This window comes from Manihot esculenta, chromosome 1 (assembly GCF_001659605.2).
Source record: "Manihot esculenta cultivar AM560-2 chromosome 1, M.esculenta_v8, whole genome shotgun sequence".
Taxonomy (NCBI): Eukaryota; Viridiplantae; Streptophyta; class Magnoliopsida; order Malpighiales; family Euphorbiaceae; genus Manihot; species Manihot esculenta.
Genome location: NC_035161.2, coordinates 1,026,411 through 1,098,499, shown reverse-complemented (window position 1 = coordinate 1,098,499; position 72,089 = coordinate 1,026,411). Strand labels below are relative to the sequence as shown.

Here is a 72,089-nt window from a genome sequence, read left to right as displayed (position 1 = left end):
TTAATCACAAATTGAAACTATGAGATAAACTAAAATAATGAGATAAAACTAAAACTAAACAAAAATAACTATAAAACTTACTATGTATATGATATAAATAAATAGAAATTTATCTATCGCCGTTCTCTGATAACAAATTGATACAAAACTCAAAATCAATTTGTAACCAAGAATTCTGTCACATAACTTGATAATGAACGAGACAAAGATAAATTTCAAGAGTTAATCTACTACATTCGTAATCAACAAATGTGACTAGAAACGGAAATTATATATGAAGCAATAAAATCTAGATTAGAAAGGTACAAGTTTGAACCTTAATAAGTAACTAAATATGGAGGTAAACAAATAAATCCATCTTTGCATTAAAGTAGAAAAACCAAAGTTCTAAGAATCAAATTTTCATTATGAATAATACCTTTTAACTTATTAAATTTATGTAAAGAATAATGGCTATTTATAGTAAAAAAATCTCTTAATCCTAGTTGAAGTTAGAAAAGAAAATCCTAATTGAAATAGAAAATTCTATTTAAATTGAGAAAACTACTTCTAATTCTACCAGTATAAGGATAACAATATTAATCCTAGTAAAATAAAGAAAATAAATTATAAGCTAACTAAAATACAAATAAAATCTACTTTCTTCCATAATTGTCATTTCTGAAAGGATAAGCAAATATTAGAAGTTTTTCACTTGTTTTAAGACTATAAAATTCATCCATCCTTTTAACAAGCCGAAATCCCTCTTTATATTAAAAAATTTCATTGTTAATGATGTCAATTTGATTCCTAACCCATATAGAATTATAAAAGACATCAAGCAATACTAAAATATCTCATATATGAGCTTTCAAAAGTGAATAAATAATGGATAAAACTGAAGCCATGAATTTTAAGAAAAATAAGTCCTATTTTTTTTCTTGTCTTTCAAATGTGATATTCAATATGAATAATTTGAACGCCGCTAGGATTCTTGTGATTTCATGCTTTTCTAATTGAATACTCGAAGAATATGATAGTATTCTTACGCTTTAAGTTGTTGAGAAATATTAACCCCCTTGTGCACTTATCACAAGCACTTCTCACATACAAATTCTCTCAAGCAAACACAATAAATACAACCTCCAATATATTTTTCTCACCTTTACACTTATTCCAACCTTAAGAAGGTAATATAGCATGATCTTCTGATACGGGCTCAGGGAGTACTTTTTAACAAATTAAAGACTCCAAAACATATGAGATCAAGGGGTATTCGATTCATTCATACTGAATATCATACTTGGATGACAAGAAAAAAGAAAGGGCCATATTTTCTTTGAAATTCATGAGTTCAATTTCAACCATTGTTAATTCATTTTTAGATGCTCATATATGAGATATTTTAGTATGGTTAGTGTCTTTTATGATCCTATATAAATTAGGAGTCTAATTAACATCATTGACTACTAATAAAATTCTTCTATATGAAGAGGAATTTTAGTTTGCTAAAAAGATGGACGAATTTTAAAGTCTTAAATCAAGTAGAAGACTTTCAATATTTTCCGATCCTTTTAAAAGTGACAATTATAGAAGGAAGTAAATTTTTTATTTGTATTCTAGTTAGATTATAATTTATCATTATTATCCTTTTATTAGTGGGATTAAATTTAATTTTTTTTATGCAAATAGAATTACCTTCATTACAAGAATTATAACTTTTAATAATAAAAAAATAACAACTAATTTAACTTTATCTCATTAATGATTATATATATATATGGCCAGTAATGTAATTGATCGTTGTTGTATTAAGTTTTAACGATCATTATAAAACACATCATTAAAGTACATATATATCTTTTTTTTTTTCAAATCCCACATGAAGGAATGGACTAACATTTAAAGCTACTATAACTTAAGAAGCTATATGCTTTATAGATCATGTAAATTAGCAGTGAGCACACATTGAACTTTCTCTTTTATCGAAAATATTTTGTATTTAATTATTATCAATATTTAATTATTTTTAATTATTATCACTATTTTAAAATTATTATATTACAAACTAATATTTTTTTAATTGAAATTTTAACAATAGTTTTCATTTTCGTTATTAATTTATTCATGAACATATTAATTATCATTAACGAAAGACATATTTCTCATTATTGTTATAATTTTAACGTATTTAATCATAAACTTTTCTCTGACTAATGAAATTTTTTCCTATAGTGCTTATATTTTCTATTTCAACTAGAATTTATTTTATTTTCCTATTTTATTTAAAATTTATTTTGTTTTTCTATTTTAACTAGAATTAGGAGATTTTTAACTATAAATAGCATTTATTCTGTACATAATTAATGTAACGACCCGGAAATTCGGACCGCTACCGGCGCTAGGATCCAAGTCGGCATAAGGCCGCTGGGACCCGTAGCAAGCCTAACATTCATCCTGTAAACCTGTTTAATCCCATACATGATCAACCCATACATAGAAATTTTGAACTTTTCCTTACAATCATTCATTCTTTCGTTCATTCACCAAACTCAACCTGTGCATGCACTATACATAACCATAATCATTAACCCACACTGGAGTCCTCAACAATGCTCCAATGGGGTAACATACATACATTAAGTTTAGTTTTCAATAATCATCATTAAACATTAAGATCATGAATTAGAAGGGATTAACATAATACTATGGTCAAGCACAACTCTAAACCTTCATAAGCATTATTACATAACATTTCTATATCATACTTTTACATGACTGTACTCAACCTAACATAACAACATTTATCATGTCCACACTAGCTATTACATGACCATGACTTCATTACTCTTGCTGACCTCCTGGTCTACCCTATACCTGCAAACCTGAGGTTTAAGGGAGAGGGGTGAGCTACTAGAGCCCAGTGAGCAGAATAATAAAACATAGCATTTAAAACATATGATATCATGGAATGCATCACAGCACAAACATTTCACATCAAGGATGAACTTGTCACCACTTAGCCCTCTATACAGTCTAATTATACCAGAGGCGTAGTGCAGGCACACCTGGACTTCCATAGCATAACATACATATTCAGTCATGTCGGGGGCGTAGTGCAGGCTTACCCGGACTTCCATAGTCTGTCATGTCATACCATATAAGGGCTAATGGATCATTCAACATTCATCCACATCAACAACATAATGTGCAATGCGATATATTTGTGAATTCTAATGCAAGCACCGTAATATATCTCATGGCATTCATGATGCGTGAATCATGCTAAAACGTTCATTATTTACTTTGAAAACATAGAGAGTTATTCCACTCACCTCTGGCTAGCTCTGACAAGAGTCGAAAGCAGCTATCTCACTGTTGGGGTCCTCGGTTCCTCGGGTCCGAACCTACACAGGTGGACTCGAATGAGGGACCTAGCAAACATGAATATGACTCTAAAATACTCCCCAAAAACCCCCTAAAACACCTGAAAACATCCATAGAAAACATGCAAAGGAAGGCTGAACAGGGCACTTTCGGCGGCAGGTTCGGCGGCCGAAAGTCCCTCCAGAGGCGAAAGTCATGCAGGTTCAGCAGCACCTTCGGCAGCCGAAAGGCTTGCCTCATAGATAGGTTCGGCGGCCGAAAATCCTTTCGGCTGCCGAACCTGGTTTCTCCCAAAGGGCAGAAACTCAGCTCTTCACTGCACACTTTCCTCCCAAACCTTCCAATCAAGCATCCAACTCTCTCAAAGCATGCATACACACATACATCAACACCTAGGGGTCTCAAACTATCCTAAACCCCAACTACAACACATCAAACATACACAAATATCATACATTGCCCACAAGTTCACATAAAACCTAACCAAGCTCAACTATCCTAAACATGCATTTCTACCCCATGAATCAACTTAAAACTTACTTAAAACATAAAATGAGTTCAAGATCGGCTCTTACCTCTTGAAGATCGAGAGAGAGACGACCTAAACTTGGAGAACCAAGGGAAAGAGCTCCTGAGTCTTCCAAGCCTCAAAGCTTGCTTAAATGCTCAAAAATCTTCAAAACAAAGTGAAATCTCATGAAAATCATAAAAGATTTGTAGGAAGAGACTCAAAATCGGCGAGGGACGGCGGAGAACTCACCTTGGCCGAAAATGGGGAGAAAAGCTCGCCCATTTGGACAAGGGGACCCTTTTATAGGTGGCTGGCCAGGCCACTTTCGGGGGCCTAACGTGCCTCCGCATGCATGCCATGTTCGGCGACCGAATATGAGGTTCGGCGTCCGAACCTGGACTTCCCTCACTTATGCCTTCGGGGGCCTAAAGCACTCCCGAAGTGCATGCATGTTCGGCAGCCGAAACTTGAGGTTCGGCAGCCGAACCTGAGTCTTCCTCTCAAGACCATTTTCATTCAAAACTTAATTTCTTTCTTGCTTAAAACCATAAAATAAATTAAAATATTTTATGAAAACATGGTTTTACCCTTCTAGGGGTTTTCGACATCCGAGATTCCATCGGACGGTAGGAATTCCGATACCGGAGTCTAGTCGGGTATTACATTCTTCCCCCCTTAAGAACATTCGTCCCCAAATGTTCACCAAACAAACATAACATAGCATAAAATATAAACATTCATACAAAGCACATAAAACTCACCTTAGAAGAGATGAGGATATTGCCGGAGCATGGACTCCCGTGTCTCCCAGGTACACTCTTCGATGTTGTGGTGATTCCAAAGGACTTTCACCATTGGGATTTCCTTGTTCCTTAGCTTTCTGATATGGGTGTCTAGAATCCGTACCGGCTGCTCAACATAGGTAAGATCCTCTTGGATCTCCATATCAGGCTCACTAAGAACCTTGCCCGGATCTGATACGAACTTTCTTAACATGGAAACATGGAAAACCGGATGAATTCTTTCCATTGAAGCAGGTAAGTCCAGCTTGTACGATACATTCCCAACCTTTTGCAAGATCTCAAAGGGTCCGATGTACCGTGGAGCTAGCTTACCTTTCTTCCCGAACCGAATCACCCCTTTCATTGGAGACACCTTGAGCAATACCAAATCCCCCTCCTGAAACTCTACTTGCCTTCTGCGGATATCTGCATAACTCTTCTGCCTGCTTGCAGCAGTCTTGATCCTTTCTCTGATTATGGGCACCACTCTGCTGGTGATCTCTACTAGCTCAAGCCCTGCCAAGGCCTTTTCTCCTACTTCTTCCCAACAGACAGGCGACCTGCACTTTCTTCCATACAAAGCTTCATATAGGGCCATCCCTATGCTGGCATGATGGCTGTTATTGTAGGCAAACTCCACTAATGGTAGATGCTGCCTCCAAGAACCGCCAAAATCCAGCACACACATTCTGAGCATATATTCTATTGTTTGGATGGTCCTCTCTGATTGTCCGTCCGTCTGAGGATGGAAAGGAGTGCTAAAATCCAACCTGGTACCCACAGCGTTCTGCAGACTCCGCCAAAACTTGGAGGTGAACTGGGGCCCTCGATCAGACACTATTGAAACAGGAACCCCATGCAGCCTGACGATCTCATCAACATACACCTGCGCCAACTTGTCCACAGAATAGCCACTCCTGACAGGGATGAAGTGAGCAGATTTGGTCAGTCTGTCCATAATCACCCATATGGAGTCCAATCTGTTGGACATTGCCGGTAACCCCACCACGAAGTCCATAGCTATATTCTCCCATTTCCACTCTGGAATGGGTAGTGGGTTAAGCATTCCAGCTGGCTTCTGATGTTCCAGCTTCACCCTCTAACATACCTCGCAGGCTGACACAAACTGTGCCACTTCTCTCTTCATAGCTTGCCACCAATAAACCTTCTTCAGATCTTGATACATCTTGGTGGCTCCAGGGTGAACACTGTATCTGGCATTATGAGCCTCTCTCATAATGTCTCCCTTCAGTCCTACGTCATCTGGTACACACAATCTGCTCCCATAGCGGAGGATCCCTTTGCTGTCGAATCTGAACTCACTATCTTTGCCTGACTGAACAGTCCTGGCAATCTTCACTAACTCTGGGTCCTCATGCTGTTTCTGAGCCACCTGCTCCAGAAACACGGGTGCCACTCTCATCTGGGCAACTAAAGCACCTGTACCAGACAACTCCAACTGTAGCCCTTCATTGAGGAGCTCGAAGAACTCCCTCACTACCGGCCTCCTCTCTGCTGATATATGGGACAAACTGCCAAGTGATTTCCGGCTTAAGGCGTCTGCCACAACATTCACCTTACCCGGATGGTACTGGATCTTGCAATCATAGTCACTGAGCAGTTCTACCCATCTTCTCTGCCTCAAATTCAAATCTCTCTGACTCAGGATGTACTGCAGGCTTTTATGATCTGTGAAGATCTCACATTTTACCCCATAAAGGGAGTGCCTCCACATCTTGAGTGCAAAGATTACCGCTGCCATCTCTAGGTCATGTGTAGGGTAATTCAACTCGTGCTTCTTCAGCTGCCTAGAAGCATAAGCAATCACCCTTTCATTCTGCATTAGCACACAACCCAGTCCCACACGGGACGCATCACAATATACAGAGAAGTCTTCATTACTAGATGGCAGAGCTAACACTGGTGCTGAAGTCAACCTCTTCTTTAGCTCCTCAAAGCTCTCCTCACACTGGTCGGTCCACACAAACCTCTGGTTCTTCTTAGTCAGTCTGGTCATGGGAGCTACAATTTTAGAGAAGTCCTGAACGAACCTCCTGTAGTAACCTGCTAAACCCAAGAAGCTCTTGATCTCTGTCACAGTAGTGGGTCTAGGCCAGTTTGCTACAGCTTCCACTTTCTTGGGGTCTACCTCGATTCCATTTTCTGACACCACATGCCCCAAGAATGAAATGCTCCCCAGCCAAAACTCACACTTGGAGAACTTGGCATACAAGCCATGTTCCCTCAAGGTCTGCAAAACCAACCTCAGATGATGGGCATGCTCCTCTGCATTCCTAGAGTACACTAAGATATCATCTATGAAGACAATAACAAAGTGATCCAGGTATTGACTAAACACTATGTTCATGAGATCCATGAATGCTGCAGGGGCATTGGCTAACCCGAACGGCATCACAAGGAACTCATAGTGCCCATATCTGGTCCTGAAGGCTGTCTTCGGCACATCCTCTTCTCTTATCCTTAGCTGATGGTACCCCGATCTCAGATCTATTTTGGAGAAACAACCTGCTCCAGCTAGCTGGTCAAATAGATCGTCGATCCTTGGCAACGGGTACTTATTCTTGGTAGTGACTTTGTTCAACTGCCTGTAGTAGATACAAAGTCTGAGAGATCCATCCTTCTTTTTCACAAATAGCACTGGAGCACCCCAAGGTGAGGTACTCGGTCGGATGAATCCTCTATCTACCAGCTCTTGCAACTGATCCTTAAGCTCCTTCAATTCTGCTAGTGCCATCCTGTAGGGAGGGATAGAGATCGGTCTGGTTCCAGACATCAATTCAATTTCGAACTCTATCTCCCTAGCAGGTGGTAAACCTGGCAGCTCGTCTGGGAAAACATCTAAGAACTCACTGACTACGGGCACTGAGGCGGGCTCTCTAACACGACTATCCAGCTCCCTCACATGAGCCAAAAAACCCTGACAACCCCTCCTGAGTAGCCTACGAGCCTATAGGGCTGATATCAAACCTCTAGGTGTACTTCCCCTGTCTCCTCTGAAGACAACCTCTGACCCATCCTGACATCTGAACCTGACTACCTTGTCTCTACAATCCAAGGTAGCACCATGGGTAGATAGCCAATCCATCCCTAGAATGACGTCAAAATCTGTCAAATCTAGAATCACAAGGTCGGCGGATAGGCATCTTCCCTCCACAAAAACTGGACTACACTGGCAGACTGACTCTGCCACTAACGGGTCACACTTGGGTCCACTGACCCATAGGGGACACTCTAACCCAGAGACCATCAATCTCAACCTCTCGACGGCCCTCGGAGCAATGAAAGAATGAGATGCACCAGGGTCCAATAATGCATACACATCAGAACAACCAATGATGAGATTACTTGACACCACGGTGTTGGATGTGTTTGCCTCCTGCTGAGTCATGGTGAAGATCCATGCTAAAGCTGATGGACCCTCACCCCTGAAACCCGCTGAAGAAGAGGCTGCCCCTCTTCCTCTGCCTCTGCCACTAGCCTGAGTCGCGGCTGGAGCTACTGGCTGAGCCACACTACCAGAAGCTGTCTGCTGAGACTGTGCCATAGAAGCTACTCTAGGACACTCCCGAGCCATGTGTCCCTCCTGCCCACATCTGAAGCAGGCTGCCGTCCCAACCAGACATACTCCCTTGTGTGGCTTCCCACACTTCATACATGCTATAATACCTGCACCCGAGCTCGAGCCACTTCCTAATCCCAGACCTGACTTGATCTTGCTCCAGAACTTGTTCTTCTTGGACTTCCGGGAGCCTCTGTCCCACTTCTTACTGCCTGAACTCAGAGAAGAAGGGTCTAACCTACCCCCTCCTGGGGTCTTGGAACCAGAAGGCTGTGCCACTGACTGCTTGACTTTCCCTTCGATGATTGCACTAGCCTCCATTCTCCGAGCTATATCCACTATGGCATGGAAACTCTCCATCTCTGCTGACTGAATCAAGGAGAAATACCTGGAATGGAGCCTCATGATATACCTCCTTGACTTCCTCTGATCTGTGTCCAAATTCTGCCCAGCAAACGGTAACAGCTCCAAGAATCTGTCTGTATACTCATCCACGCTCATCTCATCTGTCTGCCTCAACTGCTCAAACTCAATCATTTTCAGCTCCCTGGAACTGTCAGGGAAAGCCCATCCTGCAAACTCATTGGCAAACTCCTCCCAGGATAGACTATCCAACCTCGGGTTCACATAATTCTTAAACCACTCTCTGGCCTTTTTGCATTTTAATGTGAACCCAGCCATCTGAATGGCTCTACTGTCATCAGCTCCTATCTCATCTGTAATTGTCTTGACCCTCTCAAGGTACACAAACGGGTCATCACCGGTTTCAAACTGGGGAGCACCCAACTTCATGTAGTCGGTCATCTTGACCTTGCTCCCTCCAGATGAGCTAGGCTTAGGCATTTGGGTTTCTGGGACAGTAGGTGCTGCTGGTGGTGGAGGTGCAGCATCCCCTGGAGTAGGGTTTGCTGTACCTGGATAGAAAGATGGGGATGGGTACATGGGGTACTGTGGGTACGGTGGGTAGAAAGATGGGTATGGCATCTGAGAGTGATAAGGGTTAAAACTAGGGTAATCCGATGTACCTCCCATCGAATACCCGGGATTATGTGAAAAGGGTGGGTAATAAGGTGGCTGAACAAATCCCGAGGCCTGAGTGCCTCCTTGGGACTCTCCTATTCCCTCTTCCGACATACTTACTCCGAGACTGCCATCCCTCCTCTGATCCACATCCATCTGATCCCCCACATCCTCTGACATATCCCCTTGCACTGTTCCCCTCACTGATCTGCTTCTACCCAGATCCAAAGACCTTCTAGGGTCTCTTACTGCTCTTTCTCTGCTGGACCTACTAGACATTGCCCTAGGCAATGCAGGAGGACGGGCATCAGTGCCCTCGTCCTGGGGTGGTACTCCAGTCAATCATGCAGATCGACGAGTTCCTCTCATCCTGTTTACTGAAAAACAGCACACATCACATAGAACATTAGCATCAAATGGTTCATGTGCAAACACATGAACCCGCATCACATACATCACATACATAGCACATCATTAATGCACATGCATAAAATCATGGTATTTCACATCATCATTCAAGACAGGACTCTTTATCCTATCCTAGTGGACATGATCTTCCTATTGTGCTTGACCTTCTATAACCTATATGAGCCCGACACTCTAGGTCCGACCATATGAACCTAGGGCTTTGATACCATTCTGTAACGACCTGAAAATCCAGACCGCTACCGGCGCTAGGATCCAGGTCGGCATAAGGCCGCCGGGACCCGTAGCAAGCCTAACATTCATCCTGTAAACCTGTTTAATCCCATACATGATCAACCCATACATAGAAATTTTGAACTTTTCCTTACATTCATTCATTCTTTCGTTCATTCACCAAACTCAACCTGTGCATGCACTATACATAACCATAATCATTAACCCACACTGGAGTCCTCAACAATGCTCCAATGGGGTAACATACATACATTAAGTTTGGTTTTCAATAATCATCATTAAACATTAAGATCATGAATTAGAAGGGATTAACATAATACTATGGTCAAGCACAACTCTAAACCTTCATAAGCATTATTACATAACATTTCTATATCATACTTTTACATGACTGTACTCAACCTAACATAATAACATTTATCATGTCCACACTAGCTATTACATGACCATGACTTCATTACTCTTACTGACCTCCTGGTCTACCCTGTACCTGCAAACCTGGGGTTTAAGGGAGAGGGGTGAGCTACTAGAGCCCAGTGAGCAGAATAATAAAACATAGCATTTAAAACATATGATATCATGGAATGCATCACAGCACAAACATTTCACATCAAGGATGAACTTGTCACCACTTAGCCCTCTATACAGTCTAATTATGCCAGGGGCGTAGTGCAGGCACACTTGGACTTCCATAGCATAACATACATATTCAGTCATGCCGGGGGCGTAGTGCAGGCTCACCCGGACTTCCATAGTTTGTCATGTCATACCATATAAGGGCTAATGGATCATTCAAGATTCATCCACATCAACAACATAATGTGCAATGCGACATATTCGTGAATTCTAATGCAAGCACCCTAATATATCTCATGGCATTCATGATGCGTGAATCATGCTAAAACGTTCATTATTGTAACAGCTCGGAAACCGATACCTCTCTATAACGGCCCAAACTGCTCGGCGCTAGGATCCAGATCGGCTTAAGGCTGCTAGAACCCGTAGCAAGCCTAACCTGAACTCCAAGTATCTATCAAAATCCCATACATGATCCGACATAAACAGACAAATGGAAAACTTTTATTTAAAACAACCAGAACTTAACCTTAAAACACTCAGATATTCCAATCTGAAATAGCCCCCAGGGCTTACACCAGTAACTCTGTCCGTATCAGGGTCACGGGAATCAAACCCTCTCTTCCCTTACGATCTGTTCTTGGGTCAAGGGAATCAAACCCTGTCTTCCCTCACAGTTATATTTCACTGGAGTTTTCGAAACACAACATCTATTAAGCCTGGTTGACTTATTTCTCATCAAGAAACATAAAACAGGATACATGCATACACCAGGGATTAAACATACTAGGCAAAGCACATACTAAACCAGTTACACACTATTTTACTATCTATTACATGCCTTTACATATGTCTCTTTAATTTACATCATGTCCACACTATTCTATTATACAAGCAATACTGGAGCCAACACTCTGCTGCTTCTGACTTCCCAGCTAACTCTGAACCTGCAAAACTGGGGTTAAGGGAAAGGGATGAGCTTCTAAAGCCCAGTGAGTAGAAACACTGAAAACAGTTCATTAATTACACACTTTCATGAAATGCGTCACAACACAAACATTTCACATCTCGGATTAGACATGACCTCAAAACTCCCTCTGTCGGCACCCGATTCCCGAAGGAACTCACACAGGATTTTCACTACCATGACAGATCGTGGGCTATTGAAGTCGCCTTGGTCCAATCCCCACTAACAGTAAATAATGCAATGCACCATAGTCGTGATTCTAATACAATCACCCTAATACATATCATGGCATCCATGATGTATGAACTATGCTAAAACATTCCATTTTCTCAGTATAAAAGATTAAGTTTAGTTCTACTCACCTCTGCTCCTCACGCAGAAACTGAACTGACTCTGCAACACCTAACCCTGGTGACCTCCTCAACCTCTCGGGTCCAATCCTATACAAATGGACTCGAATGAGGTGTCAAACATACTCTGAACAACTCATAAACAACTCATAAACAACTCCCCAAAATCCCTCTAAAAGCTCTTAGAACAATCACATAAAACATGCAAAACACTTTCGGCGGCAGGTTCGGCGGCCGAATGTCCTCTCCAGAGCCGAAACTCAAGCACCTTCGGCGGCCGAATCTCCACTTTCGGCTGCTGAACCTGAGTTCATCCAGAACTCAGCCCCGACGACAACCTAGCTCCTCAAACCATTCCAACTCTCAAAACATGCATACTTCAACTCCTCAACACACATATACTAGAGTATATGCACAAAGGGGTCCAAAACTACCTAAAAACCCCAACAAACATCATAGCAGAACACAAAAACATGCTTTCATGCATAACCCATAAAAAACACACCTTAAAACCTAAACATGCATCTCTACCCAAACCTCCATAAAACCTCTGTAAAACATTAAAACAAGTTCAAGATCTTCACTTACCTCTTGTAAACTGTAATACCCGGCTAGAGTCCGGCATCGGAATTCTACTTTCCGATGGAGTTCTGGTTGCCGAAAGTCTTTAGACGGGATAGATTTATGTTTTTCTCAAATGTTTTGGTATGTTTCATAGTTTTCAAGCATAAGGAAATGAGTTTTTGACTGAATTGAACCAAGGCAGAAAAGCCAGGTTCGACCGCCGAAGGTGAGGTTCGGCCGCCGAACATGCATGGCTTTCGGTTTCACGTGTGGCCGCCGAAGGTGGTCTGGCCAGCCACCTATAAATGGACCTCAGTCGGTTGAAGCGGTACAAGCACCGTTTCTTTTGTCTTCTGAGGTGAAACCCTGTCCTTTGTGAGTATTCTTTCATGTTTTCATCCAATCTTGCAAAGATTTGATTAGTTTTTATGGTATTTGAAGGTTTTAAGCTAAAAACTCAAAGTTGTGAAGTTTGGAGAGTTTGAAGGAAAGTTGCTCCAAAACTCCACGTGAGGATCGTTTATCTTCTTGAGTTCAAGAGGTAAGTGAAGATCCTGAGCTTGTTTTTATGATTTTTGATGGTTTTATGGGGTTGATGAAGAGAGTTGCATGAATAGGTTAAAAAGTGAGGTTTTGATGATTTTGTGAGTTAAGCTTGTTTCTCTGTTGTTTGTGTTGTGTGTTTGGGGTTGTTAGGGAGTTTTTGACCCCTTTGAGCATATACATAAGTGTATGCAAGTTGAGGAAGTGAGGTGGTTGGGTTTGAGAGGATTTTGGTGCTTTTGGCGAGAGGCAGAGCAAGTTTCTGCCTTGCAGATGAATTCAGGTTCGGCCGCCGAAGGTACATTCGGCCGCTGAACCCATGAGGAGGTGGCTTTGGCTGCCTAAGCTTGCCCCCGAGCTTTTGGACTTTCGGCTCTGGAGGGAAGTTCGGCCGCCGAAGGTGCTACCGAAGGTTAGATACTTTCGTCTCTAGAGTGCCTTTTGGCCTCCGAAACTTGCCCCCGAAAGGGTTCGACTGCCGAAAGTAGAGATTCAACCGCCGAAGGTGCTTGAGTTTCGTCTCTGGAGAGGACTTTCGGCCGCCGAACCTGCCGCCGAAAGTGTCCTGTCCAGCTTTCCTTTGCATGGATGTTAGAGTGAGTTTAAGGGGATTCTTGGGAAGTTTAATCGAGTTGTTCTTGAGTTAGTGTGGTCCCTCATTTGAGTCTATCTGTATAGGTACAGACCAGAGGAACTAGAGAGAGCAGCAGTGAATACTGCTCCAGAGTTTACAGAGCCTGCAGAGTCAGTCAGTCCAGCTAGCCAGAGGTGAGTGGAACTAAACTTAACTCTTTTAATTGAACAATGGAATGTTTTAGCATATCTCATGCATCATGATTATGCAATAGGTTGATTGCATTAGTATCCACGAATATGTTGCATTGCATATTTATTTGTTGATGTGGGTGAATGCTGAATGATCCAATAGTCTCAGACAGGAAGTCCAGGAGCCTTTGACTACGCCCTGGCAGGTATAGTAAAGACCAGGAGCCTTTGACTACGCCCTGGCAGTTATAGTAAAGACCAGGAGCCTTTGACTACGCCCTGGCAATGGTAAGTACAGAGGTGTTATATACATATATACATATATAACAGGAAGACCAGGTGCTCGATGCTACGCCCTAGCACAGAGTTACTGGGACTATGTGGTGACAGGTTTACTCTTGATGTGGTTTGTCTGTGTTATGACGCATTCCATCAGATCATATTTTAATGAATTGTTTTACTGTTCTACTCACTGGGCTATAGAGCTCATCCCACTCCCTTAACCCCAGTCTTGCAGGTTCAGTATACAGTGTACAGGGAAGGTTCAGCAAGTGCAGAAAGAGAAAAGAGATATGTAATAGTTTAGAGTGGACATGTAATACTAGTTGTGTTTTCAGTTACAGATGTGCTTGACTTAGTAGTTTGTGATGTAAATCTGTTGTTATGTACATGATCTGTATATGTATATGTTTTACAGAGTATGTGAAAAAAACAGGCTTAACAGGTATGAGTTAACCCATCTAGAGTAAGCTCTAGTCAGGGGTACAGAGTACAGAGTACAAAGTACAGAATACAGAGTACAGAGTACAGAGTACAGAGTACAGAGATAGTGCATGCACAGGTTAAGCCTTGGTTTAGCAAAGAGTTTTTATTTTCACAGAAAATGTATGATCATGTATGAGATTTACAGGTACACAGAGAGTATAGCAGGCTTGCTACGGGTTCTGGCGGCCTTAAGCCGACCTGAATCCTAGCGCCGGTGACGGTCCATTTTGGGGTTATTACAGATTGGTATCAGAGCCCTAGGTTCACATGATCGGACCTATAGAGAGAGTGTCGGGCTCATAGAGAGTACAGTTGGTCAAGCACAATAGGAACTCATGTCCACTAGGATAGGGTGTTGAGTCCTATCTGTTTAATGTTGTGAAATGCCATGACTATGCATGTGCATTATTGATGTGATGTTTATGTGCTAAAGTGCTATATTATATGCTTTTTTTTCCAGAGTAAAGATGAGAGGAACTCGTCGATCAGCTCGATTGACTGGAGTCCCACCAGATAGTGAGAGACCAACTGGTCGTCCTCCTGCATTGCCAAGGGCAAGGTCTCAGAGATCTAGCAGGGAAGATACGTCAATAGACCCTAGAAGGTCTGTCGACGAGAGCAGAAGAGGTATAGCGAGAGGAGAGAGATCAGAGGAAAGGAGGGAGGCTATGGAGATTGACCAGTCTAGGGATGATAGTATGGGCATAGGCAGATTTGAGGAAGGTATGGGAGAGTCGCAGGGAGGCACTCAGGCCTCAGGTTTTGGTTATCCAGCCTTTCCGTAGGACCCTGAGTATCCGATGGGAGGTATGTCGGAGTACTCTAGTTTTGTCCCATATCCTCCTTACATGCCATACATGCCTTATCCTCCGTATTATCCACCATATCCTATGTATCCACCCTCCCCTACCCATCCAAGTGTAGCACACCCAGAGCCAAATGACCCAGTACCACCACCAGAACCAGTAGCCCTTGTTGGTGACAGACAGCAACCTAGCTCATCTGGAGGTAAAGTGCAAATGACGGAGTACTTGAAACTGGATGCTCCTAAATACAACACGGGAGATGATCCATTTGAATACCTCAGATCAGTGAGGATGATAACTAGTGAATTGGGAGCTGATGATAGTAGAGCCATTGAGATGGCAGGGTTTACACGTAAATGCAAGAAAGCCAGAGAATGGTTCAAGAACTATGTGGAACCCAGGATGACCAGTATGTCTTGGGGAGAGTTCGCCAATGAATTTGCAGGGTGGGCTTTTCCTGACAGTTCTAGGGAAATGAAAGTAATAGAGTTCGAACAGTTGAGACAGACAGATGAGATGAGTGTTGATGAATTCACAGATAAGTTCCTGGATTTGCTTCAGTACGTGGGTCAAGCCTATGATACTGATCAAAAGAAGGCAAGGAGATATACTATGAGATTGCATCCCAGGTATTCTTCCTTGATTCTTCCAGCAGAAAAGGAGAGTTTCCATACTATAGTGGACGTAGCCAGGAAAATGGAAGCTAGTGCCAATATTCAGAAACAGTCAAAGGCACAGGCTTTGGGTTCTAAGGTCCCGAGTTCAGGCACCTCAGGCAGCAAGAGATGGGATAGAGCAAAAGGAACAAAGAGTTAGTTCTGGAGTAAAGTCAAGTCAGGTTTGGGAATAGGTAGTGGCTCAAGCGTTGGCACAGCTCCAGTATGCAGAAGATGCGGAAAACCACATGGAGGAGTTTGTCGGTTGGGATCTACAGCTTGTTTTAGATGTGGACAGGAAGGGCATATTGCTCGGGATTGTCCTCAGGTGACTTTTGTACCATCCCAGCAGATGAGTTCAGGCAGTGTGGTACAGCCAGCAGCTCCAGTCATGCCTCAGAGTAGTGGCAGAGTTAGAGGGAGAGGGGCAGCCTCTACTTCAGCAGCAGGTTCCCGAGGTGGAAATCCGGTAGCCCCAGCATGGATTTTCACTGTGACACAGGAGGAGACTAACACGTCGAACACAGTGGTGTCAGGTAATCTCATCATAGGGTGTTCAGATGTGTATGCTTTGATGGACCCCGGTGCTTCTCATTCCTTTATTGCTTCGAGAGCCATAGAGAGATTGGGTTTAATCAGTTCTGAGTTAGAGTATCCTCTCTGGGTCAGTGGACCTAAATGTGACCCATTAGTGGCAGTGTCAGTCTGTCATTTCAGTCCAATGTTCATAGAGGGTAGATGCCTTCCAGCTGACCTTGTGGTTCTAGACTTGACAGATTTTGATGTCATTCTAGGGATGGATTGGCTATCTGCATATAGTGCTACTTTGGACTGTAGAGAGAAGATAGTTAGTCTCAGAGACCAGGATGGGTCAGAGTGTGTCTTCAGAGGAGACAGGAGAGGTACACCCAGAGGTATGATTTCAGCCCTTCAGGCTCGTCGTTTGCTTAGGAGGGGTTGTCAGGGGTTTCTAGCTCATATGAGAGAGCTAGACAATCAAGTGAGGGGACCAGCCACAGTACCAGTAGTCCGAGAGTTTCTCGATGTTTTCTCAGACGAACTTCCAGGACTACCACCTGGTAGGGAGATAGAGTTTGAAATAGAATTGCTGCCTGATACCAAACCTATCTCTATTCCTCCCTACAGGATGGCGCCAGCAGAGTTAAAAGAATTGAAAGAGCAGTTGCAGGATTTGGTAGATAAGGGTTTCATCCGCCCTAGTGCCTCACCTTGGGGTGCTCCAGTGCTCTTTGTCAGAAAGAAGGATGGATCCCTCAGACTTTGTATTGACTACAGACAGTTGAACAAGGTCACTACCAAGAATAGGTATCCTTTACCTAGGATTGATGATCTATTCGACCAGCTAGCTGGAGCAGGTTGTTTCTCGAAAATAGATCTGAGATCTGGATATCATCAGTTGAGAGTTAGCGAGGCAGATGTACCAAAGACAGCTTTCAGGACCAGATATGGGCATTATGAGTTCTTAGTGATGCCGTTCGGGTTGACTAACGCCCCTGCAGCATTCATGGATCTCATGAACAGAGTTTTCAGTGAGTTTCTGGATCACTTTGTCATTGTGTTCATTGATGATATCTTAGTGTATTCCAGAGATGCAGAGGAGCATGCCCAGCATCTGATGATAGTTCTGCAGACACTGAGAGAGCATGGTTTGTATGCCAAGTTCTCGAAGTGTGAGTTTTGGTTGAGGAGCATTTCCTTCTTGGGACATGTGGTATCAGCAGAGGGTATTGAGGTAGATCCCAAGAAGATAAAGGCTGTAGCTAACTGGCCTAGACCCACTACAGTGACTGAGATTAAAAGCTTTCTGGGACTGGCAGGTTACTACAGGAGGTTCGTTCAGAACTTCTCAAAGATAGCAGCTCCTATGAACAAACTGACTCAGAAGAACCAGAAGTTTGTCTGGTCAGACCAGTGCGAGGAGAGCTTTGAGGAGCTCAAGAGGAGATTGACCACAGCACCAGTGTTAGCTCTGCCTGTCAGTAATGAGGATTTCACAGTGTTCTGTGATGCATCTCGAGTGGGATTGGGCTGTGTTTTGATGCAGAGTGATAGGGTGATAGCTTATGCTTCTAGACAGTTGAAGAAGCACGAGTTGAATTACCCGACCCATGACCTAGAGATGGCAGCAGTTATCTTTGCACTTAAGATGTGGCAGCATTACCTTTACGAGGTTAAATGCGAGATCTTCACTGATCACAAGAGTTTACAGTACATCTTGAGTCAGAGAGAGCTGAATTTGCGGCAAAGAAGATGGGTAGAATTGCTCAGTGATTATGATTGTACGATCCAGTATCATCCGGGTAAGGCGAATGTTATGGCAGACGCCCTAAGCCGGAAGTCACTAGGCAGTTTATCCCATATAGCAGCAGAGCGGAGACCAGTCGTGATGGAGCTTTACAAGCTCTTAGAAGAGGGGTTACAGCTAGAGTTGTCTGGTATAGGTACGTTGATAGCACAGATGAGAGTGACACCTGTGTTTCTGGAGCAGATAGCTCAGAAACAACACGAGGACCCGGAGTTGATGAAAATTGCCAGGACTGTCCAGTCAGGCAACAGTGCAGAATTCAGATTTGATAGCAAAGGGATCCTCCGTTATGGGAGTCGACTTTGTGTACCAGATAGTAGCAGTGTGAAGGAAGACATTATGAGGGAAGCTCATAATGCGAGGTATAGTGTTCACCCAGGAGCCACCAAGATGTACCAGGATCTGAAAAGGGTCTATTGGTGGCCAGCCATGAAGAAAGAAGTGGCGCAGTTTGTGACAGCCTGTGAGGTTTGCCAGAGGGTGAAACTAGAGCATCAGAAACCAGCCGGAATGCTTAACCCATTGCCGATTCCAAAATGGAAATGGGAGAACATAGCCATGGATTTTGTAGTGGGCTTACTAGCAACGTCCAACAGAATAGACTCTATATGGGTGATTGTGGACAGACTCACGAAATCTGCTCATTTTCTTCCAGTACGGAGTAACTATTCTGTGGATAAGTTGGCAAAGGTCTATCTGGATGAGATAGTAAGATTACATGGAGTTCCAGTATCTATAGTCTCAGACAGAGGACCTCAGTTTACCTCTCGATTTTGGCGAAGTCTGCAGAGTGCGATGGGCATGCGATTGGATTTTAGCACTGCTTTCCACCCACAGACTGATGGACAGTCAGAGAGGACCATCCAGACCATAGAAGATATGCTTCGACTGTGTGTGTTAGACTTTGGCGGTTCTTGGAAGCAGCATCTACCTTTAGTGGAGTATGCCTACAATAACAGCCATCATGCTAGCATAGGGATGGCTCCTTATGAAGCTTTGTATGGGCGGAAGTGCAGATCCCCTATTTGCTGGGAAGAGGTAGGAGAGAAGGCTCTTGCAGGGCCAGAGTTGATAGAGATTACCAGTAGAACAGTGCCTATGATTAGAGAGAGGATCAGAACAGCTCAGAGCAGACAGAAAAGTTATGCAGACGTTCGCAGAAAACAGTTAGAGTTCCAGGAGGGTAATTGGGTATTGCTAAAAGTGTCTCCAATGAAAGGAGTGGTTCGTTTTGGAAAGAAGGGTAAGTTAGCCCCACGATACATTGGACCCTTTGAGATTTTGCAGAGGATCGGGAATGTGTCGTATAAGCTGGATTTACCTGCTTCTATGGAAAGAATTCACCCGGTATTTCATGTTTCTATGCTACGGCAGTTTGTGTCCGATCCGAATCAGGTTCTGAGTGAGCCTGAGGTGGAGATTCAGACAGATCTCACCTATATAGAGCAGCCAGTGCGGATTCTGGACACACGGATCAGACAGCTAAGGAACAAAGAGATCCCAATGGTGAAAGTTCTGTGGAACCACCATAATCTAGAAGAGTGCATCTGGGAGACGCGGGAGTCTATGCTCCAGCAATATCCATATTTGTTTTGCGGTTAATTTCCTCCTCTTTATATATTACTTGTTTCTTTTAGGACCATTCGAGGACGAATGTTCTTAAGGGGGGGAGAATGTAATACCCGGCTAGAGTCCGGCATCGGAATTCTACTTTCCGATGGAGTTCCGGTTGCCGAAAGTCTTTAGACGGGATAGATTTATGTTTTTCTCAAATGTTTTGGTATGTTTCATAGTTTTAAAGCATAAGGAAATGAGTTTTTGACTGAATTGAACCAAGGCAGAAAAGCCAGGTTCGGCCGCCGAAGGTGAGGTTCGGCCGCCGAACATGCATGGCTTTCGGTTTCACGTGTGGCCGCCGAAGGTGGTCTGGCCAGCCACCTATAAATGGCCCCCAGTCGGTTGAAGCGGTACAAGCACCGTTTCTTTTGTCTTATGAGGTGAAACCCTGTCCTTTGTGAGTATTCTTTCATGTTTTCATCCAATCTTGCAAAGATTTGATTAGTTTTTATGGTATTTGAAGGTTTTAAGCTAAAAACTCAAAGTTGTTAAGTTTAGAGAGTTTGAAGGAAAGTTGCTCCAAAACTCCACGTGAGGATCGTTCATCTTCTTGAGTTCAAGAGGTAAGTGAAGATCCTGAGCTTGTTTTTATGATTTTTGATGGTTTTATGGGATTTATGAAGAGAGTTGCATGAATAGGTTAAAAAGTGAGGTTTTGATGATTTTGTGAGTTAAGCTTGTTTCTGTGTTGTTTGTGTTGTGTGTTTGGGGTTGTTAGGGAGTTTTTGACCCCTTTGAGCATATACATGAGTGTATGCAAGTTGAGGAAGTGAGGTGGTTGGGTTTGAGAGGATTTTGGTGCTTTTGGCGAGAGGCAGAGCAAGTTTCTGCCTTGCGGATGAACTCAGGTTCGGCCGCCGAAGGTACATTCGGCCGCCGAACCCATGAGGAGGTGGCTTCGGCTGCCTAAGCTTGCCCCCGAGCTTTTGGACTTTCGGCTCTGGAGGGAAGTTCGGCCGCCGAAGGTGCTGCCGAAGGTTAGAGACTTTCGTCTCTAGAGTGCCTTTTGGCCTCCGAAACTTGCCCCCGAAAGGGTTCGGCTGCCGAAAGTAGAGATTCGGCCGCCGAAGGTGCTTGAGTTTCATCTCTGGAGAGGACTTTCGGCCGCCGAACCTGCCGCCGAAAGTGTCCTGTCCAGCTTTCCTTTGCATGCTTTGCATGGATGTTAGAGTGAGTTTAAGGGGATTCTTGGGAAGTTTAATCGAGTTGTTCCTGAGTTAGTGTGGTCCCTCATTTGAGTCTATCTGTATAGGTACAGACCAGAGGAACCAGAGAGAGCAGCAGTGAGTACTGCTCCAGAGTTTACAGAGCCTGCAGAGTCAGTCAGTCCAGCTAGCCAGAGGTGAGTGGAACTAAACGTAACTCTTTTAATTGAACAATGGAATGTTTTAGCATATCTCATGCATCATGATTATGCAATAGGTTGATTGCATTAGTATCCACAAATATGTTGCATTGCATAGTTATTTGTTGATGTGGGTGAATGCTGAATGATCCAATAGTCTCAGACAGGAAGTCCAGGAGCCTTTGACTACGCCCTGGCAGGTATAGTAAAGTCCAGGAGCCTTTGACTACGCCCTGGCAATGGTAAGTACAGAGGTGTTATATACACATATACATATATAACAGGAAGACCAGGTGCTCGATGCTATGCCCTGGCACAGAGTTACTGGGACTATGTGGTGACAGGTTTACTCTTGATGTGGTTTGTCTGTGTTATGACGCATTCCATCAGATCATATTTTAATGAATTGTTTTACTGTTCTACTCACTGGGCTATAGAGCTCATCCCACTCCCTTAACCCCAGTCTTGCAGGTTCAGTATACAGTGTCCAGGGAAGGTTCAACAAGTGCAGAAAGAGAAAAGAGATATGTAATAGTTTAGAGTGGACATGTAATACTAGTTGTGTTTTCAGTTACAGATGTGCTTGACTTAGTAGTTTGTGATGTAAATCTGTTGTTATGTACATGATCTGTATATGTATATGTTTTACAGAGTATGTGAAAAAAACAGGCTTAACAGGTATGAGTTAACCCATCTAGAGTAAGCTCTAGTCAGGGGTACAGAGTACAGAGTACAGAGTACAGAATACAGAGTACAGAGTACAGAGTACAGAGTACAGAGATAGTGCATGCACAGGTTAAGCCTTGGTTCAACAAAGAGTTTTTATTTTCACAGAAAATGTATGACCATGTATGAGATTTACAGGTACACAGAGAGTATAGCAGGCTTGCTACGGGTTCTGGCAGCCTTAAGCCGACCTGAATCCTAGCGCCGGTGACGGTCCATTTTGGGGTCGTTACATAAACAAGAAGATGAACGATCTGAACAAAGAAATATGAACCAACTCCTCTTCAAACGCACCAAACCTCAAAACTTAGCTTTTTCACTCAAAACCTTCAAAACCACAACAAAACACCTTAAAACTTTACAAACTTTGATAAAACCATGAGGATGAGTCATGGAGGACGTGGCCTCACCTCTGTCTATGATATGGAGTCAACACCTGTCCAATTCACCGACTGAGGGTGCTTTATAGGTGGCTGACCGCTTCAGCTTCGGCAGCCGAATCGCATGCAAAACCATGCAACGTTCGGCGGCCGAACATGAACTTCGGGGGCCGAATCTAAAGCACTTTCGGCGGCCGAACTTTACCTTCGGCGGCCGAACCTGGCAATTGTCCCCATAGTCTTTTCTCTTCAAAACTCAATCCTATTTCATTCAAAATCTTTAAAATACTTAAAACTATTGTAGAAAACCTTTCTCTTACCCTTCTAGAAAACTCCGACATCCTTGAATTCCACCGGACAGTAAGAATTCCGACGTCTGATCTAGCCGGGTATTACAATTATTTACTTTGAAAACATAGAGAGTTATTCCACTCACCTCTGGCTAGCTCTGACAAGACTCGAAAGCAGCTATCTCACTGCTGGGGTCCTCGGTTCCTCGGGTCCGAACCTACACAGGTGGACTCGAATGAGGGACCTAACAAACATGAATATGACTCTAAAATACTCCCCAAAAATCCCCTAAAACACCTCAAAACATCCATAGAAAACATGCAAAGGAAGGCTGAACAGGGCACTTTCGGCGGCAGGTTCGGCGGCCGAAAGTCCCTCCAGAGGCGAAAGTCATGCAGGTTCGGCGGCACCTTCGGCGGCCGAAAGTGCCCTCCAGAGACGAAAGTCCATTTTTGGGGGCAGGCTTTGGCAGCCGAAAGGCTTGCCTCACAGACAGGTTCGGCGGCCGAAAATCCTTTCGGCTGCCGAACCTGGTTTCTCCCAAAGGGCAGAAACTCAGCTCTTCACTGCACACTTTCCTCCCAAACCTTCCAATCAAGCATCCAACTCTCTCAAAGCATGCATACATACATACATCAACACCTAGGGGTCTCAAACTATCCTAAACCCCAACTACAACACATCAAACATACACAAATATCATACATTGCCCATAAGTTCACATAAAACCTAACCAAGCTCAACTATCCTAAACATGCATTTCTACCCCATGAATCAACTTAAAACTTACTTAAAACATAAAATGAGTTCAAGATCGGCTCTTACCTTTTGAAGATCGAGAGAGAGATGACCTAAACTTGGAGAACCAAGGGAAAGAGCTCCTGAGTCTTCCAAGCCTCAAAGCTTGCTTAAATGCTCAAAAATCTTCAAAACAAAGTGAAATCTCATGAAAATCATAAAAGATTTGTAGGAAGAGACTCAAAATCGGCGAGGGACGGTGGAGAACTCACCTTGACCTCGCCCATTAGGACAAGGGGACCCTTTTATAGGTGGCTGGCCAGGCCACTTTCGGGGGCCTAACGTGCCTCCGCATGCATGCCATGTTCGGCGGCTGAACATGAGGTTCGGTGGCCGAACCTGGACTTCTCTCACTTATGCCTTCGGGGGCCTAAAGCACTCCCGAAGTGCATGCATGTTCGGCGGCCGAACTTGAGGTTCGGCGGCCGAACTTGAGGTTCGGCGGCCGAACCTGAGTCTTCCTCTCAAGACCATTTTCATTCAAAACTTAATTTCTTTCTTACTTAAAATCATAAAATACATTAAAACATTTTATGAAAACATGGTTTTACCCTTCTAGGGGTTTCCGACATCCGAGATTCCACCGGACGGTAGGAATTCCGATACCGGAGTCTAGTCGGGTATTACAATTAAAAATAGTGAAAGTTGATATTTTTTTTCTCTATACTGAGAATTCTTAGTTGAACTTTGGTTCTTCTTTTATGCACAACAAAGGTGATTAATTGTTTGTGCCTCCATATTTAGCAACTTATTAAGGATCTTTCCTTGTGGTATTTTAATATGGATTTCATTACTCCATGCTTAGTTAACCTATTAAGAATTCCTTATGATGTTTTCTAGCTGAAATTATCACTTTATAATCTTCGTTTCTAGTTACATTGGTTGATTAAGAGTGTAGTAGAGCAACCTTGAAAAATATCTTTGGCGCATTTCGTCATCAAGTTGTGTGATAGAGGATTTTATCACAAGTTGATTATGGATTTCACATTAATTTAATATTAGAGAATGATGATAGATAAATTTCTATTTATTTATATTTATATTTATCTCGTTGCTTCTTTATTTTAGTTTATTTCATAGTTTCTCTTTAAAAAGGAGGAAAAAAAATAAAAAAAGAAAAATCAATTATATTTCTATTAAAAAAAGGAAAAAAAAAATATAGCATGTAGAAGAAGATTCAAGGAGTTGCATCAGTTGGACCGATTAGAAATAATCAAATCCTTAAAAGGATATTGTGATCTCATGAAGACATAATTCAAAGAATTTATAGAACAAGTGAAAGACTTGGAAAAGCTTTTACTATAGTGAGTATAAAGCAATCTCAATCGCCATCACGACAATCTAAACATGTTGAAGAACAAGCAATATTTGAGGATAATTGTTTTGAAGGAGAGACTGTTGATTAGGAATGTATTGAGCCTCAATATGATAAATATGATGATATCGATGGTGATGTTATTCAACTTGAACTTGACATAAACTCTGAATTCAATTGGGAAGAATGCTCTTTAAAAAAAAAAAATCAAAGGTGATAAGTCTACGTTAAGTTTTGGTACCATTACAATTCTAATTACTGTTATAATTGTTGAAAAGGACAACCACTACAAAAATGAGTGTGCATGCAACGATTCTTTTCTTGTCCTATGATTGTTGATTCAAGGACGAACGTCTTGAGGAGAGAAGATATGATACGAGCATGGGGAGGTCAATAATTTTCAACAAATTAAAGGCTCCAAAACATATGAAACCAATGGCTATTCAACTCATTCATACTGAATATCATGCTTGGAAGATAAGAAAAAATGATGGGCCATATTTTCTTTGAAATTCATAATTTCAATTTTAGCCATCATTAATTTCCTTTTGAAAGCTAATATGTGAGAAATTTTAATATTTTTTGACATCATTAATTTCCTTTTGAAAGCTAATATGTGAGAAATTTTAATATTTTTTGATATCTTTTATGATTTTATATGGCCAAAAGTATGGACGAATTTTAAAGTTCTAAATCAAGTGAAAGACTTTTAATATTTTTTAATCTTTTTAGAAGTAGCAATTATAGAAGGAAATAGATTTTTATTTGTATCCTAATTAGGTTATAATTTAATATTAATATCCTTTTATTAGTAGGATTAGATTTAATTTTCTTTTTTCAAATAAGATTATCTTATGTTTTCTATTTCAAGTAGAATTTATTTTATTTTACTATTTCAATTAATATTTATTTTTTTTCTATTCCAACAAAAATTAGGAGTTTTTTTTACTATAGGATATTTTTCTATATATCACTAAAAAGAAAGTAGAAGTTTATATTTTTTCTCCATAATAATAATTTAGTTGAACTTTAGTTCTTCTTTTATCCATAGCAAAGATGGTTAATTCTTTATGCCTCCATATTTAGCAACTTATCAAGGATCTTTTCTTGTGGGGTTCTAATATAGATTTCATTACTCCATATTTAGTTAATTTATTAAGAATTTCTTGAGACTTTTTCTAGCTAAAATTGTTGATTTATAATTTTCTGTTTCTAATCACACTGGTTGATTAGGGGTGCGATAATACAACCTTGGAAGATACTTTAGAGCATTTCATCATCAAGTTGTGTGATGAGGTTTTTTTTTATCACAAGTTGAGCTTGGATTGTGTATCATAATATTTTTCTTCTTTTTCTCTTTTTTTGAGACTTTGAATCATTCTAGCCAATGAGCTTAGCTAGAATTTGAGAGCATAGATAAATATAATCTATGATGGCTAATGAAAAGATAAGCTACTATCCAATTTTAACTCATAATTTGCAAGTCTTAAGAATAAGCATATTTTTAATGAAATCTCGATGGAAAATAGTGACATTTGCATATATTATTTATTCCATTCTTAATTTTCTACATGAAGTTATGAATTTTCAAAGTTTAACAATTTAGTGTACTTTTTTGCATATAATCCTGTATACACCATAACTTCGATGAAATATAACTTGAGGTATAAAAAATCTTTTGAGATGTATCTTAAGCCTAAACTCAATTTTGAGAAGTGCATTAAAACTTTCTATTTGCATAAATACATATTTAGTAATTGCTTTTCTGTGTCCATATTATACATTTTTGTGCTATCCTTTATTTAGAAATTCATTTTTAGTTTTTAATCTTTGTTTGCTAGTTCTTTGTTTCATATTGTTGTATAGCATCTCAAGTATATTCCTATAAATTGTCATTAATTATATACATCTTTCCTATTTTTCTTATATTTTGACATTTTTGTATTGAGGCCTCGAAATCAATGAACCCATATACACCATAACTTCCATGAAGTACAACTTGAAGTATAAATATCTTTTGAGATGCTTCTTAAGCCTAAACTCAATTTTGAGAAGTGTATTATAATTTCTATTTGCATAAATACATATTTAGTAATTGCTTTTCTGTGTCCATATTATACATTTTTGTGTTATCCTTTATTTAGAAATTCACTTTTAGTTTTTAATATTTGTTTGCTTAGTTCTTTATTTTATATTATTGTATAACATCTCAAGTATATTCGTATAAATTATCATTAATTATATATATCTTTCTTATTTTTCTTATATTTTGACATTTTTGTATTCAGCCCTCGAAATTAATGAACCCATTGTGGCTAAAGAAGTGTGGGAATTGATGATTACTTTGCATTGATACAAAATTATTGACTTATTTGCTGATTCTAGTGACATGATTTGATTTGATTATGGATTCTAGTCATAAATTAGTATCCTTAATTATTTCTGTAATTATTTTTTAATTATTTGCTCCTATTTAGTTGTAATTCTTTGTGTATAAATAGTCATGTAAATCACTTGAAAAGATCAAGAGTGAAATACAAGAATACTCTAAAATTCTCTGAAATTCTTTATGGTATCATAGCTTTTTTCTTATTTTAGGATTTAAATTTAATTTTTCCTCTTTAGGGTTTATAAAATCCTAGATCTACCTTTTTGGTACTACACTATCTAAGAGCCCTTTTTTATCTCACCGTTGCCATTAGCAGGGTCACCGGACCGTCACCGATCAGCCATCCAACTCTGATGCCAGAAAGCCACGTGTGTGAGGTTCACGCGCCCTTCCTTCCCGGCGCGTGAGACATTGTTCAATATTGCTACACCGTCCAGTCTACTTTGGCACTGTTTTCGACCCTTTTTTCGGCCATCCCGTGCTACTACCTAGTCTTTCGGTGATTTGGTTGGGTTCTATTGTGTGTACAACCTTAGATACCTCCTATTCATTTACGGTTCATTTGTTTTTACCATGGGAGAAGGTAAAAAGGTTTTGGTTCCTAATTCTGATAATCATTCATTGCAAATTAGTCCCCTAAAACTTGATGAAACCAATTATCTTGCTTGGTCAAGTTCTTGTTTGTTATTTATCCAGGCTAGAGGACTGCAAGGCTATGTCACTGATAATACGCAGCAATTAGATGTGAGTGATCCAGATTTTCCTCAATGGGACTTGGATAATTGTCTTGTTATGACATGGTTACTTAACTCTATGCAACCTCATATCTCTAAGTCCTATTTATTTATTGATACTACTGTAAAGATATGGAAGGCTTTGTCCTTAACTTATTCCAAGGTTGGGAATGATGCCCAAATTTATGATATTCAGAATAAGATCCATGGTATTAAATAAGGAGAAATGACTATCTCCCAATTTTATTTTGAGCTATGTGGCTTCTGGCAGGAGCTTAATTACTATCAGGACTTCTAGGCAGGCTGTACTGGAGATGCAGTCAAATTTTAAAAAATGATTGAAAAGGAGTGGGTCTATGATTTTCTTGCAGGGTTGAATAACGAATATGATCCAATTAACAAAAACTCTAGAGGAGCCATTTAAGGAGACAATAACTGTTGAGTTCCTTTCCCCTAATGAAATTCAGAGTCTTAAGCACCTCCTATCTCATATTGACATCTCTTTCTCCTCTAGTGCCACATCTAACTTTGTAAAGTCAGGTAATGCCTCCTTTCTTAATACTATTTGATAGCGGTTGTCGAAGTCGTAAAAAATAATCCTATTATCAATCAACAAAATAATTTGTAGATAGTGGCAATAGGGTCGAACCACAGGGATTTGACACTAAAGATCTTTCTAATTATGACTTGGACAAGTAAATAAAATAAATAAAAAGAGGGAGGTTTGTTTGGATGATAATGTATTGAAACCAAAGAGAAAGCAAAGAGTGAGATAAAGCAATAATTTAAAATGAGTAAATCAATGGGAGAAGGACTCCAGTTGAAGTATGAATCTTATTTCAGCTGTTTAGAATTGATCATTGATTCTTTGATTCTCCTATTTATTTCAATAAATTAGGTTAGATTGTGGAAGACGCTTCTTACAACCAAATTTCTCCTTAGTTTTAGTTTGACTAGGAAACGTTCGCTAATCAAACACTAGTTAACAAGTTGCCAAGGAACGTCCTTGGACTTTTTTACTTTTCAACTGTTAACAGTATTAAGACTTAGAGAAACCTAATTCTAACCTTGCCAACCGCGTGGTCAAGTTTAGATTATGCAACCAAGTGTGCTTGTGTTCAAACAATCTAAGCAATTACGGACCTAAATTATTTAAACTAACAATTTATCACTTATGCAATTAAAAGCAACATGCCTTAATTGATTCTAATAACAAAGCAATAATAGCATGAAAATCAAGTTGCATAAATGTTGAAAAATAGGAGCTCAACAATGGAGTTTTAGATCTCTCAATTCATCACAAAACTAAAATTTTCCAACTTCAACTAGAAAAGGAGTTTAGCCACTCATGGTGGACAAAAATACACAAAAAGAAAGAAGAAAAATAGAATAAGAAGTTGTTGTGCTACTGCTGAATTTCTACAGTATTTCCGATGATTCCTTGCTGGTTTTGGTGCTGTTCTCTTTATAGGTGGAGAGTCCTACTTCAATTAGGACTTAGAATCCTTCTTTGAATTGGACTTCATGATGGTCTTTTAATTCCTCCTTGCTTTTATATTTTATAATGAATAAAATTCCTTTGGTGAAGGATTTTCTTTGGGGTGACTTTTAGAGTTGTTATAGGATTGGTCTTGTAGTGTTTGAAGTAGGATAGGATTTTAATGCTTTTGAAATTTGAAATTTTCCTTTTTCCCGCGCTGCTGTCCTCCTTTGCGTTAGTTTGATTTGGGCAATGATTTGCCCAAATCGCTTGCCCAGATCATTCCTGCAAGTCAGTCCCAGTTTCCTACTTCAACTTCCTGCGAGTGATTTGGCCAAATCACTTCGACCCAATCAATTTTCCATCTTTTTCTGCACTTTTTCTCCAACTTTTCATTTTCTTCATTTTCTATAAAAACATCATAAAAACATAAATTAAGCTGAAAAAATGTGTAATTAGATAGTAATAAAGATAATAAAAATGTGGTTAAATTATGTTTGATCACTATTCTATGGATTATTAATTCTAGTACGAATAGGCACATAACAGGCTCTTCTAAAGGTTTTCTCAATTATTTTCCTGCTCTAACCAAAGATAGTGTTAAAATTGCTGATGGCTCTTTTACTCTTATATCCGAAACAGGTTCTATTATTTGTGCACCTAATATTAAATTATCATCTATCCTTCTTATTCCCCGTTTTCCTGTCAACTTTTCATCTGTCAGTGCTATCACCAATGCTCTTAACTGTAAAATTGAATTCTTTCCTGATTATTGTGTTATTTAGGATCTTTTCACTAGGAAAAGTATTGGCAATGGTAGACTGCATGATGGTTTATACATGTTGGAAGGTGATCCAGGTTTTTCGATATCTCAAGCCTCTTTTGGATAAACTAAGGATGTCAATCAAGAAATAATACAATGACACAGACGATTAGGGCATCCATTTATCTTAGAAAAACTTTATCCTAATTTATTTGTTAGAACTCAGTTTGGTTCTTTATTTTGTGATGCTTATGAGTATGCTAAGCACACTAGAACCTCCTATCGTTTGAGTCATAATAAAAGCCAAATTTCTTTTATGACTATTTATTATGATGTTTAGGGGCCTACTCAAACTATTTCTTTATCTTGTAATCAATAGTTTGTCACTTTTATTGATTATTACACTCGGATGACTTGGGTATATTTGATTAAAGCTAAAAGTGATGTCTTTTCTTGTTTTCAATCCTTTCACAAGATGATTTGCACTCAATTTGATACTAAGGTGAAAATTTGAGAACTGACATGGATAGTAGGTTTTCTGATTATTTAGAGTCTAATGGAATAGTACACTAGACAAGTTGTCCTTATACTAGTGCATAAAATGGCGTTGCTGAAAGGAAAAAACATGCATCTATTAGAGGTAGCTCAATCTCTTATGTTTGCCATGAACCTACTCAAAGTATATTGGGGAGATGTAGTCCTTATATCTACTTATTTTATCAATAAAATGCTCCTCAAGGCCCTTGACTTTATGAGTCCTTTGGAGGTTCTACAAGGAAGAAATTTATACATTGTTCCACTAAAAATATTTGGGTATATTTGCTTTGTCCATACTAGGACAGCGGGAATATTGGACCCTAAGGCCCTTAAAATGTGTGTTTGTTGGGTATTCTCCGAAACAGAAGGGATACAAGTATTATCACTCTCCATCTAGAAAATATTGTATGGATGTTACATTTTAAGAAACTGAATCCTACTTCAGTACCACCCACTCACCTCTTCATGGGGGAGAAATGAGCAAGAAGAGGTGATCTCAAATTCTGTGATTCTAAATGATATGGTTCAGAGAGAGAGTTTAGCAGACAGGAGGAGATGTCCAATCAGGGGGAGAGAATTGGACGTTTGGACAAGTCAGATTTGAGGAGGTATTCGAAGAGAGTCAAGGCAGAAGAAGCCATTATGCAACCTACTTAAAGTCAAGAATCTTCTTCTGGTGAGTTACCCACAACTCTCAAATACTCCAATGATTTAGATAAACCTATTGCACAAAGAAAATGTGTAAGATCTTATACCAAACACCCTATTTCTAACTTTGTTTCTTATGAATCATTGTCTGCCTCCTATAGAGCCTTTACCTTATCTATTTTCTTTGTATATATTCCATAGGATTGGAAGGAAGCTCTCGCAGATCTTAAATGGAAGTGAGCAATGATTGAAGAGATGAAAGCACTGGCAAAAAATAAGACATGGGAGCTTTTCACTCTCCCACCTAGGAAGAAACTTGTTGGCTGTAAATGGGTGTTCACAGTGAAACACAAAGCTGATGACATAATTGAACGGTTTAAAGCCAGATTAGTTGCTAAAGGATTTACCCAAACCTATGGAGTGAATTATCAAGAGATATTTGCCCCAATTGCAAAAATTAACTCAATCAGAGTCCTATATCTTATGCAGCCAACTTGGACTGGGACTTACAACAATTTGATGTGAAGAATACATTCCTCCATGGAGATTTAGAGGAAGAAGTTTTTATGGAGATCCCTTATGGGTTTGCTGATGAGAAGACACAAGGAAAGGTGTGCAAGTTAAAAAAGGCATTGTATGAGCTAAAATAATCTCCTAAAGCTTGGTATGATAGGTTTAGCAGAACCATGTTGTCCTTTGGTTACCAACAGAGTAATGCTGATCACACTCTATTTTTTAAACATCACAAGGGTAAGATCACCATTCTTATTGTGTATGTTTATGATATTGGTGGTAGGTGATGACAAAGAGGAAATAGCTCAACTAAAAAAGTTGTTGGCTCAAGAATTTAAAATCAAAGATCTAGAAAAGCTTCAATATTTCCTAGGTATTGAGGTAGCTAGATCAAAAAAAAAAATCTTTATCTCCCAAAGGAAGTACATTCTGGATCTTTTGGAAGAAACTGATATGTTGGAGTGTAAACCAACAGAATCTCCTATTGAAAGTAAGCAAAAGATGCAAGCAGGAACTGGTGAGTCCGTGAACATTGGAAGATTCCAGATTTTGGTAGGAAGGTTAATTTATCTTTCACACACTCAACCAGATATAGCCTATGTTGTTAGCTTAGTCAGCCAATTCATGCATGACCTCGCGAGACTCATATGCAGGCTATCCTTCGCATCTTGAGATACCTAAAGTCTGCGCTAGGAAAAGAGCTTTTTTACTCCAAAAATGGTCATCTCTGAGTTGATGCTTTTACAGATGCAGATTGGATAGGATCTCTCGATGACAGGAGATCCACCTCTGACTGCTGTCACAGTTGTGGGAGAGAACCTTGTTACGTAAAGGAGCAAAAAATAAATTGTTGTTGCTTGGTCAATTACTGAAGCAGAATACAGAGCAATGACCTAATGTGTATGTAAACTTTTATAGTTGCAGAAGTTATTAGAGGAGCTGAGGTTGCCCGAAAGGGACAATGTAACTTTGTATTGTGACAACAAAGCTGCCATCAGTATAGCATAAAATCCAGTTTAATACGACCAAACAAAGCACATTGAGATTGATTGGCACTTCATTAAAGAAAAATATTAATAGATGGTGTCTTGAGCTTAGTTCATATGACTTCTATTAGGCAACTTGCGGATGTGTTTACTAAAGGGCTCAACAATTGAAGCTACCATAATTTAATTTGCAAGTTGGGCATGTGCAACGTTTATGTACCAACTTCGGGGGAAGTGTTGACTTATTTGTTGATTTAATGATATGATTTGATTTGATTTGATTACAGATTTTAGTCATAAATTAGGATCCTTAATTATCTCTGTAATTATTTTTTGATTATTTTCTTCCGGTTTAGTTGTAATTATTTGTGCATAAATAGTCATGTAAATATCACTTGTAAAGATCAAGAGTAAAATATAAGAATACTCTAAAATTCTCCAAAATTCTTCATTTATAATGGCCATAAGATAATTGTATATACAAGATAATTACAAGATAAGAATAGAATATGATATGATACATATGAAGAATATTAATTATCCTTATCATACGATATGATACATATGAAGAATATTAATTATCCTTATCATTTTTGTGAGATGATAAACCTTTATCAGATATATCTCTTCATGCTCTAGAAATCCTAATGTGGACAATAATCGAATTGTTCTGTGATTACAAGGGTTTTGACACATCGATATACTCGTACAATCTATGAGCATGTAAGTGGTATTAAACTTAAATCACCTATATTCGAGTTGTCACAAGTTTAGGGACTATAAATGCTAATATAGATTGATAACTTGACATTGACGAAAGCAAAATCCACATGTAAGTTATTATAGTGTCACATGTTCAACTGACTTATCTTATAAGTGCCTACTTAATTTATTCTAATATCATATATAAAATAGGGAGTCACTATTTTCCATACATTAATATCATATATTAATCAACAAAAATAAAAGGATATGATAATCTTTTTGGATGGTTTAGGTCTAGTAAGCATTCTCGATTGTGAACATATTTATAGCCTTGTACTAGCAAATATCATCACTCATAGTCTCACACTCTTTGAGAATGATGTTGCTAACATAATTAAATGAAATGCATTATTTTATTACTATTGGGAATAGCATTTAATAATTACAAGCTTGTAAACATGGCTTTAGGGCATAGAACTCTAACAATTAATTGTATATATTGCATTTTCAAAGGCACATGTCCAAAAAGTAAAAAGAACAAAGGCAAAATTAAACAACATTTGGTCTATAGAGCCCCCAGATTTAATGGACTTTTGGATATCCGCCTACAGAGGGGAGATGAAAGTGCCCACTAGTAGAGATAGACCACACTCAGACTAGAAAGAATATTTAGACTTAAGGATTTGAGCCTAGTAGGAGTCATATTATTGATCTAATCTCCATATCAATTAAAGAGAAGGGTTTGTCATGTAGGTTGATGTCTTTGATCCCTAGGCCTCCATTTCTTTTTGGGAGCATGAATTTTTCCTAGTTCATAAGATGAATTTTGTTTGAATAGGCACTACCTTACAAAAGAAAGGCCCTCATACGTGCCTCGTTCTTTTTGGCAACTTGTTTCAGTATTTTGAAGATAGAAAGATAATAAAGAGGCATGCTACTTATGCAAGAATTAATAAGAGTCAATCTTCTAGATAGTGAAAGGACTTTACCATTCCAAAAGAATAGTCTTTTTTCAATGGTTTGTAAAACTGTTATCCAAATACTACATCTTTGCTATTTGCTCTTATAGGAAAACCAAGTATCAAGTAGGTAAGGAACCTAGTTTATAGCAACATAAATGAGTAGTAGTTTGGGAAACATACTCATTAACATTTACCAAAAAGCTGGGGTTAGTGAAAATAACTCTGATGCCAAACATATATTGAAAGCATCTTAAGTTTTTTGAAATGGTCACAACACTTTCCACCTTTGCCAAGAAGAGAAAAGGGGCATCATTTGCAAAGAATTGATTGTACATAAATATGAGGTCATTCTCGAAACCCATCCTAGAACCTTCAAAGTGACACGAACTACATGTTTTTTGGACTAGAAAACCCAAGGTCTCATTACAATTGTTAAATTTGGGTCAAGTCTAACTCACCCAAAAGCTAGCTCAAAGGGGAGGAGTGCCTATAAGGAGCACATTACCCCTTTCCACAACCGATGTGGGATTCAACATACCACCTCACGCCTATGGCCCATATAAGGAGCACATTACCCCTTTCCACGCCCAGAATTTTATTGGTGCGTGACATATTTATGGGAGGTCCAATATCGGATGGGATGCTCTAATACCATGTTAAATTTGGGTCAGACTTAACTGTCCCCAAAAGCTAGCTCAATGGGAGGAGTGCCTATGGCCTATGTAAGGGGCACATTACCCTTTCCACAACCGATATGGGATTCAACAACAATAATAAAGAGAAAGGGAAATAATGGATCACTTTATCTAAGGCAATTTCTTAATGAGAACTCTTCTGATAGGCACCATTAATGAGAATGTTCACTCATGCATTTGAAACACACTACCAAATCCAAGAGCGCCATTTAGCACTAAAGCCCACGACCTCTATAGCGTTGTCTAAGTGAATCTAGAAGACTAAGTCAAAAGCTTTTTCAAAATCAACTTTAAAAGGGAGGCATGCCTTCCCTTTATCCTATGAGAATCTATCGCCTTCAATACAATCAAGAAGAAATATGTGAATTGCCTCCTAGTGATAACACGTTGAATTTTGCTGATAACAATAGGAAGCACCAACTTAAGCTTAGCTACAATAACTTTTGTGACAATCTTGTAAATACCATGAATCAAACTAATGGGTCTATAGTCTTGAGTTTGAGTCTTCTACAAATTTGATACTAAAGTGATAAAGGAAGCATGCAAGGAGGAGGAAAGCATAGATCTAGAGTGAAAATCACCAAAAAGATAGAGAAGATCATCTTTAATATGCGACCAAGCTTGCTTATAGAACTTGAAATTTGCATCATCAGGACCAAGTACTTTGGAGGAGTCATAATGCCAAACCGCCTCTTTAATCTCATCCAAGGTGAAGGGTGATTCAAGGTTGCACGCAACATCAGAAGGTAGAGATTTCAGAACCAGACCTGGAATGCTCCCAGAAAAAGATTAGGTCAGCAGAATCTAATTTTAAAATAATTTACAATCACCCTTTTAGTGCTAGAAGAATTTGTAAAGACAAAAGAACTATTTGAGATATAATGGATAGAATTCTTCTTTCATCTATTAGAGCACTGAAGTTTGTAGAATTTGATAGCCCTATCACCCAATTGTTATTCAACTCAGGTGAGATTTCTACCTATAGATACTCTCATACCAGAAGGCCAAAGTTGAAAAATCAATTTTTAATGCCAAAATCTCATGTTGCTCAATTTGGCTTAAGTTTGCACTTTCTGCAGTAATCTCCCGTTCATCTAAGTTGTCTTTGATAGATTGCATTTCTACTTCATCATGACCGAAGACCTCCAAATTCCAGCATTCTAATTTACAAGAGGAATTCCTCCAGGTAAACCTTCTACCTTTTAAATTAAGATATTTAGTGACAAATAATCAACCACCATTTTGAAATTAAGGACCCTCGAAAGCAAAGAAGCATGCACTAAATCTTTCAAGAGAAGGCAGAGCTTGATTGAAATCATTAATTAGTAGTATAGGATCTGTCACTGAAGAGAGATCCTGAATAATCTCATTCCACAGTACTATATGATCTTACTCATTACAGGGAGCATAAACACCTACAATGAGGTGAAATTAACAGAGGAAAAAGATTACATTATACAAAGTCATATTCCACACATAAGATACCTCCTAACTTTCATGCTACATAAATACCAGCCAACCAAGATTAGCCATCGCTACTTCTTTTTCTTCCTTTTCTATGCTTTTAAGGAGTGAGATGTTGAGATTCGGTGTCCAAAGTTTTGTATTCATCCTCTTAGCTTACCAAATAATTAAATCCCTTGATTTACCATGCAAGTTATTCAAAAATGGCAACTTAGTTTGGTGTATACTACAATGCAATTTAATTTTTTTTCTCCAAACTTAATTTGTTAACAATTATTAACAGCTTAAAAAAAAAAACATCACAGTCTGTTAAACCAATAGACATCATTTCTTTGAATTTTAATTTCAATCAATTGACATGATAACTCGTTATTATTTAGACTCTACCTTATTTTTTTCGTTTAATAGGAATTGAAGGTATAAGAATTCAAACATTAGCCTATTAGGTGAGTGATATACCTTTAGCCAATGGATCAATTAAACTAGGTTTTTTTTTTTGGCAATAATATTTTGAACCTTATAAAATTCAAATACATAAATATAAATATATATATATAGATGTTGTAGTACAAATTATTTTAAGATGAAATAAAAAAAATCTTAAATAATATAATCATTAATAACTTAAAACCTACATTTTCATAAACTTATTAAAATACTATTAGGTTTTCACGCTGTCAACTACTTTGTTTTATATTTTCATCTATTTTTTTTTAATAATTAACAAAAATATCAAAATGTTCTATAAGTAGGAGGTTAATTTTAATACATTTTTAAAAATAAATAAATATAATTATTAATAATGGTAAAAATTAGAAACTAATTAAACTCTCAATTTTTGAAAATTTGACTAGTGGATTATGTTAAAAAGTAATTAAATGGGTGAAGTGATTGAAGTGTCTATCAGAATCAAAATTTTGGGCATTCTAATGACTTTCTTAACGAGTTTATCAAAACAAATATTCGATATTCACCCAGTACTTTGAGCAGACTCAAGCCATGCTATGCAGATGGAACAAACGACAGTAGAACCAAACCCTCAAGACCTACCGTTTCACGAGCAGCACTAGTGCATCAAGCTATTGAAGAAATCCTGGCGGAACGAGTTGTGAAGACCACCAAGCGTCCTCCTTATAAAGAATACATTGTCAAATGGAAAGGTCTAAACATCGAAGAAACCAATTGGGAGAAAGAGTTGAACCTCCAATAACATTTGCAGAAGATTGAAAAGTTCCTACAAGCTCAGTCGACGAGGAAGTCAACCGTTTAAGTGAGATAGAGTGTTAGGGGTCTAGAATTTTGTGGGACTAAAATGTAATTTTTTCAACATGGGATTTCTTAAAAACGATATGGGTAGAAATTAGTATAAAATAGTAGTATCAAAAAGTTGTGTCAGTTTCTTATAATTCATTTTCATATAATTATTAAGGGGGGTGTCACTTTAGACATATTGATGTCTACTCCTGTCACAGATCAACTTGTTCCTAAGGCTCTTTAGGGGGAGTAACTAGTTGGCCACCAGTGAGGACTGGGCCCAGTTGGCCACCACAGGCCTATCGAGTCCATGTGCTGTGTCTCCACCCCTTGTAGGCGTTTCCCCCTGTCTGCAAGTGGTGTGAGGATCGTTGTGTCGAATTGTGTAATGACTGTTTTGCCACTGGAATAAAATGAGTAACCCTTTTATTAAAATCTATGTGCCTACATGAGGTATTTGGATTGCTTGTGCCATTATGCTTGTTTGATGCTGATATCCGCTTGATACATATATATATATTGCTCACTTTAATAACACTCTAGCCTTTTGACTAACTGACATACTTCGTTGTGCAGATCAATGTGTAGATATATTGGTTGACTTGTTTTGATAGTGTTCAAGTCAAGTGTCACACGGTCCCGAGTGAGTGCTAAAACCTGAGTAAGTTCGGTTAAAAATCAAATTGAATCGAATAAATTAAAAATTGAAATTTTAGTGTTTATGAATTGAACTAGACCGATTTAAGGTATAAATTGATTTAAATTAAACTGATTCGATTTAGTTCGATTTGGTTCATTTTGGTGAATTTAGCTTTTTAATGTGTTTTTTATATATATTTTTACAATTTAATTTTAGTGTTTTAAAATTTAAGTGCAGCATCTGAATCTTGGTTATGATATAATCTTTCTATACTATAAAAAAATAATATATTATTGCTTATCAATAAGTTTAATTCGGTTTTACTCATCAAAATCAAACCGAATTAAAATAACTAAAATTTTTAAAAATAAAAATTAAACCGAAAAAAAAAATAAAAAATTAAATCGAATTTTTAAATTAATTGAGTTCAATTAATTTTTTAATTTAAACTGAATATTACTTAGCTTAATTATAACAAACATTATTAGAATTAGTAGTAGAAAATTTTGCGGCTATATTGAATAACATATCGCATCAATATCAATAATTATTGTTATTGATGTATAAAAAGATACAGTAATAAATAAAAATTATTAGCATTAATAAAAATTATTTTAATAATATATATTATTACTGTAATTACTTTTTTAATAGTAAAATATCTATCTTCACAATTTTGTAAAAACAACATGTTGCAATCATATTTTATTACCGTATATTTTATATCAATAATACATGATTTTTTGCATATTGTTGCTACAAAAATATAATCATAGATATTTTATAATAAAATTATAGTTTTTGTTAAAAAAAAATTATTAGCCATAATAAATATTTATTGTAAAACTACTTTTTAATATTTTTATATAATATTAATTTTTTTATACATAAATAGCTGTAATTATATATTAATATTATTAATATATATTAATCAATATAACAATAAAATTAATTTAGCTATAATAAATTTTTTTCTACTAATTTTTATTTTTATTTTTATTGTAGTAAAAGAAATCAATTTGTTAACAGTCTCTACAAACTTATTCTTAAAATTATATAATTGAACATAATTTAATTAAAAATATATTCCCATAAGTCCAGTGCATTTAAGAAAATATATTCATTATATGTACAGAAATATAATTACATAAGACCATAGTTAATTACATATAACAGCTGGCATTTATATATATATACAATTGATTACATAAGACACAGCAAGGCGCATAGTGCGTACGTGTATGCGTAGCTAATTACATAAGGCAGCAGGCATTAACATTGTCATCATTGAACATGTTGCTGACCTTGTCATCTCCACGGTGAGTGACAGGGATGTTGCCATATCTTTCTCCAACATTATAGCCATGCTTGTAGTAATTGTAGCTTTCTTTGAATTCGTTGGTGGTGTCTTTGAAATAGTGATTCGCAGACGTGAAGTACAACGGCGGATTCGGATAGGGCCAGAACTCTGCTCTCTTTCCTGCCCTCCTCACTGCCTTTAGCACCTTATTTCGATCAACGTATCCCACCACTGTTACCTTTTCCATCTCTAGATCAACCTCCACTGAATCAACACCTACATAATAACTCTCATTCATATTTAATTTCAATATAATTTTGTCGTAGTTAATTATAATATCTTTAATAATGGAGTAATTAGAAGGGTTTAACACTTTGTAATTAACCATTGCTATATATATATAGACAAACCCTAATTACCTCTAAGCTTGTGAATTGCATTCTTGACAACTCTTTCACAACCACTGCAACACATCCGGACTTTGAGCTCCACGGTCTGTAAAGAAAACATGTGTTTATTTTTTGTTTTAAAGAAAAAAATTTTAATCACTTACGTATTCTTTATTCAGATATGCACTTTTAAAATGCTTTATGCTTTAGGAGACCAAAGGGATTAAGAATGTTCACTAATATGACTGAATTATTTTCCAGTTAACAGTTTAAAATTGCAAGCCCAGCTTATAAATTAAAGTTATAAACTATGAGAATCAAAATATAATTTGAGTTCACTACAGTTCCTGGGTTCAATTTGGCAAACAGCAAGTTGAAAGGACAGCTTAATTACCAAACGGAAAGAAAAAGAAAGTTGCATGGGATGCATGAAAGCGAACCTGCAAAGAAAGTGGTCGTCCCTTGGGCATGTTGTAATTGATATCTCTGTGGTCGTCTCGAAACTGAAAGTAACAGTACGCAATGGCAGATATGATAGACTTAAACGCTCTGTCTAAGAAGGTAGCCATGGAAGTTTACGTTCCCTTCAATATATAAAGCTAATATTTGAAGGAAGACAAAGCCAAACCCAGAAGATATTCCTCTGACGAGGCATAGCATTGGCATCGCTTCCTTAATTCTAAGTTCTATTCCATGGGAAATGTATTCTAAAGAAGTTGTCTAATCCTATTTAATCCTACCACAAATAAGCAGTTTTCTTGTGATTCAATTCACTCTCAAATATAAAATTGATGAAAAGCTTTTACTTTAGAGAGGGAATGGTATCTAAACCCTCACGTTAATGCTTTATAATATGGCTGCTGCTGACACCTAACAGCAAAGAATATCATTCTTTTGTGTGGACATTGGCATAAGGAAGCAAGGAAAGATTGGATTTTGATGCAAAGCTATCTATTATTCTTAATATCTTTCTTTTTTTTCCACTGTCTTTGAATAATCACACTACCAAATCAGAGGCGACCTATCCTTGCAATAACCATCATCCAATAAATATTCCAACACGTATAGAACACGTAGTATTTATATTTCTTATTTATGAATTGCAAAAAGTAAATAAATAAAATAAGAAAGAATTAATATTAGTTCCTTAAATTTTGAAGAAATTTATTAGTTTATCCTTATTTCAAAATCACATCCTATATTTGTGATCCAAATTAAGATATCTACGTGGATTAACCTAAATTCAGAAATAAATATATTTTAATGAAAGAATATAGCGTTACAAAAAGACTTATTCTTATGAAAAGATATATAATTAGATCAAATATGTTAGATTACATTCTTTTAATATAATTTTTAAATTCTATTTGTAAAGTCTAAGACTCACATATAAAAATTATAATAAAAAAAAATCTTAAGATAGTATAAAAAAAATAGAAAGGATTTTAATATTTGATTTGTGAAAATTTTTATCGAATATTTTGATTCTGTAAATAAAGTATACAAAATTTTAAAATTTTTAATATAGTCAATTATATTAGAAATTAGTGATGATGGACTAGAGTATTATGCTATTATGCTTCAATATAAAATAGGATTCATTTAGATAATTTATATTTTCTTCATTTTATAAAATTAAATTTTTTAATCCTCCTCCCAAACGAAACTTTTATTCAATTTTTTTTATTTTAATAAGAAAGATTAAATAATATAAATATTTAAAATTATAAAAATTAAATAATATATATAACTAAAATTATAAATATTTAAAGTGATGGAAGCATTTTTTTAACAGAATGATTAAAAAATTAAATTTTTCAAAATTTAGTGGCTTTAAAATATAAAATAAAAAAAAATAATTGTTTTAAGTTTCAGATAATAATTTATTCTAAAAATAAAGATTTTTTTTAATTATAGAAATTAATTAACGATTAGACAATATAAATATTTAAAGTGATTAATAGTGTTCTTAACATAATTATTAAACAATTAAATTTTATAAAATAAAAAATATTTTAATTGAATAATTTTCAAATAAAAATAAAATAATAAATTTTTAAAAATTTTAATAATAATTTACTAAAAAAAAATTAAGATTTTTATTTTTTTTTACTCTATATCTGTGGAGAAGTGCACGAAGTATCAATTGAGAATATTATTTGACTAACTAAATTAAACAAATAATAGAATCCAAAAGCAGTGAGCTATCGATTGTTCTTAAATCAGAATCATATTTAGGGCATTATTCTTTCAGCAATTAAGAGAAAATTAGAACCTTCTGACGCAACATATTCGTGATGAGTTATCCGATTTAACTAATTGAAGTTATAATTTATAAACGCAGCAAAATGTCCTCAAAGAGAAAACAGAATAAGTAACTAGAAATTAATGGAATGGTTTGGAAGAGAATAATTCTCGAAGGAAAGATTTCTTTTTCTTTTAATTTTATTTTATTAGCCACAACAGCTTGAGATGTGTTGTTAATTAATTTATCTCTGAAAGTAATCATGGCCACCCGGACATTATCCTTGTTAACTTCCTTCCATTTGAAAAAGTAAATAAATAATGATATTCATAAATGAAATGCCATTAAATTTAATTGTAAATTATAATATAATTTTTAAAATTTTATTTGAATAATAAAATAGTTCGAAAATATATATTTTTATTATAATAATATTATTTTTTATTAATCTTATTATTCACTTTTTATTCTCATTTTTATATAATATCCTAAATGTTAATAAAAATTTAAAATATGAAAAAATAAAATTTTACAATTTAAAATATATAATATTTTAATTTATTTAGAATATTATTAGTAGAAAGTAAAATTTTTTAAATATAAAAAATATACACATAATTTATAATATTGAGTATAAACATTCAGTGAAATATTTTATTATATATTATTTATATGTGATGTTTAATATAATAAAAATTTATTTATAATAAATATTTATTTAATATAATATATTTAATATTACATATAATAAATATAAAATATATTTAGTGTTAATATAAAATTTAAATTAAAGAATTATATATTTTATTAATAATATATAATTTTAGAAGTTATGTGATAATTTACCGTTAATTTATATAAATTTAATTTAATCTTTTAATTATAATTATACTAAATTGAAAAGATTTAATTTTACTTTTTAAAATTTGAAGCGTTGGATATAAATATGAATTATTATAAGTATTTTGATTTTTTTATTCAATATTTCTTTAAAAAAAATTAAAATTAAGCATGATTTTTTTTTAAAAAAATAAATCCTTTTAAATGAAGACTAAGAAAATAAATAATATAGTTTTTAATATTAAATATATATTATTATTATTATCATTTCTCCTCCGAATTGAAAGACAATTTGACTTGTGTCTGTCAACTAGCTATTATTCTTTTTATACAAAACAAAATGAAGGATAACATAGAAAAAAAAAAGTGTCATTAATGTGATGATAGCATACAAGTTGATGATGTATGTCTAATCTAGACGTCATCCATATGAGAGTCAAATGGTTAAAAATTGAAATTTTAACTTATGAATTTCCCAGTTGTAATGAAGGAGAGTTATATGAGAAGATGAAAGATCTAGCTTTGTTATGAAAGGAAGAAGCATGGAGTGAGACTTCACACAAGCATTTCTAATTCTTTTGCTAATAATTAAAATAACCTCAAAAGTTCCAGTTCCACCATTGGAGTCGCTCACTCGACAGCAAGAGCTCAGCCCCTTCAATGGGTGGCTCAGATTAACTCCAAACAAAATGATGTTATATAGACTACCTTAAAATCTCCGACTATTCTGAATTTCCCAGGTTCATTTGGTACTAAAAAATGTTCAACATAACTTGAAAATTATGCTCTTAGAAAACGTGGAGACCAGAATAGCCAGTAGAAAGCATACATCAGGACACATTTTACTATGCTAACGATCATATTAGAGCAGAAAAGGAGGTTGGCAGCATATAAAAATCAAATGCCTTATCACAGTATCATATTCTGGAATTTAATCAGTTTCAGATTCTTGGATGGAAGCAAACATATAAAATTGGACATGATGGAGCCACTTACAGGCTCGATGTCTGCAAACCTTAGATCCAAACAAAAGCTAAGTGACCCCATCATTAACTACAGTTATCCCCAGCAAAATACAATAAGCTGAACTTTTCTTGGCTGCCTCCATTGATAAACTCACTAATAGCAAGAAGAAGCAAAACTTTGTGATATGACCTTCTAAATTGACATCTCTGATTAACTGAAAAACAAACTAGAGCATGTAAGTACTTGAATGAATTAGATATGTCAATCTCAGAACTGGAGTATTCAGTTCTCATTTCAAACAAATCTGAACATTCTAAATATTCATAACAGAAACAGAAATAGAAAATGCAAGTTGTTTGCACAGGGAGGGTAATAAGATATTCTAACAGCAATGCATGCTCATACATTGATCATCAGGCAGGGTAACAAAAAGAAAGATAAGCAAAAGTGGAGAGGAACAGAGCAATTGGCCAGCATTTAGACAGAGATACAAAAAGAACTTTTTGTTTTTGCTTTCTTATCACTGCAAAAACACATAGTTCTTAGCTGAGAGTCGTTTCAGAAACTCATAAGTAGTGATCAGAGGCCCCAATCCCCAGTAACAAGCCGTCCAACCACCTTCCCTGACAAGATTTCTAATAGTCTGCCCAACAGTTGGGCCACGCCTCCCATTCTCCTCCCCATCCAAAACTTACAATATGGTCTTAATAGTATCAAGTGGCATTGTAATTAAAACAGAAACAGCACCCGTCATGGCTGCACAGATTCCTGAACTACCTTTACAGTTTTTGAATTTGGTCAACCTTTGCTTGTCGTCTCCACATTTTGGAAAGGGTTAAACATGTTAACATCCTGATATAAAAAATAAATCATTAAAAAACTATTTAATTCAAGCAAAATACACTATAAATTATTAGAAATTAACTAAGTAAAAATTTAATTAAAATTAATTTTGATAATTAATGTATACTAACCTTCGGATACCATGCCTGCCTAAATATTGATGCACCCAATCCTTTTTTTATTCTTCCAAAACCATCCTCACACCAAGTAGGACCCCATGAATTTCGCAACTCCCAAAATTGATTTCCTTCATTGTCGGTTACTATTCCAGTTATAGTAACAGCATGTACGGGTCGCCACTTTTCTTGCTCCGGTGGAACTCCAAAATATGCTTCCTGGTAAAAAGAAGGTAATGAATATAATTAATTAATTTTTAAGATTAAAAGAAAAATTAAAATAATACAAGTCTTACCCCTTTTTTTAAAATTTTAAATTTATTATCCACATGTAACGTTACCAAAACAGGTCCATCCTTTAAATTTTTCTCCAATTCTTCATCACTGATATTTTCTATTTGTATTGATTCAGAGACGGTAACGATCGGACCTTGACGTGCCTATAATAGAAAATATATGCAAAAGAAAAAAATTTATAATCAAACTTGTGTAATGATTTTTTTTATTATTCTATTTAAATTAATATGTAATTTATGTTTTTAACATAAAAATAAAAATAATATTAAAAGATTGGTACCTTACCTTTCTAGGGTTCTCAGGCATCTTACCGATGTAAGTGCAATTTTCTTCCAAACATAAGCCTTCGGTAGTCAGAAACTCAATTATTTTAGTCTATGAAAGGTTTTGGCTCGTCGCCAAAAGTATTTACTAATATTTGAGTGGATAATACCAACCGATCATCACCTTGTAGCTCTAACTTTTTATTTATTCTTGCTTCAATAACAGTGGACAAAACTATTGCCCAACATATATCTTAATTGAAAAAAAAAATTGTTAGTAATCACGGTAAAATGTATCATGAAGAAAAAAAAATTGAGGTAATATGACTTTTTTAATTATTTCATAAATTTATCATAAACTATATAATATGATGAAAATATATTACCTAATTAAAATATATATATATATGTATATATATTGAATTAAATAACAATCCAATATGAAAAAATCATTTTTTACTTTTTTCAAAATATATATTAATTGTAAGAACTTTTAATTGTATGGTTTGATTATTAATTGACTAACTAAAATATATCCGGTTAACATTAAGATTCATTAAAGAATAAAATAAAAATGCTTACTTTTGGTTTGTTTGCGGATAGGAGACTTGATTAGTAGTTTCCAATCCTTTTGATATTTGTGTTGAGGTTGCATAGTGCTGCCTTCTCCCTTGTCTTTTCTTTTTGGTGCCATTAATATTGAAAAAAAAAAATTTATAAAATTATTTAATTGAATACAATATGTTATATTAGATTTATCATAGTTAACTAATTATTAATGAAATGCTAATGTGTAAAACTACATATTCATAATCTATGAATAATATTTAAAAAAAGAACATAAAAAGAATTTTATATTATACTCATAATACCTACTTAATTTAAATTCTGCACGTCAAATATTACACTTTGGTTCTATTACTTATATGTATAGAGAGACAAGAACAAAAACACACAAAAAAGTAAATGAAAAACTCCAAAGTAAATTTTTATTATACTCAAAACACTTGATAACACAGTTTCATTATTTGTGGACAACAGAGTACTAGAGACCTTAAAAACAGCTGAAACAGATCAATGAGACAATAAATAGCACAGTTAATCAATTGGAAGGAGGTAGGGTCTTTGCCAAAAGTATTCAATACAGGGAAAAGAAAAGGTGGTGAGGCAAATGAAATTGGCTTCATTCCTATCCCAACAGGGTTATTCCGACAACAGCAGATTATCAAGCAGGGGATTTGCCTAATTCTTCTCGGCCGGATGCTAGTAAGACATATGTCAGGGTTGGGTCACTTGGGTCGTAGGTAATGTAATGCCAAGGAAAGAAAAAGTAGTCGATCTAGCTCTAATCTATCCCGTCTGAGCGAGGGCCTGGACTAGCTTTCTGCTATATTATCTGATTCACTTCCTAAAAACAGCGCTAGCGCGCCTAACAGAAGATTATATAACCCGGCATTCGACGCAGCAGATTCAAGCAGTGATAATATAATGCACACACACAAACATATGTATTCAATAACCAAAAAAAAAAAAGCAGACTAAAAATGGATTATTAACTAGAGATTCTGTAAACACACAAACCCTCGGTTTTCTGCGAGCGAAAATCGTCTGTTCTCCTGGATGTTGCTGGTTTCGCGGGGCGTCTGGTCGCTCTGAATGATGAATGCCGAGGAGCTACTCTTCAACGCCACAGGAGTCGGCTTCTCTTTGGGATTCGTTTTTTCTTCTCTCCAACCAAAAACAAGAAAAGGCTGAAATATTTTCTTCACTGGCAAAGAAATTTGTAGGTTTTTGTAGAGCTCGGACAGTCCTTCACAAAGAAGAAAAAAACAAATAAAGCACCACGGAAGTACGGTCTCTGCCAATACAGAGGGTGGCTGTTTGACAGGGTGCAACAGCCACGTAGTACGGAAACAACATAGGACGCATGCTGCTGATGCCCTAAAGCAAATCACCAAGAAGCTAGACTAATGGTTCTCTTAATTGGCAGAATCAGCAAATGAATGGCTCCAACTTGTCATTTCTCGGGAATATCCTGACTGGGCAGCGATTCAGTTGAACATGTTGGCCGGTATGAAATTGGATTGCTGTTTTGAGTGCTAGTTTGCGTCGATTAGAATGCAATTAGAAATTACATGAATTTAGTTTGCTTGCAGTTTGGCCAAGCACCGAAAATCTTCAGTTTTAGAGTCCAAGGATTTATTGCTACACTTAAGTTTGTAACTTATGCATTTTCACCAGTGTATTCATATTTTGCTTAGAGTATTGGCATCTAACTTGCAAATTTTATCTCTGATTTTGGATAATTTATCTTGTTTCCCTGATTATTGATTTTAATATTATAAGGTTTTATAGGTTCTTTTCTTTAGATTGAAAAGGGAACATAATGATGTTGTTGAATAGACATGCGTAGTAAAATTTTTTGCATTAGTTTTCAGGACTTATAGTCCAAATCAAAGATATTGTTATTAATAATTTCATTTGGTTCATAACTTAATTTTGTTTAATGGTTTAATATTGTAATTTTTTTCCTCCTCACCTCTGCTTGCAATTTTTCAGATGATACTTTTACGGTAAGCTTTGTGCTTCTTGTGAACAAGGGTTAAAGAGTAATACACTTACCTCTGCTACTGCTGATTGCACTTCATCTTCATCTTCATTATGATTTTTATCTTTCTCCAATCTGTTTCCGTGAGGAACAGCAGAAAATTCCTTCTGCAAGCGGAGTCTTCTAGGAGCAGTTCCTTGAATGGCAAAGCTATCTGTACAAGGGCGCACCTGAGGCTGGCGGGCTCTAATCTTGATTCCAGTACCACTGACAGAACTGTCATGGTTCATAGGATTCATTTGCCTGCTTGATTCATCCATACTTTTGAATACACCAAAAGATGAGCCCATTGCAGAAATGGCAGATTGAGTATCTTGTCCAACAGAATTTGCAAGGCCACCAGCATTTCTACTTCCAAGTTGTCCATCAAAACCGAAGGACGATGCTTGAGCTCCCCAAGATCCAAATGAAGCTTGCATCTGCAATAAATCCTTGTTATAATAGCACAATCAGGCTCCCAAATACAAGTTGATTAATGTCTTCAATTTTCTTCAAAGCTATCAAATGCCCTTGGGATTAAGACTAAGTTTAACCAAGTTAAAATCGGCCAAAGGCCAGTTCAGAGCCGGAACCAAAACTGGTTCAACTGGAAATGAAACTGGACCAAAACAAGTCAAAAATGGATTGAAAAATTTGGCATTGAACCACATTAACTGGTTCAGCTCCAGATAAAACAGGATTTTTTTTTTCTTTAGCAATAAAAATTTTGGAAAAAACTATCAGTGGTTGGATATGATCAAAATTAAAACTGCAGCCAAACTGGAAATAGCCATCAAATAAAGTATATCAAACAGCTTAAATTGCATATTAAAAAAAAAAAGTAAAATTTCCAAACAATTATAGAATTCAACATTCAAAAAAGCACAGGAGATAAACAAAAGCCAAACACAAGCTGCCAAACTTGACGTTAGAAAGCTACCATAAGACCATATCTCTACCTGGACTTGAGCCATTTCTGTGTCAGCTCCATGGCATATGCCAATATCCTTAACACGGAAGTTAACTGGTGGTATATGGCCAGATAAATCAGTCTCACTTCCAACAGCAGGATTCTTCTGGCAATTTGATTCTTCGCCAGAAAAGTCATCGTTGTTATTGAAGACCTCACCCAACAACTCTGTTAAGGAGACATCAGGTTCACTAGTTCCATCCAGAAAATGGAAACCATTAGATCATTGACGAAATCGGCATAAGGAGAATCCATGTAGTGTGCTATGTCTTCTTGGATGTGTGGTCGCATCGGCGAGAACACTTTGCAATCAATTTCACCAGGTGTAGCCCCAAATTGACAAGAATTTTCTTCTAGCTGTGGATGTACCTAAAGAGAAAAGGCCCAAAAAAAAATGAATAATACACATTCTCAAGACATTAATCCCTTGTTATGATTAATTAGAAGTGTCAACTATAAAATGCCATGCAACAGAATCCAGATCTCATCACCATAGTTGTCATTTCTGCTGCATGATCTTCAACATCTGAAAGACTATTGCAGCAGCTATCAACAGGTAGCAAAGCAATAGGGGTTGTCATGTTATCTGTCTCATCTATCAGCCACCTTCCTATACCTTCAGATGGTTTTTCTTGGTTGTACGGCAGATGTTGCCGTTTCTTGAACTAGATCTGATAATGTATCATCAGGTGAGGACTTAGAAGTGGTAGGTGAATATCCAGTTTGGTCTACATCATATTTTACAGTTTCAATCATCTCTTCTGGCTTCCGGTAGGTGAATATCCAGTTTGGTCTACTTCATCATATTTTACAGTTTCAATCTTTTCTTCTGGCTTCCGGAACAAGCGACAGAGGACAAAAGCACCCTATACCAGGTGAAGGAAGAAAACAATGAGTTAGAAACAAAATAATAATAATAATAATAATAATAATAATAATAATAATAATAATAATAATAATAATAATAATAATAATAATAAGGTATCCACATCATTATCATTAGCTCTGTACAGTTTTATTTGGATCTCCACAAGAAGCATCTTGATATGGTAAGCACAAACTCTGTACAGTTTTATTTGGATGCTCCTCCATTTACTAAAACCTGTTTATCACTGCTCATCTTGTTAGATTCGTGCTTGAGGGAGTCTTCACACTCAGAAACAAGTACTAATTACAATAATAGTAATCCTAAAGAGATGATGAGACAAGAACCTGGCCATGGCAATCCAGTTGTTACTAACAACCTAAGACCTTCACCTAGTTCAGAGCAGCTGGTTCCACAATCAACCAGTTCCCAGATGTTGCAGCAGATCACACGATTTTAATGGATATATTTCTCATTTCTGGTACCGTCTCCATGTTGATCAAGTACAACATAAATCTTTGTTGTTAAGCATTTAAGATTTCGTATAATAGATGTTTCTCTCTATGCCCCTACCCTCACAAACACACACATCCAAAAAGGAAAAAAGAAAAAGAAAAAGAAAAAGAATTGGCTTAGCCATAGTAGGTTCGGTTGATGTGAATGAAATATGAATATGCTACCTTGAAATAGGACTTGGCTGCTGTCTACATGGGTTTATGATATTTTCTTTGATTGTGTGAACTGAATGTTTAAAGTTTCCAATTATTTTCTCAAATCTGAATCCTGAAAATGTGGTCCGAAGCAGCCACCAATGGAGGACCAACAACCTCGTCATCAGCAGCAACAACAACAGCAATCTGCACACTACACCAGGAGGGAAGTTCAAGCCAAGAAACAGAAGCAACTAATCAGCTACTTGGGAAGAGAAAGATACAGGACTTGGTTTCGCAGGTCTTATTAGCAATTCAATGTTGTGCAGTTATCAGTTCTCTTTACTGTTATGTGGTGCTTTTTAAATTTTTTCGGCTTTCCTTTTCTTTTAGTTGTAAAAATGTGACAGAGCTCTTGCTTTCTTATTCATATAATGATAAATATGTTGCAGTGCTCTATCTATAAATAAAACATAATATTAAAAATTTTGTTAATAGGTGAGTAAAAAATGTGAGTTTATATGCATTATTGTCGTATGTTAGTCACAAAAAGGAAGAAGTAGAATATGAACAAAAACACATGAATTTGAAGTAATTGTTTATTTAATATATTTTAAAATTTGAAGGTTTTATTTAGCCTTCTTAAAAAATTGATAGGTTTATATGTTCTTTAATGGCATATTTGATTTATTTTAAAAATGAATATTTTTATATAATTAAAGGGCGTGTTTAGAACTTATATGAACTTAAAAAAATATAAGAGTTTATATGTCTTTTTCTCGTTTTTGTGTCTCTCACTCCCTCACTATCACTTTGCTTATATGTCTATTAATTTATATTTCAAGCCTTAATATAAGTTTACTACCGAAAAGGGATTCAATTTATAGAATTTACATCGCGTGGAAATTCAATTGACAATTTAGTATTTTCATAAATTCATTTTTTTTCTTTATATGTAACGGAGTTTACTTGATTTTAAATTTTAAATAGGGATGTTTAAGTAAGAGAAAACAATGGTTTATCTCAGTGGTGGGCATAAATATTATTTGTATTGCAAATAAGCACTTCCAATTTTATAAATTGGATCCTGGGATGATGCTTTTTTATCACAAAGAAGGATGGTGAAAAGGATGAGAATAAGCACCTTGAATGATTATGAATTGAATCAATTAATTGCTTTTCGTGTTTTGAGTGTGAGAAAGTACCCAATGTGTGATGATCAGGAGGATGATTCAGAGGCTGAGGAGGTAATTGAGATAGAGATGAGTGAGGATGAACCAACCTTCCTACGAGGGAGAACTAGACATAGTACTGGTGTCAAATGTCATCTATGAAGATATTTAAGAACCCAGAAAGGTCAATGAGTCATGCAATTATATTTCAATCTGCACTCATAAAGGAATAGGAAGAAGTGCGGGAAGAGAAGTTGCACTCATAAAGGAAGGAGAAGTAAGAAGTCAGTGAAACACAAGAAATAAGAGGTAAAGGAGGATAAATGGAGGGAGTAACATTACTCTCTAAATCCCTACTCAGGAAAAAAAAAAGCTCAATAGAGTTTTAAAATATAACTAGACAAGAGTACCAACATCTGGTGGTTATTTATCTGTTGTTAAAACATAAATGCATTGCACAAATATCCCATGTTCTCCGGCCGCAATTGTGGATTATGAAAGGAACAAAAATGTACATTATAAATGAGCCATAAGAGTCGAACTAAAAACCAGAGAAGAGCACCTCCACCATCGAGCAACTAAACCAGACATGCCATACTTGAAGTCGAGCGACATGAACCATAAAGAAGATGCATACATGGCCAAAACAGGTAGTACAGTGGATGCTAGATGCCATAGAAAGAGAAGGGAAGAAACTTCATCAATGGAATATCACATCCAACATCAGAACCAAGAAGAGAGCCTCCAAAACCATAAGAACACCTATGGAAGGAAGAAGAAAAAGCACGGTACTCATCAGTCTACATTTGTTACTCCACCATGCTTCTTCTCACTCCTACAATCAAGCAGCACCCGTAAAGTCGAAGGAGGAAACCTCATATTTGTAAAAGAAAATTAAGAAACACAAACAAAAAAAAAAAAAAACTACTGATGGCCTCAAAAAACAGGCTCCAATCAAGCCACTTCCTCCGAAAAGGGAGGGACAAACCATGCTGGGCGAATGGAGTTCCCCCTCTATGCAAAGGAGTTAAGGGAGACCTCAAAATAGGAGGAAAAGAAAATGGCAAGAACCCAACACACATAGGGGCCAACTAACTCAGGAAAACTCTTTCTCTTCAGAGGAAGAGAGAGACAATCTCCTGGAGTTATAGTTATTGTTCTGTGCATGTTGATATTTATCTTGAATTTTAAGGCTCTTCTATTTCTATATTAAGATTATTCCTTTTTGTAATACGCATAACATATTTATTCAATTACTATAATATTACGTCATCCTATGATAAAGTTTATAGCTTTTCAATATAATATTTATATTCTCACTTTTATAATTCTTATAATAAGCGAAAATTTTTTTATTATATTTGTATATAAACACGAGAAAGGGATAAAAAATAATATTTAATTAGATAATTTTTAAAATAATTAAAAATTATAATGTTTTCTTTAATATTATTATTTATTTTCAAACAATAGTTTAAAGACAAAATTAAAATATTCTTTAATATTATTATTTATTTTCAAACAATAGTTTAAACAATGGTTTTCTTTAATATTATTAATTATATTCAAACAATAGTTTAAAGCAAATAAGCTTTCATATTGTTGAATCCCACATCGATTGTGGAAAGGAATAATGTGCGTTTTATATGGGTCATAGGCACTCCTCCCTCTAGAGTTAGCTTTTGGGGTGAGTTAGGTTTGACCCAAATTTAACACGTATAATGGAGGTTTTTCGTTGATATTACACAACAATCGCTTAAAGTAAATTATGAGTTGTCACTGTAAGACATGGCTACGTGGTAAGAGTCTGGTAAGCTGATATATGGTCACACCCGTGGAAAGGAAGACCCAGACACTGTGGCATGATCCCATCGGACTTTTAAGAGATGCGATAATTAACTCTATTTTCTTACAATATAATAGCTAATGCTCGCAGAGATAACTGACTTGAGCGTTGGAGTGACTGTTGTAGGCGCCAACCACCTCACGTTCTCTTTCTTGCAGGTTGACCAATCGCAGCACAACTTCGCTTTGGCGACATCATTTGTTTCCATTGCCGGGAATATCCATTGAATTGTCTCTGTTCATTTAGATTAAAATCAGTCTCTTATCCTTCCTCTTAAAAACAAATATTTCTTGTCTTCCTTTCTCGAAATGGACGATAATTCACGAGTTGCTGCTAAGTCTGCTACTAATAAGAGCGTAATAATTTTTTCCACTCTTGATAGTAGACAAAACACCCCATCATTGGTTAATGAAGCAGATCTCAACAATCTGAATAACAAGTAAATGCTCCAATACATTAAAAGGTTGCAGGCCACTCTTGAGTAGAATAAGACTCAGGAGGAGGTCTCATTTATGGCCCCCAAGGTAAGGCAGGATGCTTTCATTGATACCAAGAACTCGGATAGAAGCAATTCAAGTGCAGTCCAAAGGGAAGGCCAAACTAGAGGATGAAGAGTCATCGAATGAGGCTCCGAAGAACGTCGACTGGAAGCTCTCCAGAACTAAGGTGAAATACGTAACCATAAGTGCTTTTTTGGTTCTTAGTATCTCCAGCCCAATCACTGCCTATATATCCCATAAGCTCTATTTTATCATTATCAGAATAAAGTATACCATCATCCAGCGTACCTTTAATGTATCTCAAAATTCTTTTTATTGCTTGCCTATGAGATTGTCATGGTGAATCCATGAATCTACTTATAATTTCAACTCCATAAACAATGTCAGGTTTAGTTGCTGTTAGGTACGTCAAGCTTCCAACAGGTCTTCTGAAATTTGTCGCATCAACAAAATCACTGCTACCTCTTTAATAAGCTTTAACCTTTCTTCAACTGATGTCAGTATTGGTTTGTATACTTCCATATTGAATTTCTTTAAAATATCTCCTGCGTATTTCTTTTATGAGATAAAAATACCTTTATTAGTTTGCTTCACCTCTGTGCCAAGAAATTAAGACATTAGCCCCAAATCTGTTATCTCAAATTGAGTGATCATAACCTCCTTAAATTCTGATATAAGTTTTAGATTATTGCCAATGAAGATCAAATCATCCACGTATAAGCAGACTATGACAATATCACCATCCTTGTTAACTTTCATGTATAAAGTATGCTCGTATGGATGCTTTTGAAATTCATTATTTAGAAAGTAAGAGTCAATACGAGTATACCATCCCTTAATGCTTGTTTCAGACCATATAAAGCCTTTTTTCAGTCGATAGACTTTATCTTCAGCTCTTTGCTTCACATAACCTGGTGGTTGTTCAACGTATGCCTCTTCTTCAAGTAAGCCATTCAAGAATGCTGATTTGACATCTATTTGATATATTTTCCAGTGACTTTGAGCAGCAAGTGAAATAATCATACACACTATATCTAGTCTAGCAACCGAAGCAAAAAAACTTTAAAGTAATCAATATCTGGCTTTTGTTTGTATCCTTTCGCCATTAATCGTGCCTTAAAGTGTTGCACCTCTTTATTGGACTTGTACTTTGTTTTGTACACCCATTTGACTCCGATTAGCTTCTTTCCTTCTAGTAGAGTAGTTAACTCCCATGTATTATATTTCTCAATAGCATGAATTTCTTCATTCATTGCTTTAACCCAACGATAATCATTAGCTGCTTCCTCAAACATTACTGGATCATAAACAAAGAAAGCATAATGGACAACTTCATCATCATCTGAATCTTTATTATCACCAACCTCACAGTCTTGTAAATAGGTAGGTGGGCGACGATCAAGTTGTGAATGCCTAAGTACTAGAGGAGATGACTCTTCAGGAATTGGAGAAGGTAGTGCTTCTGAAGTTGAAGGAGTTAGTTTATCATTCTGATTGTTTGTTTCCACTTCGTTGTTGATAAATGCAAGTGTTGGCAACGATCTCTTTTCTTCTTCTAACCAATCCCATATTCCATCTTCTTCAAAAGTAATATCTCGGCTGATAATCATCTTTTGAGTCTTTGGATTGTACAGCTTGTAACCCTTTGTCTCTAAACTGTAACCAATGAAGATGCACTTCTTTGCCTTATCATCAAGCTTCTTTCTCAACTCATCAGGTACATGTGAATAGGCAATACAATCAAATTCTCTCAGATGATTCATATTTGGCTTTTGTCCACTCCATGCTTCGTGTTGTAACACCCGGCTAGAGTACGGCCCGGAATTTCTGTGTTCTGACAGAATCTCGGGTGTTGAGATTCTCTAGAAGGGTAAAATGTATGTTTTCTAAATGTTTTCAAGTATTTTAATGTTTTTAAGTATTAAGGGAATTGAGTTTTTGGAAAGAATTGCATTGAGGGAAATTGCCAGGTTCGGCCGCCGAAAGTAGAGTTTCGGCCGCCGAACTTTGCATGGATTAGGAGGCACGTTTGGCCGCTGAAGGTGGTCTGGCCAGCCACCTATAAAAGGGGCCGTGAGTCGGTCAAATGGGTAGTTTTTTCTGTCCATCAGCCTCCTTAGGTGTGTTCCTCTCCTTCCTCATGTGATTTTCATGATTTCTTTCAAATTTTTAAGAGTTTTTAACAAGATTTATGATGTTTTGAAGCTTTTGAGCATAAAACTCAAGATTTTCAAGTTTGGAGATTTGGAGAGTGTTTTCCCCATTTCTTCACGTTAGGGTTCTTCAATCTCTCGTTCTACAAGAGGTAAGTGAAGATCCTTAACATCTTTTCATGTTTTATGCAAGTTTTATGGAGTTTTATGAGTAGAGATGCATGTTATGTTTTTAGGATGCATGAGGTGTTTATGTGCTAGATGATGTTATGGTGTTGTTTTGTTGGGGTTTTAGGTTAGTGTTGGACCCCTTTGTGCATATATTTGTGTATATGCAAGTTGTTTTGTTGTGGGATGCATGTTTGGAGGGTGTTGGAGGCTGGTTGCATGAGACCGAATCAGGGTTCTGCCTTTTGGAGAACCCAGGTTCGGCGGCCGAAAGGAGGTTCGGCCGCCGAACATGCCTAAGGAGGTGGTTTCGGCTGCCTAAACTCGCCCCTGAAGATTGAACTTTCGGATCTGGAGGGGAAATTCGGCTGCTGAATCTGCCGCCGAAGGTTGAGTTTCGTCTTTGGACCAGACTTTCGGCAGTCGAAAGTGCCTGAGTTTAGTCTCTGGAGGGGACTTTCGACCGATGAATCTGCCCCCGAAAGTGCCTGTCCAGCCTTCCTTTACATGCTTTCTATGATTGTTTGAGGATGTTTTAGGGGGTTTATGGGGAGTTTTTTTTTAGAGATGTTTTGAGTTAGTATTGGTTCCTCATTTGAGTCCATCTGTGTAGGATTGGACCCGAGGATTTGGGGAGATTAGCAGCTCAGTGTCAGAGCAGAGTTCTTCAGAGGTGAGTGGAATTATTTAAACTCTTGTTTTATCAATACTCATGACATGTTTCATGCATCATGATATATATATATAGGGTGTGTGCATTAGAAGTCATGAATATGACGCATTTAATTGAGCTATGGACTGAAGGAACGGACATAGTATGGATACATTAGCCCAATGATCTTCTTTCCTTGATTATGAAGTCCGGAGTAGCTCCTCTGTGAGCCAGACATAGATCAGAGGGAATTTTGTATTAGTCCGTTGTGAGATGTGATTACTTGTGATGTGATGCATTCCATCAGAGCATGTTTTCTCTTTATCCACTTACTGAGCTTTCTGTAGCTCACCCCTCTCCCCTCACCCCAGTTTTTGCAGGTTCTGTTAGGATGGGAAGTCAGCAAGGGTACGGTCAGGGCAGGAGAATTTTTTAATAGTATAGTGTGGACATGTGTATATGTGAAAAAGTTGTATAAAGAATGTTTACAGAGTTTTGTATAAGAATTAGATTTGTGCTTGACCCTTATGTTTTATAAATTCTGTGTACATGGTCTGTTTTATAAATGTTTATTCTTGTGTCATGAAAACACCAGGCTTAACATTTACAGAGTTTGACCTGTCTAGAGCTTTGATGAGTGCTCTAGTAAGGGGTCTATGTATTGAAATCAGAGTTAGTATATGCACAGGTTGAGCCTTGGTACAGAAAATTTTTAATGTTTATGGAAAGTGTAAGACCATGTATGAGTTTTATCAGGTGCACAGAGAGTTTAGCAGGCTTGCTACGGGTCCTGGCGGCCTTAAGCCGATCTGGATCCTTGTAACAGCCCGAAAATTGGTCCGCTACCGGCGCTAGGATCCAGATCGACTTAAGGTCGCTGGGACCCGTAGCTAGCCTACAAGACTCTCTGTACCTGTCAAATCTCATACATGGTCATACGTTTGCATAAGAAATTTTTTTTTCTTTCTTTCTGGACCAAGGCTCAACCTGTGCATGCACTACATCTGTTCTCTTTATAAAGACCTCTCACTAGAGCACTCAACAAAGCTCTAGACAGGTCACATACTGTAATTGTTAAGCCTGGTTTTCATATGAAATCAAAATAAACATTTTATAAAAATCAGACCATGTATACAAGTTTGCAAAACATAAGGGTCAAGCACAATCTACACTTTATACAATATTTTGAGAACTGGTTCTATACATCCTATTACAAAAGTCCATGTCCATCTCTAGACTGTAGCCAACTGTACTGCCCTGACTGTACTCTTTACACCTGAACCTGCAAAACTGGGGTGAGGGGAGAGGAATGAGCTATACTAGCCCAGTGAGTGAAATCATAAGTCATGCTCTCATGGAATGCATCATATCACAAGTAAGCACATCAGGGAATGGACAGAAACGAAAATCCCTCTGATCTATGCCCGGCTCCCCGAAAGAGCTCCGCGGGACTTCAATTCATCATACATAATGCCCGGCTCCCCGAAAGAGCTCCGCGGGACTTCAATTAAACATGCAAAGATCAGTGGGCTAACGCATCTGTGCAATGTCCGTTCCCTCCGTCATAGATCATTTAAAATGCGTCATATTCGTGAATTACTAATGCATACAACCTATATATGTTATGATGCATGAAACATGTCATGAGCATTTCACAAGTGAAGGCTTGAATTGATTCCACTCACCTCTGATGACCCTGAACTGACACTGAGCAGCTAACACTGCTGATCTCCTGGGTTCCTCTGATCCGAACCTACACAGGTGGACTCAAAATGAGGGACCAAACATACTCAAAACATCTCTGAAGAACTCCCCAAGAACCCCCCTAAAACAACATGAAACAATCATAAAAAGCATGCAAAGGAAAGCTGGACAGGGCACTTTTGGGGGCAGGTTCGGCGGCCGAAAGTCCCCTCCAGAGATGAAACTCAAGCACTTTCGGCGGCCGAAAGTCCGCTCCAGAGACGAAAGTCCAAACTTTCGGGGGCAAGGTTTGGCAGCCAAAATTGCCTCACACAAGGGTTCGGCGGCCGAACCTGGATTCCCCCGAAGGTCAGAACCTTGCTCTGTTCATGCACACAGCCTCCCAACCTAACTCAAACATGCACAACACCAAACCATAACTTGCATATTCACAAAAACATGCATAAAGGGGTCCAAAACTAATCTAAAACCCCATCAACACAACTCCATAACATCAAAAACACCAAAACACCAACTTATCTCAAAAACCCTACCCATGCATAACTCACCATAAAATTGCTTAAAACTCATAAAAATCACACCAGAAGTTAAGGATTCACTCTTACCTCTTAAAACTCTCGAGGATAAGTGATCCTAACGTGAAAATATGGACGAAAACACACCAAGTTGCAAACCGTTGATTCTTTGCTCAAAACTTCAAAAATAACCATAAACTTGTCAAAACTCTAAAAATCTTGGAAGAAATCATGAGAAATCAACTTAGGAGGATTTGGAGCTCACCTCAGCAGGCAGATGAAAGAAAAAATCTATCCATCAACCGACTTTGGCTCCTTTTTATAAGTGGCTGGTCAGACCACTTTCGGCAGCCGCTTGGTGCCTCCAAAACCATGCAAGGTTTGGCGGTCGAAACTCACTTTCGGCGGCCGAACCTGGCTGTTTTCCCTTAGTGCTTTTCTTTCAAAACTCATTTCATTTTTAAAACTTAAAACCTTAAAAATGCTTAAAAACAATTTTAAAACATACCTAATACCCTTCCTAAGAATTCCGACATCTGGAATTCCACCGGACTGTGGGAATTCCAATACCCGACTCTAGCCGGGTATTACATTCTCCCCCCCTTAAGAACATTCGTCCCCGAATGGTCCTCAAACAATCAACCATACACAAAAAGAGAGAGAGCACAAACAAGACACATAGAAACTAACCTCAAAACATATATGGATATTGCTGAAGCATAGACTCCCGTGTCTCCCAGGTGCACTCCTCGATGTTGTGGTGGTTCCATAAAACTTTCACCATTGGAATTTCCTTGTTTCTCAGCTTTCTGATCTGCGTGTCTAAGATCCTCACTGGCTGCTCTACATAAGTGAGATCTCCAAGGATCTCTACATCAGGCTCCTGAAGAACCTTATTCGGATTAGACACAAATTTCCGTAGTATAGAAACATGGAAAACTGGATGAATTATTTCCATGGAAGCAGGTAAATCCAGCTTGTACGACACATTCCCAATCTTTTGCAAAATCTCAAAGGGTCCGATGTATCGTGGAGCCAGTTTACCCTTCTTCCCAAATCGAACCACCCCTTTCATTGGAGACACCTTCAGCAATACCATATCGGCCTCCTGAAACTCTATCTGCTTCCTGCGGATATCTGCATAACTTTTCTGTCTGCTCACCGCAGTCTTGATCCTTTCTCTGATAATGGGTACCACTCTGCTGGTTATCTCTACTAGTTCAGGCCCTGCTAGAGCCTTTTCCCCTACTTCTTCCCAGCAAATAGGTGATCTGCACTTTCTTCTATAAAGAGCTTCATAAGGAGCCATCCCAATGCTAGCATGATGACTGTTATTATAGGCAAACTCCACCAGAGGTAGATGTTGCTTCCAAGAACCGCCAAAATCTAGCACACACATTCTGAGCATATCCTCTATCGTTTGGATGGTCCTTTCTGACTGTCCGTCAGTCTGATGATGGAAAGCAGTGCTAAAATCTAACCTTGTGCCCATAGCACTTTGCAGACTCCGCCAAAACCTGGAGGTGAATTGAGGCCCTCTGTCTGATACAATAGATACTGGAACTCCATGCAATCTGATTATCTCTTCCACATAGATCTGTGCCAACTTGTCCACAGAGTAGTCGTTCCTGACAGGAATAAAGTGAGCAGACTTGGTCAATCTGTCCACAATTACCCATATGGAGTCTAATCTGTTGGATACCGCCGGTAATCCCACTACGAAGTCCATAGCTATACTTTCTCATTTCCACTCGGGGATAGGTAGTGGATTAAGCATTCCAGCCGGCTTATGATGTTCCAGCTTCACCCTTGACAGTGCGGTTGTCGAAGCCGGTCAAAAATAACCTTTCGGGTTATCAACAAATTTACACTTGTAGACAGTGGTGAAAGGATCGAATCCACACAGAATTGTCACTTACCTATTTTCCTCAATATGACCAAGAATATCAATTGAAATCGCAATTGGGATGAAACAACTTAAAGTAAAAGTGCAAATAAGTAAAAAGAGGGGGGGGGGGTTTTGAGAGTTTTGTGACTAACAATCTATCAAAAGCAATTAAATAACTAATGAGGGTAATCAAACCAGTAACTTAATTGATTAAAATAAAAGGGAAATCAATATGAGAAAGGTCTAGTTGAAGATATGGATCCACCTTGGTTGTTTGGATTGATCATTGAAACATGAATTTACTTGATTAGTTCAATAGGTTAGTTATGGTGGTGGAATAGGCTTCTCACCAAAACCATGTCTCTTCTTATGATTAAATTAATTAGGGTAGGCCCTCTAATCAATTACTAATTAGCAAATTGCCAGGGTAAGCCCTTGGGCCATAGGCATCAAAACAATTGCCAATTGCACAAAGAACTAAAGAGATCCAACCCTAGCTACTCCAAAGGCTTAGAGATGGTGCTAGATCATGCAATTCCTTGGCTTTTACACCAAGTGTCCTAAGGTCAGAATATTTCCAGCAATTACGGACTAAGAAACAATCCCAACCAACAATTAATTACCTTGCAATCAAGAACCAAATGGCCAATTTGATTATAACAACAAAGCAATCATGGAATTAAGCATCAATTGCATGAATATTGAATAAAATCAAAGACATAAGTTTCTGTTCAGATCTCACAATCCATTAAACAACCTTAGTTTCAACCAATCCTCAACTAGAATAAGGGTTTCAGCCACTCATGGCTGAACCAAAACAGAAAAATAAAAGAAGGAAAAAAGAAAAACCGAAATTGGGGAAGAAGAGGAGGTGGCGCCTCCCTTGTGTGGCTGGTGAAGTTGCTGTCCAAAAATTACTGTTCTTGAGTCTTTGAAGCCTTTAAATATGTCTTGGAAGGCTGCCTAGGGTTTCTTGGGTGTCCATGCAACTTTTGGGGATTGCCCAAAGTGTCCTTGGCCTTGCATGTGCCTCCTTTGTGCATGGGTGAAGGCAAAAACGTGGTAAGTTCTTGAAGAGGCAAGTTGGGGGCTCTTTGGTCTTTGAATTGCTGTCCAAGATCTTCAAGAAGTTGCCCTAGAAGTCCAAGAGGCTGCCCATGCACTAAATAGGAAGATGGAGCCTCTTTTTGAATTTTGAATGTGCATGGCATAAAATGGGAAACATGTGATCTCCAAGATTGGCTTCCCTTGCAAGCTGGATTTTTAATTCAAAAGTTTGAATATGAATCTTGAAGATTTGAAATTCAAATACTTTCTTGATTTGCACCACACATGTGACAACTTGGCATGCTTGATCTCTTTTGCTCCAAATAAGGCAATTGGAGGGCATTGGCTTCATAGTGTCTTTTCCTTCCTTATTTTGGCTTGTGGAGTGCTATTTTTGGCTTCCAAAGGTTGCTTCCGAAGGCTGGGCGTGCGGATGTGAAGTTGGAGTTTGGGCGGCCGAAGGTCTGAGGTTCGGCTGTAACGACCCAGAAATTCGACCCGTTACCGGCGCTAGGATCCAGATCGGCTTAAGGCCGCCGGGACCCGTAGCAAGCCTACATACCTCCTGTAAACCTGTGGGATTCCATACATGAACCATAAAACATATACTGTAAAAATTTTTCTTTTCTTTCTGTCCAAGTATAACCTGTGCATGCACAACTCATAGCAATAAACCCCACACTGGAGCCCTCATCAAATGCTCCAATGGGGTAACATAACATACATTATACTTGGATATCATAAAAACATCATACTCAATCAAACATCATGTATTAAAGGAATCCACTACAACTGGGTCAAGCACACTAACTCATCCTCAAAGACATAATTACATTACATAACTGTTAAACATAATACATTACATAATTTCTCATGTCCACTTCTAACTATACTATTACATAAACAACTTTACTCTTCTGGACTTCCTGGTCTAGCCCGAACCTACAAACCTGGGGGATTAGGGAGAGGGGTGAGCTTCTAGAGCCCAGTGAGCAGAATATAACAAATATCATAATTTTATTTCATGCTGTCATGAAAATGCAACACATCACATACATATCACATCAAGGATAGAGTTGTCACCGATAGCCCTCTATAAGTCTAAGGTGCCCGACTCTCGTCGGGGCTCCCTAGAACCTCTTCTCAAGATAACATGTCCGACTATGCCAGGGGCGATTAGGCCACCCTGGACTTCTCAAAGATTGCTGCTCCTATGACCAAATTGACTAAGAAGAATCAGAAGTTTGTATGGACTGACCAGTGTGAGGAGAGCTTTGAGGAGCTTAAGAGGAGGTTGACTTCAGCACCGGTGTTAGCTCTGCCAAACAGTAATGATGACTTCTCAGTATATTGTGATGCGTCCCATGTGGGACTGGGTTGTGTGCTGATACAGAATGAGAGGGTGATCGCTTATGCTTCTAGACAGCTGAAGAAGCACGAGTTGAATTACCCCACACATGACCTAGAGATGGCAGTAGTCAAATAAGCTTTCTCTACCACTTATTCCTTATTACCACTTAAGCTCTTACTCTAGACCCTTACTTTGAAGCATTGCAGTGAAGAATATATGCACTAAGGTTACTCACCTCCTTTCCTTGTTTCCCTTTACTTACCATGGCTAGGATTTGTTTTCCTCAAGAGAGACATACATGCACATATTGTTTCGATTTAGACTTTTTTCTAGCTTTCGGAGTGACTTGCCCTTACCTTGAAGTACTTTATTCAGGCTTTTGCACTTGAGTATTGCTTGAACAAGTCACCAACCTATTGATGTGAAGGTTTAGATTTTCAGTTGGTCACTTGCCCAAGTGGCTATTAGCTCTCTTCATAGCAAATTTTGACCATTGGAACAGTTTTTGTTTTTGTGCTTTTGAGGTCTTTGCCTTTGCTGAATTTTCTTTCTCTCAATGATTTGGGCAAATCAACACCAATTGCTCAATCAAGTCATGTTAAGTTCATTCACACAAATTTAAACTTTATTCTCAATCAATTGAGGGTCATCAATATATTTTTCACCATGGCAAGCTCAAAGATTCAATTCAGAAAGCAATTCCCAAAAATGAATACAACTCACTGCAAGTGATTCAACTTAAGTTTAAAGAGTCATCACATCAATGGGGTCATGGAAAGAAAGACTCATCTAACATAGTTCATATGATGAGTAGAGCAAAACAAAAAAGAAGAGGATTGTTGTGGTTGTGTGTGTTATTGAAAGCAAAAATGAAAAAAATTCACCTAATGTAAGCAAACTAAAAATAAAAGCAAAAATAAAGTAAAATTCAGAGATATGCACCCCCACACCTAAATCATGCATTGTCCTCAATGTATAGGAAATATTAAAATGCAAGAGAAACTGAGTACTCCCCTGGGTGTGGTGTGCATGGTGCGATCCACTTGATCAAGGCTCAAGTAATTGGGGAAGGAAAAAGGGTCCCAGATGCATTGAGCAAAAAGTGTAGCACTCCTTTTTGTTTGGTCATGGCCCATCCTAATTTTTTCATGTACTCATGAAGCAACATGATTAGCTTTTCTTCTTTCAGATGAGGTGTGCCTCTAGCCCTTATGTTGGCATTTTTGAGATGATTGGGCAGAACTTTGAACTCCAATTCATGTTTCTCTATGGCTAGCTGCAATTTAGTACTGAATTCAGGCAAAACAAACTCTACCTTATCCGGAGGTTTAGGAAGGCATTGATCTGCATGCTTCTTTGGTTTGGGCAATTGGACTTCCATTTGTTCCTTATGAGCATGGGTTGTTTGCATTGGAAGGATGAAAGGGGTTTCAGTTTGCTCCTTCTGCTCAAGATCTGACTGAAAGAGAGAACTGGAGGACCTTGACTCCGTTGGAAGCTGAAAGGATGCGATCGAGGTGGCTTCAGGTTGCACAAAGCTCATCTGCGAATTCTTCTGAAGAGGTGCGACAGAGCCCTCTTCAGTCTGTGCTTGGCTGCAGTTCTCCTGTTGGATGCAACAGTAAGTTTCTTTCAATTCTGGCTCTTTCTAAGTCTCTTCCCTGCAAAGATCATCATTTAGTAGATCATCTTGATTTACATAAAAAACATTTTCACTCAAACAATCAATGATATCTAAATTATCAACAGGCTCTGTTTGATCAGTTTGTTTGAGCAAATAGTTTTCTGGTTGTGCCTCTTCAGCAGCTTGTTCTTGTACTTGCCAACTTTCATCTTCATCCTCCATATCTTGAAGCTCTTGCTCTCTTCTTAACACGGATGCAGTCAGCTGTCCCATTTCCTGTCGCAGGCTTTGCATGGAACTTACCATTGTTTCCATCATCTTTTCAAGGTGCTGATTTGGATTTGAAGGTTCTGGTTGGGCTTGATATCCTTGATAATCCTGGTAGTTGTTAGCCTCAGCATAACCATAGTTTGGTTGGTCTCCCCAATATGGATTGTATGTGTCATGGTAGGGATCATGTCTTAGCTGTTCATAGAATCTTCCATATGCATGTACTGGCTGGCTATTGAATCTTTCAAACGCATGCATCGGTTGGTCATACTGATAAAGTGTGGGACATTGATTAGTTGGGTGTCCCACATATCCACAGATCTCACATGGCCTTGGTGGCTGAACATATTTTCTGGCAATAATTTTTACAAGAGATGTGAGTTCAGAGATTTGAAAAGAAAGGTCAGAGTCACTTATCTCATTCATGATTCATATCTGCAGTGTGAAATTCGGTTGTTGGGGTGAAGCAAGTTCGGCGGCCGAATGTCAGTGGGGTTCGGCGGCCGAATGTTGGGCAGAATGGTTGGCAGGTTGCTTCCCTAATCTTTTGAGAGTGCGTTCAATTTCTGGTCATGAAAGAAAAATAAACAAGTTATAACAATTCCCCGGCAACGGCGCCAATTTTTGACAGTGCGGTTGTCGAAGCCGATCAAAAATAACCTTTCGGGTTATCAACAAATTTACACTTGTAGATAGTGGTGAAAGGATCGAATCCACAGAGAATTGTCACTTACCTATTTTCCTCAATATGACCAAGAATATCAATTGAAATCACAATTGGGATCAAACAACTTAAAGTAAAAGTACAAATAAGTAAAAAGGGGGGGGGTTTGAGAGTGTTGTGACTAACAATCTATCAAAAGCAATTAAATAACTAATGAGGGTAATCAAACCAGTAACTTAATTGATTAAAATAAAAGGGAAATCAATATGAGAAAGGTCTAGTTGAAGATATGGATCCACCTTGGTTGTTTGGATTGATCATTGAAACATGAATTTACTTGATTAGTTCAATAGGTTAGTTATGGTGGTGGAATAGGCTTCTCACCAAAACCATGTCTCTTCTTATGATTAAATTAATTAGGGTAGGCCCTCTAATCAATTACTAATTAGCAAATTGCCAGGGTAAGCCCTTGGGCCATAGGCATCAAAACAATTGCCAATTGCACAAAGAACTAAAGAGATCCAACCCTAGCTACTCCAAAGGCTTAGAGATGGTGCTAGATCATGCAATTCCTTGGCTTTTACACCAAGTGTCCTAAGGTCAGAATATTTCCAGCAATTACGGACTAAGAAACAATCCCAACCAACAATTAATTACCTTGCAATCAAGAACCAAATGGCCAATTTGATCATAACAACAAAGCAATCATGGAATTAAGCATCAATTGCATGAATATTGAATAAAATCAAAGACATAAGTTTCTGTTCAGATCTCACAATCCATTAAACAACCTTAGTTTCAACCAATCCTCAACTAGAATAAGGGTTTCAGCCACTCATGGCTGAACCAAAACAGAAAAATAAAAAGAGGAAGAAGAAAAACCGAAAATTGGGGAAGAAGAGGAGGTGGCGCCTCCCTTGGTGGTGGAGTTGCTGTCCAATGTTACTGAGTTGAAAAGTTGAAAAGTTCTTGAGTCTTTGAGGCCTTTAAATATGTCTTGGAAGGCTGTCTAGGGTTTCTTGGGTGTCCATGCAACTTTTGGGGATTGCCCAAAGTGTCCTTGGCCTTGCATGTGCCTCCTTTGTGCATGGGTGAAGGCAAAAACATGGTAAGTTCTTGAAGAGGCAAGTTGGGGGCTCTTTGGCCTTTGAATTACTGTCCAAGATCTTCAAGAAGTTGCCCTAGAAGTCCAAGAGGCTGCCCATGCACTAAATAGGAAGATGGAGCCTCTTTTTGAATTTTGAATGTGCATGGCATAAAATGGGAAACATGTGATCTCCAAGATTGGCTTCCCTTGCAAGCTGGATTTTTAATTCAAAAGTTTGAATATGAATCTTGAAGATTTGGAATTCAAATACTTTCTTGATTTGCACCACACATGTGACAACTTGGCATGCTTGATCTCTTTTGCTCCAAATAAGGCAATTGGAGGGCATTGGCTTCATAGTGTCTTTTCCTTCCTTATTTTGGCTTGTGGAGTGCTATTTTTGGCTTCCAAAGGTTACTCCCGAAGGCTGGGCGTGCGGATGTGAAGTTGGAGTTTCGGCGGCCGAAGGTCTGAGGTTCGGCGGCCAAAGATGTTCGAGTTTCGTCTCTGGAGGAGACTTTCGGCGGCCGAAGGTGCTTCCGAAGGTTGTTGAGTTTCATCTCTGGAGGAGACTTTCGGCCCCCGAAAGTGCCCCCGAAAGTGGCTGTTCCATTTTTGGCACTTTTTGGCATTTTTAAAAGCATTTTCTCCAAAGTGTTCCTTTGCACCTAATATTTGCAAAACATGATTAAAACCACAAAATTAGGTAGAATAGATGCAAATAAACCTCAATAAGATCATGATAAAATGGGCTAAAATATGCTCTATCAACCCTCTGGCACACTTCACAAGCAGAAACAAACTGAGCTACATCCCTTTTCATAGCTGGCCACCAATATAACTTCTTCAAATCTTGATACATCTTGGTGGCTCCAGGGTGAACACTGTACTTCGTGCTATGCGCTTCTTTCATGATATCTTCCTTCAGACATTCATTATCTGGTACACATAGTCTATTCCCGTAGCGGAGAATCCCTGAACTATCAAATCTGAACTCCGCATTATTGCCTGACTGAACAGTCCTGGCAATTCTCACTAATTCTTGATCCTCATGCTGCTTTTGAGCCACCTGCTCAAGAAGTACGGGTGTTACTCTCATCTGTGCTATCAATGCTCCTGTTCCAGACAATTCTAACTGTAGACCTTCATCTAGGAGCCTATACAACTCTGCCACCACCGGTCTCCTCTCTGCTGCTATATGAGATAAACTGCCAAGTGACTTTCGGCTAAGGGCGTCTGCTACAACATTCGCCTTACTCGGATCGTACTGGATTCTGCAATCATAGTCACTGAGCAGCTCAACCCATCTCCTCTGCCTCAAATTCAGCTCCTTTTGACTCAAGATGTACTGTAAGCTCTTATGATCAGTATAGATCTCACATTTCACCCCATAAAGATAATGTCTCCACATCTTGAGCGGAAAGATCACTGCTGCCATCTCCAGATCATGTGTGGGGTAATTCATCTCATGCTTCTTCAGCTGTCTAGAAGCATAGGCAATCACCCTGTCGTTCTGCATCAAAACACATCGCAGTCCCACTCGGGATGCATCACAGAACACTGTGAAGTCCTCACCACTAGCAGGCAGAGCTAACACCGGTGCTGTAGTTAACCTCTTCTTAAGCTCTTCAAAACACTCCTCACATTGATCTGATCATACAAATTTCTGATTCTTTCTAGTCAACCTGATCATAGGAGCTGCTATCTTTGAGAAATCCTGAACAAATCTTTTGTAGTAACCTGCTAAACCCAAGAAGCTTTTAATCTCTGTCACCGTAGTGGGTCTAGGCCAGTTAGCTACAACCTCTATCTTCTTGGGGTCTACTGCTATCCCTTCTACTGAAACTACATGCCCCAAGAATGATACGCTCCTCAACCAAAACTCACACTTAGAGAACTTAGCATACAAGCCATGCTCTCTCAGGGTCTGCAGAACTATACTCATATGCTGGGCATGCTCATCTGCATCTCTGGAATACACTAGGATATCATCAATAAAGACGATAACGAAGTGATCCAGATACTGTCTGAATACTCTGTTCATGAGGTCCATGAATGCTGCTAGGGCGTTAGTCAACCCGAATGGCATGACCAGGAACTCATAATGCCCATATCTGGTTCTGAAAGCTGTCTTCGGCACATCTGCTTCCCTGACCTTCAACTGGTGATACCCGGATCTGAGATCTATCTTAGAAAAACAACCCGCTACAGCCAGCTGGTCAAATAGATCATCGATCCTAGGTAGAGGATACTTGTTCTTAGTAGTGACCTTGTTCAACTGTCTATAATTGATACAAAGTCTAGGGGATCCATCCTTCTTTCTGACAAACAATACTGGAGCACCCCAAGACGAGGTACTTGGGCGGATGAAACCCTTATCTACCAATGCCTGTAACTGCTCTTTCAACTCCTTTAATTCTGCCGGTGCCATCCTGTAGGGAGGAATAGAGATAGGTCTGGTACCTGGCAGTAATTCTATTTCAAACTCTATCTCCCTATCAGGTGGTAGTCCTGGAAGCTCATCTGGAAAAACGTCTAAAAACTCATTAACTACTGGCACTGAGGCTGGTTCCCCAACCCGATTATCCAGCTCCCTCACATGAGCCAGAAACCCCTGACAACCCTTCTTTATCAACCTCCGAGCTTGAAGGACGGATATCAGGCCTCTAGGTGCGCCTCTCCTATCTCCTATGAAGACACACTCAGACCCATCCTGATCTCTGAACACATCTACCTTGTTCCTGCAGTCCAAGGTAGCACCATGTGTAGATAGCCAATCCATCCCTAGAATGACATCAAAATCTGTCAACTCTAGAACCACAAGGTCAGCTGGAAGGCATCTACCCTCTATAAACACTGGACTGAAATGACAGGCTGACTCTGCCAGAGATGGGTCACACTTGGGTCCACTGACCCAGAGAGGACACTCTAACCTGGAGGCCGTCAAACCCAACCTCTCAACGGCTCTCAGAGCAATAAAAGAGTGAGAAGCACCGGGGTCCATCAAAGCATACACATCCATACACCCAATAATAAGATTACCTGAAACCACAGTGTTGGACGTGTCAGCCTCCTGTTGCGTCATGGTAATGATCCGTGCTGGGGCTGTTGGACCTCCACCTCGGGAACCGGCCATGGAAGAAGAGGCTGACCCTCTCCCTCTACCTCTACCACTACTTTGAGGCATAACTGGTGCTGCTGGCTGTGCCACACTCCCTGAAGTCATCTGCTGGGAGGATGCTGCAACAATTACTCCAGGACACTGTTTTGCCAAATGCCCCTCCTGCCCACATTTATAGCAGGCTGTAGTTCCCAGTCTACAAACTCCTCCATGTAGCTTCCCACATTTTGCACAAACTGGTCTACTAGCACCAGAACTAGAGCCACTGCCCATTCCCAGACCTGACTTCATTTTCTTTCCAAACCTACTCTTCTTAAACTTGGGTTTCTCTCCCTTCCTGCCACCAACTGCAACTACACTGGGGTTTGAGAACCTAGAGGCTGTGCTACCTTCTGCTTCACTGTCCCCTGAATGATAGCACTTGCCTCCATCTTTCTTGCAAGATCCACCACTGTGTGGAAACTTTCTCTTTCTGCAGCATGGATCAAGGAAGAATATCTAGAATGAAGCCTCATTGTATACCTCCTGGCCTTTTTCTGATTAGTATTATAGGCCTGACCCACATACTGCAACAAATCTAGAAACTTGTCAGTGTATTCATGTACACTCATTTCATCAGACTGTCTTAACTGCTCGAACTCTATCACTTTCAATTCTCTGGAACTATCAGGAAAAGCCCACCCAGCAAACTCATTGGTGAACTCTTCCCAAGACATGATGTTTATTCTAGGATCCACATAGTTTCTGAACCACTCACGAGCCTTCTTGCATTTTAATGTGAATCCCGCCATCTCAATGGCCCTACAATCGTCAACTCCCAGTTCATCAGTGATCATCTTCACTGATCTCAGGTATTCAAATGGATCATTCCCCGTATTATATTTGGGAGCATCCAACTTCAAGTATTCTGTCATCTTCACCTTACTTCCCTCAGCTGAACTTAGTTTAGGTGGTTGTACAACAGGAGCTGTGGGTTCAGGTTCTGATGATGGAGGAGGTGGTACTGTATCTCTTGGATTAGGGGCTGCACTTGGATAAGAAGGTGCGGGTGGATACACAGGGTATGGTGGATATGAGGGGTAGTAAGGGGGGTAAGGCATGTAAGTGGGATATGGGGCAAAACTGGAGTAATCCGACGTACTCCCCATCGGATACCCTGCACCTGGTGGAAAAGGTGGATAGTGGGGTGGATAACCAGACCCCGAGGCCTGAGCGCCTTCCTAAGATTCTCCCACACCTTCTTCAGACCTCCTCATACCACTACTTTCATCTCCTCCCTATACAGCACCTATTGTCTCCCTGCCATCATCTGACCTCCTTCTACTGCTTTCGCCAAAAGACCTTCTAAGGTCCCTTAACGTTCCCTCCCTGCTTGATCCCCGAGATCTTGCCCTAGGCAATGTAGGAGGACGAGCATCAACACCCTCATTCTCAGGTGGGACTCCAATCAATCTTGCGGATCGACGAGTTCCTCTCATCTTAATTCTCTCTCTGAAAACAACACATACAAAACATAT

The 72,089-nt window shown here is 38.1% G+C and overlaps 1 protein-coding gene and 1 pseudogene across 1 annotated transcript; both read right to left on the bottom strand.

The window, feature by feature from the left end:
* Positions 1 to 39,580: 39,580 nt before the first annotated feature.
* LOC122723375 (heavy metal-associated isoprenylated plant protein 30-like) lies at positions 39,581 to 40,914 on the bottom strand. The gene is made up of 3 exons (XM_043955492.1): positions 40,609 to 40,914; positions 40,199 to 40,274; positions 39,581 to 40,055 (listed from the first exon to the last, which is right to left on the bottom strand). Exons 1-3 carry the CDS (start codon positions 40,735 to 40,737, stop codon positions 39,733 to 39,735), a joined length of 528 nt encoding a protein of 175 aa, XP_043811427.1. The 5' UTR covers positions 40,738 to 40,914; the 3' UTR covers positions 39,581 to 39,732.
* A 7,352-nt stretch (positions 40,915 to 48,266) lies between these two features.
* On the bottom strand, positions 48,267 to 50,150 carry LOC122721861 (annotated as a pseudogene).
* Positions 50,151 to 72,089: the final 21,939 nt, after the last annotated feature.

Excerpts from the sequence above, each read along its gene's own strand:
- LOC122723375 (XM_043955492.1), bottom strand. The coding sequence starts at position 40,737 with ATGGCTACCTTCTTAGACAGAGCGTTTAAGTCTATCATATCTGCCATT. Across the intron at positions 40,275-40,608 it reads GACGACCACTTTCTTTGCAG|ACCGTGGAGCTCAAAGTCCG; the intron begins GTTCGCTTTCAT and ends TTTTCTTTACAG. Across the intron at positions 40,056-40,198 it reads TGCAATTCACAAGCTTAGAG|GTGTTGATTCAGTGGAGGTT; the intron begins GTAATTAGGGTT and ends GTTATTATGTAG.